Raw genomic sequence first — 72089 nt, 5'->3', positions numbered from 1 at the left:
TTTTCAGACCTTGATGGTGAGCACTCAAGAGGTTAGAAAAAAAAAAGAGAAGATGGGTCCCTTAAAGGAGGAAAAGTATGAGAGGATATGGTTGATAATTTTTCTATACATTGTATTGCGATAGTAAATTTGATGTTGTTTAGGAGGCAACCCAAAGTTAAGAAATTTATTTTTAATTTTTTGATTTTCTTTAGTATCACCTTCGGCTTTGTTTATGATTTGTTTTGACGTGTCAAATGGAAATCTGAGTACCTGAGATCTTAGCTAAGGAGAATGGAAAAAACAAAATGTGGGGTACTTTGGACCTCATTGATAAGTGAGATGCTGCTAGCCAAGCCTTGAGTCCTTAGGGAGTATTCCTATTATTCATTCCTCGATTTATACATTGGAGGCAAAGTATGATTTTAAGTGTGAGGTGGGTTAGGTTGAAGTGTACTATATGATTTTTATTTTGATTTATTTTCTAATTTTGACTAAATTTTAAAAAAAAAAAAAAAAAGAGTTTATCTTTTTTTTTTAGTTTTGGTTGGTATCTGTTTAGTAGAAGCACACTTCTCCCACCTCTAGATTTTTCTTTTTGATTCTTTTCCAAGGGGGGCCCTTTGAATCCAGTATCCCATTTTATTTTTAAGAGTAATTTTAAAATTTTATCTTTAGGAATAAATAGAGATGCTCTAGCTACGCATTACACATGATTACTTGTTGCAAGTGGTGTTGAATTACATGGCATGATATGAAAATTGAAAGACTATTGTGAGACACCTAGGCTCTTTTATCTTGCATTTGATTTTATATTACAATGGAATTTGGGAAATTTCTTGGTCGAGAGTCAATAGGGATCCGTCTAGATTTGAACATGTTCCATTTTGGTTGAGGTTTTTGTTATATTCCATGATTGAATAATTGATGTCAAGAACTTGGCCGGTGTGTTTGCAAAGAAAAATAAAGAATGTTAAGTTTAGGAGATGATATAGGAATTTCTTTTCTATCCATGTTTTATACTTTCTTTATCTACCCTTTCTGCATGACTTTAGCTGGCCCTGTTGAGCCTTTAACCTATTACTTTGTAGCCTTATATATGTCCTATCCCTTTCTTTCAATTGTTCCTAATCTAATCTAAAACTCCTAAGAGCTTTACTTGAGAAGTTACGATATTAAGGAGTGTAAAATTGAACAAGGAAAAAGGTGAAAGTGATGCCCCAAAATAATTGCTATTGCTGTGTTGAAAATTTTTATGTTGTGGTTGGGAGTAATGTAATAAAAAGAAAAAAATTGATTAATAAATCATGTGTTGATGGAAAAAACTACCTATTAAAGTTGTATGAACTATCTTAAAGAGATTGGGAAAAACAAAAGAGAGCTAGGAAGAGAAAAATTGTGATGAATGGTTTATTGGGGATGAGTTTAATGTAAAGTGTAGTATAGTAAAGAACTTAGGAAATATAGTCACTATTACAGGCTAGAAAATAGTTATACCCATCCCTTAGTCTACATTACAACCCTTAAAAGTCCTACTTGATCATGAGCTTTGACTATCACGACCTAATTTATGAGTCATGATGGAACCTACAAAGTTTTACCAGTAGGTAAGCCAATATCATAACTCGGAGATAACGCAGTGGGTTAAACTGTAAATAAAGGCCCAACATAGGTGAAATTCAAGAACATTAGTTATAAACATAAGAGTTCTAGATTGAATAAATAGTCAAACAAGATACCTATCTAAAAAATAGATAGAGTTAGTATAAGAGCAACTAATAGTATCAATACAACACCAAGTCTAGAATACCCAATACATCTATCTCTAATACTACTGACTGAAAACAAGAGATAGAAGGAAACTGTGCGACTCGAACTCCAAGAGCTCACCCTATCTTCAAGAATCAATCACTGCATGAACTATGATTTGTGGCGACAACTATTACTCAGATCTGCACCAAAAAAGTACAGAAGTGTAGAATGAGTACCAAAACAGTGGGTACTCAGTAGGCATCTTTGGGCGACTATGCTAAATTATGATATAAAAATAATAAAATACAAGATAATCGTAAACTAAGTCAATGTACATAATCAAAACAGAATCATCTCCATTATCACTATAAATAATAAGTACGCAATTCAGAATAATATTATAACATAAAGCATCAACACATACAAATATCGATGTACATAACAAGCATGAAATATCGGAATCACAATATAACATAAGGCATTAGCGCCTGCCAATATTGTCATACATAACAAGTATTAAATACCAGAATGACAATATAGCATAAGGCATAAATGAATCCAGTATTGTCATGTAAAAGAAATAAATAATTCAAAATCATAAAGCAACACAAGTGCAGTCACAAGCAGACACAACTACAAAGTTGGCGTCCATACACCAACAAGTGCATAGAGTAAAGAACTCACCACAGCGTCCCATACAACTGGAGAGTAAACCCAAGACAAACATAAAAGAATCAAATCATTGATAGACCTAAACTTTCTCATTACCCATAATTTCCATCAAATGGCCATTTGCTAACTTGTGTAAGTATGATAAAAAATTGTAATTGAATAACACATAGCAATTTACTCAAAACCATAACCGTATCATATTATAGGCATCCATCTCATCAATAAACCCTATCGATACTTTATTATCTAACCAACAGTCATTCTGAAACCAATTGCTCAATAGCCTTCATATAACATCTAATTATTATCTATCCACTATTCATCACATAATCACTATTTATGGTCCAACATCTAACCATTGCTGATTATCTAGCCAATATCTAGCATGTAGTCAAGAGTCGCAACTAGACCATATTTTACCATTAATAAATATTTATATCTAGCCTTCATAATTCTACTAGACACCATCTAAATAAAGGCCACCAATCACCATTTATTCATTATTCATCTATTAGCTACCATCCTTTATTAACTAGAATTATTAATCCCTAAATTCATGTTTAACAAGTAATCAACATCATAAACTTGGTCATCGATAGCAGCTAATTATCACCATCACTAATCCTATTATCACTAATCTCCATGATAAAATAATCGTCACTACTATTAGCCATTAATGCCACTAGTTCACTTTATCACTAAGGTTCACTAATCCATTAGTCTTTATTAGCCACTTAAGCAATTCCACCACTAAGGATATTTCATCCTTAAACCAACAACTATACCACTTTATACCTTAACTCATTAGAAGATTATAGCCAATAACCTTAATATCAACATAATACGCAACTACACAAGAGCATAAATAAATATAAAATTGTCATAAATAGTGCTAGCAAGATTCAAACAAATAGATGTACACATAGACACATCAATAATCATCTTCTAGCAATACCGGGTATCATTGTACCGTCATAGTATCCTCTGAACTTATCGGGTATCAAAATAACATCACAACATCATCCGGTCGCTCTGGGTATCCTCATGTTATCACAATATCCTCCGGTGTTGCCGGGTATCATCATATCATCATAATATCCTCCATCCTTGTTGGGTATCAATATATCATCATCATATCCCCCAGCCTTTCCAGGTATTATTATAACATCATCACATCCTCCGACCTTGCCGAGTATCATTATAACATCATCATATCCTCCATCCTTTTCGGGCATCATCAAAACATAATAATACATAAGTTTATATCATTAACAAAAAATAAGGCCCATGAGGGAGAAGTCTATAACAAGCCCCACAATGGCTAAAGCAAATGAGAAGTCCCACGAGGGCTAAAGTAAATAGATATAAAGGAGAAGCAAATTAGAGCATACATCAATAATCCAGCGTTCATCATCAATGTCACTTTATTAGTAGATATATGTATATCTAACATAAATTATATAAACTATCATGGATTTTTTCCCTAAAACTTATATCTTTAAAACAAACATCTTCCCTCTATTCCATACTGGAGAGATAGGTATATGGATATGTAAAAGAAGTAGCAAAAGCATTAGCATAAGTGATCATATAAGGAAGTATCATGAGTCCAATCATAATCTACAGAATATATTTACATATAGTCAATAAGTGTTCCTTCTAGCACTATTAACATCATCATCTTCAACATAGCATCACATTTGACACCTAAGAAAGGTACAACCCAACTATGAGGTACATCAGCAGATGTTATAATAAATCGTATATGGCTTTTTACTGGTAGAACCACTCTATGGGCAAGAAGCTAGGGCAGTTAAGGAGGGTTATATTGGGTGATCGTATCCGAACTTAAAAGACTTTCCCCGGAATCAGAATCAGATTGGATTAAAGGTAAGGGTATTAAGGAATATTTCCAACATAATTATTAGCGTAGTTATTAAGCATGATTTAACAAGGGCAATAGCATAGTTAATATACCAAAAACTAGCCTAATCAATGGCTTATTTAAGAGTATAATCAAGGGCTTATCCTTACATAATCTATAATCTAGTCATTTAGACCATGAGAATAATCATAAGTGATATATTGAATTATCACCCATTAGTAGCATATTCATTCGACTACTATTGGCATAAATATAACTTATCATTAGCATGAGCAATAGCTAAAGCATGTCGTTATCTATATCTTATTTATAGCATGGTCAATAATATCATTTATGTCTTAGGCCATTTTGTAGTCAAGGGCTTATCCAATAGCAAGTTCATTAACCCAAACAATAGCTAATCACAATAACATAATTAATAACTTGACATAAGATTTACCCAATACAGTATACATATGCATTATCACCTGGGCATCACTCTCAATGTCATTCCCCATAACCAACAAACACCAATAATCATCAATATTGCCTCAAAAGGGCACTCTCTAGTTGATTACTAAATGTAAGGGGTTCAAGGGAAATAATCATAAGTCTTGACTTAAGCTGGGTCAACACGCCCACATCTAAATCCCTGAATGCATTCTAATTTAATTTCTACCCCTGGACTAGGATATGGTATCTTAATCAACTATTAGAAATATAGTAAGTCACCATAAGCTTAAGGTATTCTACTCAAGTATCTTTACTAAGCCCAATGGAACTAAGGCAACCTTTACTAGTACTAAAAACTAAGGCCAACTTACTCCAAGTATGAACAACTAGAGAATTTCACCTAATATTGTGATTTATAAGGCATTCTCATGCTAAACATGAGTAATGAAGTCTATTCCACTTAAGTGAAAGGGAAACAAGTCATGCTTTCCCACTCTAAGATTCGCATAGCCTAATCGGTCTAACTAACCCAAGTCTTGCATTTCATCAAGCTAATACTTAAAAACCATCCCAATATAAAAAGATATCATAATTATTCTATAACAAAGCTTAATCTAACAAGGAGATAGGGTATCATAATTATTCTAAAATATAGCTCCTTCAAACATGGATTAAGCCTAGCCTATCTCATATCCAAAGAATGCTACCATCTACTAAACCTTTGAATTTCCATTCTGAGAAGCTTCTTTAAGGTATCATGATATCAAGACCCCAAACTACACATCATTATAATAGTATCAATGCCTATATAACACTATTGTGCTTTGGGTCCAAAAATGACACCAAAAACCTCACGTGGGTCCCATATATTGAAAATATATTTTCGAGACCAACCCAATGTTCACACATCATTAGGAAATCATAACCCTCAGGAAATAGGTGAAATCTATGAATATTTTGGCTAAAATAATCCCTTAAGCTATTTGTGGGTTTTGGTCAAGAATTCAAGATATTTAAAAATTAAATGGAAGGATTCATACCTGAAATCTGATGTTCATCATGAAAATATATGTAAATCAAGATTCCAAGACACTCCCATGACTCAATTTGAGTTTAGCACGCCATATTAGGGCTTCTAGGTCTCAAGAATGAAGGAGAAATGCCAAAAACACGACCATAAGGGCTATTAAATACCCCACCTGGCCCTCAGCTACAACGATCGCCATCCACTGATAACAATTATGACCACTTACATAGTGATCATACAAGGATGATTGTGGCCATTTGCATGGAGATCGGGCCACCTCAGCAGAAAAAATTAAATTTTTTTCCAAGATGTCCAATGATACCCCAGGATTAATTCAAAATTCGATATAAGCAAATGAACTATGTAAACTCATTAATTTTAATCTTCCAGATACTATGGTGAAGTTTTATTTTTCATCTGAGATTATTTTAACTATATGTGGGAATTATTTTAACTATATGTGGGTCCCATACACAATTTCAATTTTTTAACTTTTTTATCCATATGTCGAAATGAGCTTAGGTGTACTGAGACCCAAACCAAAGGTGTACCTAGCCTAAAATTGATATTCCAGAGCTGCTTGCACAGTTGGAATTTGCATATAAGATTGTTTTGTTTAAGTTTTGTCCTAGTGGCCATTTGGAACTAATAAATACTTCTAAACCAGGAATTGGCTTTTAAAAACTAAACAAACCGCTTGGTAACTAAACTATCAGTTCCAACAAGTCATGAATGACTTGGGGTAGATATGGATAAGCTCTAATGGAAAAAATTAGTAGAAATTATAGAAAATCACCTTAGGTTCATTACAATATCCACTACTAAAGAACTTTTGGCCCCGAAGTTAAGAACTAGGATTTTCCCAAAGTCTCGAGTAGGAAAGGATACTAGGCCCGCATCTCGCTCTCAATCTCCTAAGTGGCATCCTCCACTAGGTGGTGCCTCTATTGAACCTTAACCACTATAATTTCTATAGGTACAATCATCGCATATAACTTGTCACAATAGGCACAAGATTTTGAACAAAGGTCAAATGCTCATCCAACTAGGCTAAGTCCCATCTAAGCACAAGGAAAGGATCAAGAATAAATTACTGCAACATAAAGTCATGGAAAAATTAATGACTAGTAGCAAAATTTTGAGGTAAAGCTAAGTCATAAGCTACCTCACTAAGTGCGTGGAGAATCTCTAAGTGTCCAATAACTCAAACTGAGCTTACCCTTCCTCTAAAACCTTATCACACCCTTTATGGGTGATACAGAGAGGAATATATGATCACCAACTCCAAATCTCAAGGAAAAGAGCTGACAATCTACATACGCCCTATTCCTACTCTGAGCTGCTCTCAGTCTATCCTGATTTACCCTGACACTATCCAATAAGTACTAAAACATATCCGCACCACGGGGGTCTAACCTTGAAAGTCTCAACCCATCCAGTTGGAGAATGACCTTTCGTACCATACAAAACCTCAAATCAATCTCAGAAAATATGGCTGCACCCTGAAGCTCGTCAAATAAATCATCAATATGAGGCATAGGATAACAATTATTCACTATCACCTTGCTAAGCTTTCTATAATCAAAAAACATACGCAAAGATCCATTCTTCTTCTTCATGAACAATATAGGGTCAGCCAAAGGGGACACACTCGATCTAATAAATCCCTTACCAAGTAGACTCTGAAGCTAAGAATTTAGTTCCTTAAGTTCGACAGGAGCCATACAACAAGGTGCCATAAAAATAGATCGGGTTTTTGTATCGAGGTTAATATCAAAATCAGTCTTATAGTCAACAGGGAACACATTAGGAAACTCATAATTAATAAGAACAGAGTCATGCAACGAACTCTCAACACTAGCATCACAAACATAAGTAAGATAAGACTTGCAATCCCTAGAGATAAGTCTCCTAACATGAGCATAGGTTATAATCCCTATTGGATCACAACTAACTGCCCTCTTCCACATGACTAAGGTACGCTGGGCATGTCTAAGGTAACGATATAGTCAAAATAATCCATGACTGCTTGATATTGGTATAATCAATCCATGCCTAAAATTACATCAAACTACTATATCCAGAATAATAAAATTATCATAAGTATCAATATCACTGACAATCACAACACATGATTTTAATACTTGATCCACTACTAAAGAATCACTCATGGGAGTGAATACACTCAGTGGCACGGATAATAAATCAATAGATAACTTAGTTCGAGGTGTATAATAAAAAGATATATAAGAATAAGTGGATCCCCAATCAAACAAAGTAAGGGCCGACAATCAACACATTAAAAACCATACGTAAAACCATAGTATCCAAAGTCTAAGCCTCGGGACTTGCAAGTACTGTGCATAACTGACCATGCTCGCTATTTGGATGGATACTTAATCAACCCCCTATCCTACCTTTTTGACAACCTCCTCTAATACCTTGGAAACTACCTCTGCAACTATAAGAACCATATATAACTAAGGGGGTAAGCTATTCTAATAGGGGAAACACTCAAAGCTGAACAACCATTGCCCTACGACTAGGGCACTCCCACCATTAGTGACGAAAAAGTCTATAAGTAAAATTGAAAATATAAGTAGAACTAGAACCAACAGATTTGGCTGGCCCAAAATGACTACCATATCTAGACTGGCTAGAAAATAAACCCCTCGAGGACTTACTAATGCCCTTACTAGGGTGATCTCTAGCACTAGACTAACCTCTATTAGAAAGCTATAGAGCTTCTTGAATAAGTCGACTAAGCTGACACTAAGGGTGAAAGGATGAATGCAGAGGATACCTATTCTTAGAAGACATATAAATAGAAAGCCTCAACCCTCTAACAATGCAAAGAACTATCACATACTCAGCAATTGTCCTAAAGCCCTGCTCTAATCTGGGAAACTGATCTCTTAACTGATCTCCAAGGATGAACGACATATACTTCTCCAAGAATATCTTAAAGAACTAAGTCCATGACAAAGGGCAAGATCTAGCTTGTCTAGAATCCATAAAACCACTCTACCATTGACGAGCAGACAAGTCCAAATAAAATATGGTGTAATCCATTCCACGGGTCTCGATAAGGCCTAAACAACAGAGCCTAAACTCACAAGTAGTCAGGAACTTATATGCATACTCTCCAGGAGAACCAAATATCTTAGTGGAGTAGGATCCCTGGACTCTAACATGGGACACATCTCTAGACTATCCATGAACTCTATGTCATCCACATTCAACAATAGGATTAGGATCCCTGGGCTCTAACTTGGGATCCTCGTCTTATATAGCAGTAGCACGTGTCCTGTTCTTCTATGAAAGAGTAAGGTTAAGAGAATATTATACAAACCAAACGTTAAGAGAATATTATACAAACCAACCCAGACTGGTATGATATGAGTGAAAAAGTGAAGAACTTCAAAGAATGTCCAACGACCTCCCGAAGATAGGAAACAAATGTCAATATTCCAATTTGCAGGACTCTACTAGACACTTGCTCTTATACCAATAATACCAACAAAACCTAGGCTCTAATAATAATTTATCATGACATCTTTTATGAGTCATGATGTAACATACAAATTTCCACCATTAGGTAAGCCAATACCATAAACCAGAGCAAAAGTAATAGGTTAATCCGATAAGAGAGTCCTAACATAGGAAAAATACAAAAACAATATTATAAACATAAGTGTCCTAGATTGAGTAAATAGCCAAATAAGATAACAATCCAAAAGCCTGGTAGAGTTAGTACAAGATCTAAAAATAGTATCAATACAACTCCAATTCTAGAATAGTAAATACATTTGTCACAAATACTAAAAAATGAATACAAGAAATAGAAGAAAATTAGGTTAATCAAACTCCAAGATATCACCCTATCTTTGGGAATCAATCACTTTATGAACTACGATCAACGATGATAGCTAATACTTGAATCTGAACCAAAATAGAACAGAAGTGTCGTATGAGTACCAAAATAATGGGTACTCAATAGACATCATCAACCGACTAATCTAAATCATGATATGAGGATGATAAAATGCAAGATAGTCATATATTAAGTCAAGGTACAAAATCAAACATGAATTATCTCCATCATAACTTTATATAATAAGTAAGCAATTCCGAATAACAATATAACCTAAGGCATTAACACATGCCAATATTGTTGTACATAAAAAGTATGAAATATTACAATCAAAATAAAATATAAGGCCTTAACATTTTCCAATATCATTGTACATAATAAATATTTAATATCGAATCGACAATATAATATATGGAATCAACGCATGCCATTACCATCGCACATAAGAAATAAATGATTCAAAATCATAAAATAACACAAGTGCAATCACAAGCAAACACAACTACATAGTTTGTGCCAATACACCAACTATTGTGTAAAGTAAAGAACTCATAACGGTGTCCCATACCACTAGAGAGTACACCCAAGAGAAACAAAAAAGAATTAAATCATCGATGTACCCAAACTTTCTTATTACCCATAATTTCCTTCAAATGGTCATTTGACATCATGCATAATCATCCTTAATAATTGTAATTGAATAACACATACCAATATACTCATAACTATAACCGTACCATCACATAGGCATCTATCTCATCAATACACCCTATCCATACATTATTAGCTAGACAATTCTTATTCCAAAACTAATTTCTCACTATCCATTATATAACCTCTAATTCTAATCTGTCCACTATTCATCACATAATAACTATTTATGGTTCGACATCTAACCATTGCTTGATATCTAGCTAATATGTAGCATCTAGTCAAGAGTCACCACTAGACCATATTCTCTCATTAACCAATATTTATATATGGCCTTATTAATTATTCTAAACACCACCTAAAAAAGTCCACCAACAAATATTTATTCATTATCCATCAATCAACTAACATCCTTTATTTACTAGCATCATTAATCCCTAAATCCACACTTAACAACTAATCAACATCATAAACTTAGTCATCAATAACAACTACTCATCACCTTCGCTAATACTATTATCACTAATCTCCATAGTAAAATAATCATCTCCTCTATTAGCCATTAATTCCACTAGTTCTTTTTATCACTAAGGTTCACTAACCCATTAGTCACTATTAGACACTTAAGAAATATCCAACACTAAGAATCTTTCATCCATAAATAAAAAACTATACCACTTTATACCATAACTCATTAGAAGACTATAACTAACATCTCTAATATCCATATAATACTTAACTACACAAGAGCATAAATAAACATATAATTTCCATACATAGGGCTAGTCGGATTTGAATCGGTAGATATAGACATAGACACATCAATAATCATCCTTTGGCATAGACTAGCATCATCATATAATTATACTATCTTCTAACCTTATTGGGTATCGATATAACATTACAACATCATCAGGCCGCTCTAGGTATTATCATATCGTATGGCCTTATCGGGTATCATCATATCATCATAATATCCTCTGTCCTTGTTGGTTATAAGCATATCATCATCATATCTTCCAGTCTTACCGGGTATTAATATAACATCATCATATCCTCTAGCCTTGTTAGGTATTATCATAATATCATTATATCCTCTGGCCTGGTCGGGCATCATATAATATCATAATATATAAGTTATATCAATATCAAAGAACAAGCCCACAAGGTTGAAAGTAATGACAATCCCCATGAGGGCTAAAGTAAATGACAAGCCCTAAGAGGTTTAAGTAAATGATAAACTCTATGAGGGATAAAGTAAATAGATTAAAACACCCTGGGTTCTGGTCCATAGAAAGTTTTCGAGTTTTGAACTCTCTGGACACTATATGTCTAAGGGCACTAGTCATATGTTGGGGTATGGTATAGGTGTCATCACCCATATATTGATCAGTAAGGTTGGGTTGAATATGGTCCATGTTAAGATTTCTCTATAAGGATCATATGAATGAGTGTGATTCATATGATGCAACTCGTATGAAACCTAGGTAATTCCATTCTTCCTAGGGTATAGTTTTTTTGTACCAATTATATATTTTGGTACGAGTAGGACTTTGGGGTCATATTAGGTTAGTCAGTGTGGGGATTAAGATTCTGCTTGGGGTATGAATGGTAGGTACCACTCGTACCTAGGGTACAGATAGAGGATGGTCATACCCTTCTATGAGAAATTAATACAGTTTAAGTTGGAAGAAATCTGGACATTTCCCCTTATAACTCCTTCAGACCCCACAACTTAAAATATCTTTTAGGGCTTTATTAACCTATATGTAATCAATCAAACACTCTAAATTCTCTCAAGGATCTTGGGTTGAGAAAAAGCTTGGGTTTCCTCTATGGTGGTCGATTGAGGCTCTTATAATTGATATCTTCTCATCTTCTTTGTAATCTAAGGCATGTTACTCCTCCCTTATTGTTGGTTCCAACTAAAGTCACATTTTATGAATTTATTTCTTTGCATAAATGTTGTATAGTTATGGGTTTTCAAATATATATATTGGGGGTTTTGGTTATAAATTCATGGTTATGGTTTTCCAAAGTTTTAATTATGGATTTATAAATTTTAATGGTGGTTTGGACATTTGGTAACATAGAATGATTAATTGGTACTTTGTTTTGGTTTTTGAAGAACCATGCCCCTAATGTGTTTGACAAAATGCCAATGAGAATTCTTTTACTATATTGTAGGAATTCTAATAGAACTATGCATGGTATAACTTAGTAATAGAACCCTAAATAGTATAAATGGTTTAAATTAATTGGAATGGTCAAATGGTAAGGTCATGGTGGTTATAGTTGGTCTAATTGGAATCTTTTTAGGGTGCAAGAGAATACCCCAAGTAAACATAATAATGATCACTTGGGGGGTACATGGGATTCTCCTAAGTCAACTTATTAATATAATATATAGGTACATGAGAATCCCTTTTTCTTAAAAAAGATGGATACAGACATTGCTTGTAATCTATTATTAGTATGATAATACTACTACTTATAGCCTTAGTTAATAATAAATGAAATGGTGGTTTGATTATGTGGTAATGTTTAAATTGGGTAATAATAGAAGGGTGTAATAGCTAACTATGAAGGTGTGAGTCCAATGGATAGATACAAGAAACTCACGTTTGTCGATATGAGAATTGGTAATGGAGTCCATATATGATACTTATGAGGTACAAAGGAATCCTCTAAGTACTCTTATACATATGTATCATAAAGAGCGAATGGTACTTGGGAATCCCCTACTCTTATGGCATCTCTTGTTCATGCGGACTTAAATATTATGGCCCATTTAGGCGGTTACACTAGATGCATATAGCCCATGGTTGGTTCTAGGATGGTTAAGCTACACATACCTAGGTTAATGGTTTTAAAGGCATGCTAAACCTGATTCTCTTTCCTATCATGGTTATGTATATGTATGGTTTTGAATTCATAATCAATGTTTACTTTGTTTTAAAGGGTGACATTATTTTATTGTTATCCTTAGTACTTGCTAGCATTTGCCCACTAACCCATCTTCAGGTGCCAGTATCCCTACTTGATGCAGGAATCCACTATTATACTCCTCCTACATGGTGATTTGATTCGGGATCAACTATTAGATAGAAGTGGTGAGATTTCATTCTTTAAAAGGCTCAATTTCATATCATGGATGTCTTTTCATACTTTAGTTAATTCATGGATATTGGCTTTGGCTATGGTTTGGGGAATGTACTAACTAATATTATTTTTCTTTCGATTAAAGGGTTTTTAAAACTACCATGGGTTTTAATGGGCAGTGTCTGTAGTGGTGTTAGCCTTATTATTGGAATTAGTATCAGGAAATGTACCTTTTAACAGAATTTATAATTAATCCATCCTCTTATGTTATGTTATAGACAAGAACTTAGTAATTGTTTTATTTTGGTATGGTTATTGGTTGGCTTTAAGAAGGCAGGACTTTCTTGGGTTGGTCACAATTATAGACCTATCCCAGAGTCTAGGTTGATACAAATATTCTATCTTGTTATTTGTTTGAAATTCATTCGGCAGAGGGTTTATATTGGTTGGATGGGTTGGGAATTGGGGGTGGTCTCCTATCCCGATTGGACTTGAGATGCCCATTATGATAAGGCCTCGATTTGGGTTGTGTCAAGTTGGTATCAGAGTTTTAGGTTCATGGTCAATTTGGAGTCCACAAAGCCATGTCGAGTATCATCTCTTTTAAGGGTATGCAGTGTCCCACACTTATAAGAGAGAGGTTACAAGGCATTAAGGAAATGTTTCTCTTATTTATATTTTATTTTCTAGTTTGGAGTCTAAGTCCTAAAAAGCTTCTCTAATTCTTATTTGTTTGCCTTTCAAATCATGCCTCAATAATCTGAAGTTCATAAGAACTCCTTTATCCCAATTTAGGATAATATTTATGGGACATGCTATTCTTAGGGGATCCATATATGGTCTAGAGGTCTAGTCCCTGATTATTCTAGAGGTACACCTGTTGTTTCTAGTCCTTCTCAGGCAAACGTAATGAATGTTAAGTTTCATCAGTCGATACATATGATTTCTCAGTTGGTGGCTTCACAGGCAGAGCATGGTGTATCTGCTATACCATCTTTTAAAGCCACAAGGGTTGGCTAGTTTATGAATTTAAGTCCTCCAACCTTTACTGGTGTTAAGGTACTGGAGAATTCTTACTGTTTTCAGGATGAGATATATAAGATATTCAGGATTATGCATGCCATAAATGTGGAAGGGGTGGAGTTTGTAGGTTATCAACTCAAGGATATGGTATACTAATGGTACGAGGGATTGAATTAGGCAAAGGGTGAGGTTGATACATCATCTCTTTGGTAGAGTTTATCTAATTCATTTTGGACCTCTTCTTTCCTTAGGAGATAAGAGAAGTAAAAGTGTAGGAATTTGTTGATCTTAAATAGGGAAAGATGTTAGTCAAGGAGTATGCCTTGGAATTTAACCAGTTGTCTAGGATTTCTCTAGAGTTTGTGTCTGATATGATGTCCAAGAGAGGAAAAATTGCATCAAAACTGTCTGGGGATTTGATCCTTGAGAGCTATATTGCATTGCTAATTAGGGACATTAATCTAGGTTTGTTTTTAATATGCATAGGTAGGGAAGAAAAAGAGAATGCAGGCTGAGGTAGGTGAAAGAAAGGGTAAGAAGTTTAGGTTCTTACAACAGGGTAGGCAATAACAAAGTGGTTGGGATGGTGGTAAGTGGCCAAAGAAAAACTAGGGGAGTTATGAATGGAAGGGTTGTTCCTTAGCTCCTAAGGAGAAGTTTTCAAATTAAATATGGTGGATTTTGATGCCATTCTGAGGATGGATTGGTTACACTCATTCTATGCCTCCATAAATTGGCAAAACTATAAGGTTTTCTTTATGTTCCCTGTTGAATCAGTTATTGAATAAGAGGGTGAATACTTAGCTCCAAAGAGGATGTTTATATAGTATCTTAGAGATCAGGGGTTAATATCTAAAGGGTGTCTCTATCATTTGGTCTAAATTAAATACTCTAACTTAGAAGGTCCATTTTTTCCATTTAGTTTCGATGGTGAATGAGTTTCCTAATTCCTCTTTCAATGATCTTCCTCGTGTTTCTATAGATAGGGAGATTGTGTTTGTTATTGATTTGGTTTTGAAAACTCGTTCAATATCTATTCCTCCTTATAGAATGGCTTTGGTTAAGTTGAGAGAATTCAGAGAGTAACTTAAGGATCTTTTGGATAAGGGTTTTATCTATCCTATTATGTCCCTGTGGGGTGCACCAGTGATATTGTGTATAAGAAGGATGGTTCCCTTCAGATGTGTATTGACTATAGAAAGTGAATAAGGTGATGGTTAAGAACAAGTATCCTCTTCCAAAGATAGATGACTTGTTTGATCAACAACAAGGTGCCAAATTATTTTCTAAGATACATCTTCAGTCTGTGTATCATCAACTTATGATTAAGTAGGGTGGATATCCCTAAGACGGCTTTTTGTACTCGGTATTGACACTTTAAGTTCTTGGTTATGTCATTTGATTTGATTAATGCCCCAGTGGTATTTATGGATTTGATGAATAAAGTATTCTGTCAATTTCTAGAACTTTTTGTCATGGTGTTCATTGATGGCTTTTTGTTATATTCTAATAGTGAGTTGGATCATGCCAATCTCTTCTGTGTGGTATTTCAGACCTTTAAAGAGCAGCAACTGTATGTCAAATGCTTTAAAGCTGAATTGTTGTTAAACTCTACACTTTCATGGGTCATATTATTTCTAGTGAGAGAATAATGGCGGATCCATAAAAGGTAGCGGCGGTTAAGAGGTGGCCTAGACCCATGATGCCAATCAATATTCGGAGCTTTTTGTGTTCGGATGGTTACTATAGGAGTTTTGTGGAGATTTTTTTGAAGATAGATACCCCATTGACTAAGTTCACTCAAATAAAGGTAAAGTTCTCTTGGTTGAATACTTTTGAGGGTAGTTTTGAGAAGCCGATGGATAAGCAAACTTTATCTCCTAGTTTGACTTTGACAGAAGGCAATGACGGGTTTGTGGCTTATTATGATACTTCTTGAGTGGTACTTGGTTGCGTTATAATGCAACATGGTAAGGCAATTTCCTATGCACATTTTTTTGCTGCTGATACTGTTGAGTCTGAGCCTAATTATTGCCTCTTGAGTAATTGGATGACTCTGATAATTATGGTTGTAGGCATTATAATAATTCTAATTACCCTTTTATGCATTACCCATAAAATTAATCGACTTTGAATTTGCACGTGAGTTTGCCGAGTGCCCACTAATTCCACAAATCTCACACCACAACTGATCTTGTTAAACTATATTCACTTGGGAATGAGGTTAATTCACACTCAACTTGCTGAACTATGTCATAATTTGATTATGAAAAGAGGCTAACTGAGCGGCCAAAGTTGTGACACCGTCAAATCGATCATACCAGCCGTCTTTCTTACTTTTAGACATATGCCCCTACCATTCTAGACTACCTTGTGCATTTTGGTTCAGAAAAGTATATAGCTCATCATAATTTTTCTCCAAAGCTTGACCATTTGCAGCTGAATCTAGCAAAATCTTTATGGTACGGTCAAGAGATTCTATGAAAGTATGAGCTAATACCTCATAGCTCTATTGCTGGTACAGGTAATTCCTGAGAAAAAACTTGAATCTCTCCCATGCATGATATAGGTTCTTATCTCATCTGTTTTTTGTTTGAAACTCAGGATCTCATTCTTCCACCTCGTAGTTTTGCTAGACAGAAAAAATTGAATGAGGAACGTCCCAAGTAGTAATGGAATTTGAAGGTTCTGTCTTCAATCATTTCTCTTATTCCCCTAATAATGAGTAGGGAAAGAGAGCGACCCTCACATAATCGATGAAAACTCCTGTGGGAATAAGTATCACTGATCTCTAAAAAGTTCTTTATATAAACTTGTGAATCCTCATGTGACAGGCCTATGAATTGCCTACTGATATGCAATAATTACACCATATTCTGTTTGAGCTCAAATCTACCTCCAAGTTTTCATCTATAGATAGTGGAGGTAACATTAGTTGAGAGTGGGATTGCCACTTTGCATACTGTCCTGTGGATTGGTTGTTCTTCAGCCATAACTGAAAGAATAGCTTCGTCTTGTTGAACTTGCGGGATGGGATAGAAAAGTACTACTTCTCTCTTTAATTTGTGTAAGTGTCACTCAGGTTTAGGATATGGATCAGCAATATCCTTTTCGATTGCCAGCTTACTTAAGCTTTAGACCTGTACCTACAAGTTCAAAAGCTAAAACCAAGTTGTCAGCACTTATCTAACAAAATAGTAAAACTAACAATAAAAACATTTTCAATTTTCAAGTCTCTAGCAATAGCACCAAAAACTTGTTGCAGTCGTACCGCACACTTAAGTGTACGTGGTCGTGCAAGTATTAAAGTAGCCCTTTCAAGCCAAATGTTGAACCCAAAGGGACTTGTGTTTAGCAACAATCCAATTCTAGAGTAACTAAGAAGACTAAACAAATGCTATTTGTAACCAATCAAGAATTTATGTTTTGAGTTTATAACTAATTAACAAAAATAACAATGATATAAAATTTGGATTGTAAACAATAGATTGAGAGCTTCTAGGGTTGAGGCATTACATTACATTCTTGTTTAACTATGGTTTTTAGTTAGTGTTGGCGTTTATCAATGATTGTTGATTTATGAGGTTGATACTAAAACTTGGCAATGACCATTCTCTAAGTCATCTACCTAGATTAAGCTCATAATTATATCATTGAGAGGGGATGTAAGTCTTTACTTGGATGCATTAAGCTATCCTCCCATTTCATTGACCAAGTGGGGCATTTAGCTATATCCCTATCCTAACCACAAATCATCCTTTAACAATTAGCATCTAATGATTAAAGATATGATTTGCACTCCTTACATTCCTCATTCTATTCCTCCACTCTTATGGCCAATTCGTTTCAAAACTTATATTTATCCTAAAGTTCATGACTCTTCAAAATAGTAAAACAAGAATGTAAGAACAATTAGATGCCTTGATAAACATATAAACCAACAGTTAAACCATAATTAAACAATCATATTTGTAGCCTCAAACCTAGAATGATAGTGTTTAGCCACTCATAGTTTTACAACGAATCACAAGGTTGGAATTCATACGTAAAAACTAAAAGTAAACTAAAGTAATGAAATAAGAACCCTAATTGAAGCCTCCTCATGTGTTTTCTCTCTTCAAAATTCATCCAAGGTGATTAGTATAGGAACCAAGTATCCTATTTATAGTGTAGACGGATTTTGGCCGCTTTTACCCTTGGGTATGGCACGACCTAATTGCAGATATACAAGGGTGTGACATGTCCTTATCGTGGATGTGCACTATAATTTGACTTTTAATTTTTATCTCAGGGTGTGACACACCCTTATCTCGGGGCTCTAAGGGCGTGGCACACCCTTGTACTCCAAAACACCATTTTTCTTTGTAATTAACTCTTTCCACTTGCCTTCAAGTTTCGCACTTTGTGGATGCGTTTCAAACTTTATTTAGCCTTGTTTTGCTTCCCGGCATTGCTCCTAACTCATTCAATGATCTCCTACAACATCAAGCAATAGGTATTACTGCACACAACACCTTAGAATTCATCCAAGTACATTAGAACCAATCATAGCGCAAACTAACACTACTAGTTTCCTTGTCTAAACTCCATGTGATCTATTTGATTCCTTACTTGTTCTAAATACACCTCAAACACTATAAACATGTACTTCAATACATAAATACTCAATTACACCATTAACAACTCATTAAGCATACAAAGTAGTCCTTCAAACTAGGCTAAACGTGCATAGATAATGAACTTAGGAGTACAAATACGCCTAAGATCACACATCTATTTTCTATTTTGTTTAGAGTTATTTAAATTTTTTCTTACTTGGAACATGTTTCAATTTTATATTATGTTGAGAGTGGACAAAAATAAAGCCATAAAATTTATATGAGTATATATACTTTATAAGTATGACATTTTTGTTCTTTAAATTTACTATAAAGTTTTATTACTCTTTCATGTTTTTTGAAATGTGAATGTATATGACTATGTAATAATCAAATTTTGAATGTAATGAAAAATTAATAGATAATTCAGTCAAGGTAAACAAAGTTTTAACTATCATTGTTATTGTATTAAAACATGTAACGACCAGAATGATAATCAATAAAAGAAAATGAATCATTATAAAAAGTTACTACGATCGGATTTTATGTTATCATTAAAGATTCTTTAAATTTTCAATTCGGCCATTAAACGACAGAGCTTTTAATGACTGGTGACGGCCAAATCATATTTCTTCGTTATTGACTAATAGCAACCAAATTAGAGCTTTTAATGACCAAATTTTCTTTCGCTAAAAGCTTATTTTCTTGTAGTGCATTTTCCCCTTTAAAATTTTTGTAATTTATTAGACACTAATTCTATCTATTTATCTATAAAGTGTGTACTAAACATGTTGCACATATTCAAGAACGAATTATCAAAAAAACATTTGATCGGTAAAGAATTTCTTAAGAAAGAGTAATGTGTGATAAAAATTTGACCTTTCTTATATAGTAAAATTAATCAATAATGCAAGTTCTACTTATAGTTACAAAAATCCAAGAAATGAAAATTGTACATATGAAGAATGAAATCATCAATTTTAAATTTAATCTACGCTGAAAATTCAAATTACTACTCAGATGGAAGTAGGTAACCTTTGAATTTGTCCAAAATGGATGGCAAATAACACAAATAAGTAGAATATAATGGCCAAAACACAGACGTAAATAGTGTCAGATATCCGCCCCTAAATTGTTGATTTTTATGTAAGCTCCTCCCCTTCTTACAATTTACAAAAAATACCGCCCTCAGCGAATAGAAAACGCAACAAAGCAAATAAAAATTAATATTTTCAAATAAATACTCCCACCTTACATCTTTATTTACATACTTTTCCTTGATATATAGAATAATAAATTGTAAATAATAAAGATAATTTATCTTATTATTTTTAAATATTACAAAATTTAATATTTTAAAAAAAAAATGAATTATCAATTAATTTTATAAACTAAATCATCATTGCTCGTTGGACGCCTTAAAATAAAAAAAATAGACAAACTAAATTTAAAAATAGTAAAAATGTACGGAGAAAGTAGAAAAAAGAGAGTGAAGGTTGAAAGTAAAAGAAAAATATAGCATAGCTGCTGCTGTACTATCTTAGAGAGAGAGGGTAGCCATTTTCTTCACAAAAATACACACATATACGGAGCCTACCCATTTTCTTCACAAAAATACACACATATACGGAGCCATTTATATAGAGAAAGAAAGAGAAACGGTTTTCGCTTTACCATAAGCCGATTCATCGGAGGCAAGCTTTGTCTTCTTCTTCTTCTTCTCCTTCAACTCCCTCCTTGTTATCATCGTCATCATCATCGACTGGAATTTTTGAAGTTTGGGCAGTTCGATCTGATTCACCAACACAAATTTTGCTTCTCTTTGCTTTGATGAGTTGGAGAGCTGAAGATCGATAGTTCAAACCTCGTCAATGGTAAGTCTATGCTTAAACGACAATATCCCTTGTCGTTTCATTTTCTCTGTAGTCTGATTGCTTGTTGCTGTAGTCAAATCTGTTCAGGGCAGAGTCAATTTGCTGTTTTGTAAATATTTTTTGTGGTTATTTGTGTGGACCAAATTTAATTCGGGCATCATTAGGAAATACTTGCGTTTTTTATTGGTATATGTGAAACAAAATTTGTTGGTATCCTCTTTTTTTTTTTTTTTTTTCCAAGTAAGGATTTTGGATGCAAGAAAGAGATAAACGCTAGAATTAACACCTGAAATTATAATTTATTTATCTAGAATAACTGAGGTTGCATACCAGAGCGAGTAATTGCATATTAAAAGAGGTTGTATGTAGTGTTAATTAAGAGGCCCTGTTTATAGTAATAATTGCACAAAATAGACACAACTCTGCGTATTCAGGAATTTAACTTTACCTGGTTATAGGTATCCATATGTCTTTTCTTTTTTTTTGGAAAATATTAGAGATAGAAATATCATTCAGAAGAACACCAATTACTACTGCTAATAATAATAATAGAAGTTGAGATAGAGTTTTGGATAACTCTATGGGAGATGTTAATGTAGATTTCCAATGCTACCCAGTTGAAAATAGCAAAGTGACTTCCTACTCCAAAGACATAACAAACAACAACAACAACAACAACAGGCCCAGTGTATTCCCACAAAGTGAGGTTTGGGGAGGGTAAGATGTACGCAGTCCATACCACTACCTCCGAAGAAGTAGAGAGGCTGTTTCCGATAGACCCCCGGCAAAGACATAACAAACCACTTAAGAAAAGAACAATATGAAGAGTGGAAAAATGAAGGGCATGGAATCACTAGATTTGAATTTTTTGGCCAGTGGAATAGGTGTTTATGGAGAGTGCTGAAATAATTAACAACCCTTTCCAAGGATACATGTATACTTGAAAGATTGGATTACAATTTTTTATAAAGAATGGATTTCCTCTGGGGTTTGGTTATGTGTAAGAGCACAACACATCATGTGTGGGTTGGAAGCATGTCATGGGTTTAAAATCTGCTGCTGATAATAGGCGCATATCACACGTTCGCACCCTACCACAGAGAATAGGCACATGTCATATGTTGAAACCCTACCGAGAAATCCTAGTATTTAACCGGAGAGAGGTAGATATGTGAGCTCATTATCCACCGAGTTCCGAATCTTGCGTCATTGCCTTAAGGGATTTGTCAGCTATCAAAAAGAGAAAGAATGTATTACATTTTTTCAGAAAAAGGTAGTCTCTTTGCAACAGCAGGCACATTAATTTTTGAATCATCGAAAATAAATATCAGCATTTATAGCACCTCAGTGCTCTAAATTAAAGTTGTCCAATGTCATATGCAGCTACGACCATTGATCTTTTGCGGAGTCTCCTTATGTAATTACATTGGTCCATAATTGATATGTAAAAATAAGTGACGCATGGATGCTAAGATGAATATTTGCAAATATATATCATGGGACTTCTTGATGCTGCCGAAACAGAAGAAATTGATTAAGATATCACTCAGTTAAAAAAGGATAGCCATATTAACATGGATTTAAAAAGTGTGTTTGTTGTTAACCTAAAAACACTACAGCAAATAATTATAATGAATATTTGCGAATATATGTCATTGGACTACTTGACTCTTCAGAAACGGAAGAAACTGATTAAAATATCACTTTTAGTTAAAAAAGGACAGCCATATTAATATGAATTTAAAAAGTGTGTTTGTTGTTAACCTAAAAACACTACAACAAATGGTTATGCGTTTTGATCTCCTGCATAAAAGAATAAGGTGTACTAGTCAAAATAAAAGCACCTGTAATATGTTCAGAATGCTTCTGACGAGAAGAAGGATACATATAAAAACCAACTCGTTAACATTTTCTTTTTTATGTTTTCTAATCACATTAGGGGAATGGGAGAGTGAAGGAATAGTTTGGATAGAAATCTCACCTATTGTGCGGAAGTCTGCGACCAGTACCAGTAGCCTAAAGTAGGACTGGCAACGGACCGGAACCGGTACCGCCGGACCGGTTTGACCGGAACCGGTACCGCCGGACCGGTTTGACCAGAACCGGAATACCGGAATTTTCCCCTTGTTCGGACCGGTCCGGTGGCTACCGGTGTGGAATCGGATTGGGCCGGAGTGACGCTGGTACATTACCGGAACATAACGTACTGCTACAGTGTTTGTTTTAAATTTTTAATTTTAAATTTTAATTTACAACAACAACAACAACAACAAACCCAGTGTATTCCCACATAGTGAGGTCTGGGGAGGTTAAGATGTGCGCAGTCCATACCACTACCTCCGGAGAAGTAGCAAAGCTGTTTCCGATAGACCCCCGGCTCAAGATAAGATAAGTAATCACAACCGTACAAAACGCATGGAACAAGATGGCAAGACATAAAAACGCCCTTACAATGGAAAGTAAACAAAGAATAGTAGGCACTCGTAATACAACATGCAACAAAATAGCCTAACAAGAGTAATACACCAAACAGGTAATGCCCAACCCTACCTACGCTAATAGTCACTAGCCTTCTATCCTAATACGCGTCCTCCAGCTCTTCCTATCTAGGGTCATGTCCTCAGTAAGCTGTAACTGCTTCATGTCCCGTCTAATCACCTCTCTCCAATATATCTTTGGCCTACCCATGCTCCGCTTGAGATCATTCAAAGCAAGCCTCTCACACCTACGAACTGGTGCATCTGTGCCCCTCCTCATCACGTGTCCGAACCATCTCAGACAGACCTCCCGTATCTTGTCATCCACCGAAGCCACTCCAACCCTTTTCCGAATAGTCTCATTCCAAACCCTATCCCCTAGTAAGACAACACATCCAACGTGACATTCGCATTTCCGCCACCTTCAATTTTTGAATATGAGAGTTCTTGACTGGCCAATACTCTGCTCCATACAATATGGACGGGCGAACTGTCACCCTGTAAAATTTGCCTTTAAGCTTGGACGGCACCTTTTTATCACGCAACGCCCCCGAGGCGAGCTTCCACTTTATCCATCTCGCCCCAATCCGGTGAGAGACATCCGCGTCAATCTCACCATTCCCCTGAATCATGGACCTGAGGTACTTGAAACTATCCCTTTTGCACACCACCTGAGAATCCAACCCTACTACCACCTCGTCCTGCTCCCTCGAGCGATTAAAGTTACATTCCAAATATTCGGTCTTGCTCCTACTCAACCTGAACCCTTTAGACTCAAAGGTCTGTCTCCACACCTCTAATTTATCATTCACACCTCCCCGGGTCTCGTCAATCAAAATCACATCGTCCGCAAAAAGCATACACTAGGGCACCTCTCCTTGGATACGCTGTGTCAACACCTCCATAACCAAAGCAAACCAAAAGGGGCTAAGAGTAGATCCCTGATGCAATCCTGCCAAGATCGGGAAATGCTCTGAATCTCCTCCCGCCGTCCTCACCTGGGTCTTAGCTCCATCATACATGTCCTTAATTGCTCTGATATACGCCACCGGGACCCTACTCACCTCCAAACATCTTCAAAGGACTTCCCTAGGGACTTTGTCATATGCCTTCTCCAAGTCGATAAACACCATGTGCAGGTCCTTCTTCCTTTCCCTGTACTGTTCCACCAGTCTCCGCACTAGGTGAATTGCCTCTGTCGTAGAGCTCCCGGGCATAAATCCAAACTGGTTCTTTGAAATAGACACTAACCTCCTCTAAATTTTAATTTAAATTATATATATTACTTAATGGCATTAATATATAAGTTTTATATATATTAACTTATATAATTTATATAGTTTATTAACTCTTTTTTAATAAGTTTAAGTTTTAATATATCTTAAAAAAATTTAAAATTTTAACTTAAAAAATATATGTTAAGTTTAAGTTGATATAATATTTTTAATAAGTTTAAGATGTTAAAAATTTTCCTAACTTTATAAAGTTTTGTATTAAATTTTTTTCCATAATTGCAACAAACAAAAGGCAAATTTTAAAATAAAATTAGGCGAATAGCCGTTATATTTATTCAAATTTCATGCGTTGTACATTTATTACAAAGATATTAAATGAAAATCTAATCTACGCAGCCACCTTCTAGGAAAGGTGAAGGTTCTGTTTGAATTAGATCTCTATTGTAAAATCTTATTAAAATCTAAATTGTCTATAATATTTTTGAAGTAACTTTTCTATTTCTTCGGCGGATAAATCTTCCGGAATTGGTCTTTTTCCTTGTTCTTCCATTGCTTCCATTCCATCATCACTATTTTCCTAAAAAATTTCGTCTATTTCGTCTTCAATATGGGGCGGTAATTTGGGGAGCCCAAAATTTCTTCGTTTGACATTGATCCAATCTCTAAATAATACCGAAATCTCCAAACTATCCCTTGCTAATGAATATCGATGATCTCCTATTATAAATCTTCCTGCGCTGAAAGCTTGCTTTGAAGCAACTGAAGAAGCTTGAGTTGATAGCAAGTCTCGAATCATCCTTGTAAGTTTTGGAAATTTCCTAATACGGGTCTTCCACCATGATAAAAGTTATTTTCCATTTTCATCTCTAATACTTTTCCGATCCTGCGAAAGATACGAATCAAAATCATTACTCCTACAACATTGAAGACCAAGTTCTTTGCCCATCTCGTCATCTAAATCATCATATCTATGGCTAGAAGTAGGTTCGATCGGCCCAATATTTTGTTCCATAACTTGATACAAGTTATATAAACTCTTAGCTTTAGGTACTATGTTAGCACAACAAGTTTCAACTGATGGCTTTTCATGAGGTCCAATTTCTAAATTGTTGTATAATTTTCTAACAAACATCACTATACCATGTTCTTTATAAAATGGGTTGAATAAATTAGTTGTCAAAAAAATTTGTGGAATAGGAAAATAATATTTTTAAAATTTTTCAAACATAGATTCAATTGCCTCTTTGTAAGGGCATAATTTTTTATATTCAGCAAGTACTTTAGAAATAGCAGTAATAGTTACTAAAACAGAAGAAATAGTTGGAGTATATTGAGCAGATACTGTCTTCGTAGCTTGATGAAAAGTTTTCAAAAATTCACAAAGTTCTTGTATTTCAGTCCAATCATCTTCATCTAGCATTAAATTAACATCCTCATTATAAGCATTGTAAACTAATTGTATAGGTTTACGATATAAGAAAGCAACTTCAAGCATTTGAAACAAAGAATTCCATCGAGTAGGAATTTCTTTTGGAACTTTTCTATTTGGAAGTTCACATTGATTACATTTATATTTAAAATCATCCATTACAACCTTTCTTTTATTTTTAAAAATATAACTACAAGCAATTCGAACTTTAAGACAACCATTTCCAAACAAATGAACACCTTCATGTACTATCAAATTTAAAATATGCGCAACACATCTAACATGAAAATGATCTTCATCCATAGGACATAATCTAGTTTTTAACTCTTCAATAGCTTTCAAATTATTAGAAGCATTATCTAGTGTGCATGTCATAGGTTTACCAATAAATCTAAAATATTTCATGCTCTCCGCTATTGTACTAGCTATATACATGCCGGTTTTAGACTCATCAACATATTTATAAGCAATAATTCTTTTTTGCATGTTTCAATCGTGATTAATCTAATGAGCCGTGAGGGTAAAATAATCATTACCGATAACACTATGACCCATATCAAAAGTAACAGATATTCTACTATCAAATTTATCAAATAAGCAACGAAGAAAATGGCAATGTTCAGCTTGAAATTTAAAAATATCATTTTTAATAGTATTTCGTAAAAAACCTTTAAAAGAGGGATTATAAACTCGTTGAATATAATGAATAAAATCGGGATGCGAAGGAAAACTAAAACCTATAACAACAACCATTTTCGCTAGTTCTTCTATATCTACATCTTCACTATATGTCGATGATGAGCTTGCTTCAGCCGGGTTAAACATGTCTAAACGCGTTTGAACCATATTACCTCTTACAGATTCATGCACAAATTGTGTACCATCTTTTTTTGCCTTAGCCTCATCTTTTAGACGAATAAATTCTTTATTACGTCTCGTCAAATGTGAAGTTAGCAACCCTGTCCCGCCATTTTTTCCCCCGGTTAAATGTTTAAAAAATGCTTGCATTTATTGCAGCTAGCAGTACTTTTTACCCTATCATGCTCCATAAATTTCCAAACTAAAGACCTTTTAGTACGTTCGGTACCTTTGGCCCTAGTAAATTCCAGTAAAAGGGGAAGTTCTTCACCGTGTTCCGATAATTCCGTAACCGGACTAGTAGGGGTAGGGGTAGGGGTATCACCTAACTCTTGTTCTTCTATATCATCTTCCTCCGGTAAGTCTTCCTCAAAATTATTATAACGCCTACTTAGGGTCTCATTATCTAATTCCATATCGATACCAACATTGAAACCATTAGGTTGTGATAAAGAAGTTTCATTAAATCTAGGCGGTAATGAACTAGTAGTAGTACTAGCCTTACTTTTTTTATTTCTACGAAAAACCTTACCAAAGATAGGTTTTTTATCACTATTTTTTTCGAAATCCATAATTTAAATTAAAATATTAAAACAAGCAATACAAATATTATAAATTAAAAAATTAATGTAAGTAAACAAATGTAGATACTAAAAAATAAAAATATAGATATTAACGTAAATCGGAATGAGACTATCAGGGAGAAGGTTGGTGTGACTCCAGTGGAGAATAAGATGCGGGAAGTCCGATTGAGATGGTTCGGACACGTGATGAGGAGGGGCATGGATGCCCCGGTTCGTAGGTGTGTGAGGCTAGCTTTGGATGGTTTTAGGCGGGGTAGGTGTAGGCCGAAGAAGTACTGGGGAGAGGTGATTAGGCGGGACATGGAGTAGTTACAGCTCATTGAGGACATGACCCTAGATAGGAGGATCTGGAAGACGCGAATTAGGGCAGAAGGCTAGGGTCAGTTTGGGTCGCTAGTGTAGGGAATTACTTGGTGAGAGTATTATTCTTGTTATGATACCTTGTTTCATGCTTTATTACGAGTCTGTTTACTTTTCTCTGTTTACTATTACTTGTGGGTGTCGTATTTATGTTATGCCATCTTGTTCCATGCTTTACTATGAATTTGTTTAGTATTTCGTGTCTCGAGCCGGGGGTCTATCGGAAACAACCTTTCTACTTCTTTAGAGATAGAGGTATGGACTGCGTACATCTTACCCTCCCCAGACCTCATTATGTGGGAATACACTGGGTTTGTCGTTGTTATAGATATTAACGTAAATAAAAAGAGATTAAAGTTGGAACGAATATACCGAACGTCTGTGTAAAAGCAGACGTATACCAAATGTCGGAATTAAAAGATGATAATTGAAGCTTGTAATATCTTCAACAAATCTTCAACTCTTACTAATATAATAATTGAATCTTCAACTCTAACTAATATAATAATTATAAATATTTAGAGAGAATGTGAGAATATTAAGAGAGAGTATGAGAATTAATAATATTTGTGTGAAAAAAGAATTGAAATGAAGGATATTTATAGTGAAAATTTTAAGGGGTGGTGTGGGGTAATTGGGAGGGGGGTTTTGTTTGAAACGGCTACAAAGCAACGGCCAAAAGAGCCGTTACCAGTGCCAGATACCTCCCCATTTTTTTTTTTAAAAAAGGCAGATATTTAAGCGTCTGACGGACCGAAACTGGTTAACCGGAACCGGAAGTACCGGACCTTCGCACTGGTAACGTTATCCGGACCATTGGGTACCGGTATACCGACACTAACCGGTACCTTGGCGTTACCAGTAACGGAACCATGCCGGAATCGGAGTTGGCGGACCGGAACGGAATTTTCCGGTTCCGTTGCCAGACTTAGCCTAAAGGCATAAACGTCATTCTAGCATCTAAGTACCAAAAGTTCCTATGGTCAAATTAGTGCAAGGCAGGGGTTATTTTAAGACACTTTGTGCTTCAGAAATATTCGAGGAAGCAAGATTGCAAAGTGGTAGCAAGCCTTACTGCAACTAAATTGTTTCCCTCTAGTGTAGGCAGGTATGGTTGAGTGTTGGTGTAGTGTTAATTTCCTATTCTTGTGTTTTGAAGTTTATAGTCACTGAACTTGTGTTCAGGCAGTAGTAGTACAGCAGAGTAGGAATAGACAGGTAGTCCTATAGAGGAGTGGATAGTCAAATTTCCTCCTGGTCCGTATTGTAAATACTTCTTTTGGTATTAATGAAAGCTCACTTTTAACCAAAAGAAGAAAAAATTTCATAAATGAATCAACGTACTCCAAATGTAATCTAATGAGAAGTTTGAAACGAGAAACGACATAAACAAAGTTATGTTTCTTTTTACTTTTATCAATGTGATAACATTTGCATTATTTGTGAAAGAATTTTTTGTTAGCTCTGAAAATGATTACAACATAGTATTTCTTCAAGGAGGAATGAAGTAGGTGTCCGTTTGGAGAAAAAATTTCATAAATGAATCAACGTACTCCAAATGTAATCTAATGAGAAGTTTGAAACGAGAAACGACATAAACAAAGTTATGCTTCTTTTTACTTTTATCAATGTGATAACATTTGCATTATTTGTGAAAGAATTTTTTGTTAGCTCTGAAAATGATTACAACATAGTATTTCTTCAAGGAGGAATGAAGTAGGTGTCCGTTTGGATTGGCTTATTTTAAGTGCTTTTAAGTCAAAATTGACTGTTAAGTACTTTTGAAGTGTTTGGGTATATTTAAAAAATGCTTATAAGCATTTAATTTTAAGTTAAAATGCTAAAAATAAGCCAAAAGTCTTAAGATAGAAATCTTAACTTATGGCATTTGGCTTAAAATGCTAAAAATAAGCCAAAAGCTATAAGTTAGAATTTCTAGCTTATGACTTATGACTTATAAGTCAAAAGCCAAAAACCAAAAGCCAATCCAAACCGACACTAGGTTGTCATTTAAAGGAACCCATTAAAAGAAGCAGTGAGAAGGTTGTGACAAACGTAAATTTCTGAAGTTTCTGTTTCACTTCTATTCTCTGAAATGATTAAATTGACTTGAAGTGGAAAGTTTGATAATTTCTTACGTTTGACCAGCTTTAATGATCTTTCTCGAAATATCAACCTCTTTTTTTATAACTTTGGTGGCCACACCTCCTTGCACGCACCTCGACTAGTCGACTTGGTACTTGCTATCTCCCACCAACACTAGCACAAGCTTGGGTAACTCTGTTCACCAAGGCTTAGATGAAATGAGAACATCTAGTAGTTCTTTTCCTCCCACCCTTCTCCTGATATTCATTTATTCTAGAAATGACGTCCTTTATTTTAAGATTCTAATACTCTTTGCAAATAGGAAGTATTCCTTAGAGCTTAGTCATGTTTAGATATGTTTGGAAAGCCTTTTGACATGTGTGGTGCTTCATTCTTCTCAAAAAAAAAATATGAGGTGCTTCATTGTATTCAAATTTTAGCCTACCATACCTGTTCAGAAAGAAAAGATGTTTAGACTGGCAGTTTCATTCCCTGGGTGACTCCTGTCCGTTCAGTTATATTTGTTGCTTTTCAAATTTCCTAGTGTTTCTTTACGTATTATGATAGAGGTAGTAGAAGGACCCCTATGCCTAACACGGAAGGAGAGTACTGTTTAAGATGCATGATTTCTTTTTCCCCTATGCCTAACACGGAAGGAGAGTACTGTTTAAGATGCATGATTTCTTTTTCAGGCTGGATTCTGCGGTTCAACTGCATGCATAAATTTCACAAGTTTTTCTTGCATTTTCTTCTTTCTCCTAAAGTTTGTCTTACTTTTTCTTGTCTGTATCTTTCCATCTCTTAGTTTTTAAAGAAGGCGATGTTAGATTTAAAAAAAATGTCAATGCTGGATGGGTTGCTCCCTCTATTCCGCCCTTATTTATTTATCTCTCCCCATTAGTATGAACATAGTCTAAAAACTTGTGTTGAAATTGGATATATGAATCCACTCTATTCAGGTCCTTTTTCTTTGAATACAAAGTATAGATATTAAGTTTTCTGATGTTTTATTTGAATGGTTGACATTTCACATAGTAATCAATGTCCTCTTGATATCTCATGCAAGTACCTTTCTGCAGGCATCAGTCAACATTATTGTTGGTTCTCATGTCTGGGTGGAAGACCCTAAATTGGCATGGAAAGATGGAGAAGTTATCAAAATACATGGTCAAGATGTTCATGTTAAAACCTCCGATGGGAAAGAAGTGAGTATTTGGTTGTGTAGCAGCAATATTTATCCATGGGCCATACTTTGTGTCAATCTGAAGCGAAAATGAACTAATGTGCTCATATATTCTGAAATTGTTAATAGATCTGGACTCACCAGAGAAAGTAGATATTTTTTAATATTGAGCCATAATGAATATATTCAAAGCATTCTTAGAACTAGTTCTGGGTTGTGACCAATGGATGTTACTGAGAACTAGCACCTTCCTAATTCTAGCTAATGTAAATAATTGTTAAATCCCTCAAGAAAGCTAGGAATCACAAGTTTAGACCCATGTGGCGGCGGTTCACCATAACTGTGGAATTCTTCTCTTTGATTAGTTACTTACATGTCCTTAGATCATGAACCAAGTTACTTATATGTCCTTAGATCAGTTCACTTCTCTTTACTTTCTTAGAAGCAGGTCTATGATAGAATCTTTCCTTTTTGACTGACATCATGAAGACATGAACCAAGTTACTTACACGTCCTTAGATCAGTTCACTTCTCTTTAAAAAAGGGCAGCCCGGTGCACTAAAGCTCTCCCTATGCGCAGGGTCCGGGGAAGGGCTCCACCACAAGGGTGTACTGTACGCAGCCTTACATTCTTATAAATGAATTCAAAAAGTATATAAGGTGATGAAGCTGATGAACACTTTTAATATTGACCTTGTGGCTTTCGTTTGCATTTACACCTTGATTATTTTTCAAATATTAGTTCTTGTTTCTTTTGGAGATAGCCTGGTCTACCTCTGAGATAAGGGTAAGGTCTTGTTTCTTTTGGTTGTGCACAAAGTGTTTTCTTTTTATCAAAGTTTTTTAATAATTTCAAACTGTTGATCTCAGATTGTTGCAAATATCGCTAAAGTGCTTCCTAAAGATACTGAGGCTCCTCCTGGAGGTGTAGATGATATGACCAAGCTTTCCTATTTGCATGAACCTGGAGTTCTGCAGAATCTGGCCACTCGATATGAGCTTAATGAAATTTATGTAAGAGCTTTGATTTTCTTTGTAATCATGCAAATTGATCATTAATACCTGCTAATTGTATTCAATGAATTTATTATCCTTTGGAGAAAGCTTTCTTAGTTTTTCCTGATCTGTTGTCTAGACATACACTGGGAACATATTGATCGCAGTAAACCCTTTCCAAAGATTGCCTCATCTGTACGACTCTCACATGATGGAACAGTACAAAGGAGCAGCATTTGGGGAGTTGAGTCCGCATGTTTTTGCAATTGCAGATGTTGCATATAGGTTGAGTTCTTTTTTGATATGTCTTCCTCTTTTTATTTACTTTGGCATGATATCTCACATTTATTTCTCATTTTGGTCTCAGGGCAATGATTAATGAGGGAAAAAGCAATTCAATTTTGGTTAGTGGAGAAAGTGGTGCTGGTAAGACTGAAACTACTAAGATGCTTATGCGTTATCTTGCACACCTTGGGGGTCGGTCAGGTGTCGAAGGACGAACAGTAGAACAACAAGTTCTAGAAGTAAGATGCGCTTCCACTTCAATTTATATCTATCATTGGCAGTTTCTGCTGAAACTGGTCTTAGCCTATCAAATTACTGTCTCAAAATTCATGTTATTCTTGACACTTGACACACAGTCCAATCCCGTTCTTGAAGCATTTGGAAATGCCAAAACTGTGAGGAACAACAACTCAAGGTTAGCAACTTCTCTAATTGAGGCTGCAGTAGATGTTAATTGCTTCAGCAACTTTCTTGATGATTTCTAAATATGACTCTTCCTTTTCATGATGTAAATGGTATAATGCTTTCAGTCGCTTTGGTAAATTTGTTGAGATACAATTTGATAAGAGTGGGAGGATATCTGGGGCAGCTATACGAACTTACCTTCTGGAGAGGTCTCGTGTCTGTCAAATCTCAAATCCTGAGAGGAACTACCATTGTTTTTATCTTCTTTGTGCTGCTCCAGCTGAGGTATCTATGCTGTTTTTAATTGTTTTTAGCTGTTTAGCTGATCTAACATTGGCGATGCATATAATTATGATATTCTTTTGCTTTGCAGGAGGTAGAGAGATATAAACTAGGGAACACAAAATCATTCCACTATCTTAATCAGTCCAAATGTTATGAATTGGATGGAGTAAATGATGCTGAAGAATACCTTGCAACAAGAAGGGCTATGGATATAGTAGGAATCAGCGAGGAAGAGCAGGTCAGTTTTCCTCCCGGCTAGTCTGTTTTGCGGTTAACATGAATTGCTAACGCCTTAGCAAATTTGTTCAGGATGCAATTTTCAGGGTAGTTGCTGCAATTCTTCACCTTGGCAATGTCGAATTTGCAAAAGGTGAGGAGATAGACTCTTCTGTGATTAAGGATGAGCAGGCTCGGTTTCATCTCAATATGACGGCGGAGTTGCTTAAGTAGGTCTTTTTCTGCTTTTGAACTGCATGTTCATATTTTGGATCTGTTATTTCTTGTGGATCTTAAGAATAAGAATTGATAGGTGTGATGCCAAGAGCTTGGAAGATGCACTAATTACACGTGTGATGGTCACACCTGAGGAAGTTATTACAAGGACTCTTGATCCAGAAGCTGCTCTGGGTAGCAGGGATGCTTTGGCTAAAACCATATATTCTCGCCTTTTCGACTGGTAAGCAAGTCAGATAGAGACATATAGACATACTTGTTATCTTCTTTTGTATCTAAAAATATTCATCTATTGACTTCAGGATTGTGGAAAAGATAAACAGCTCAATTGGCCAGGATCCAAACTCCAAGTCAATAATCGGAGTTCTTGATATTTATGGGTTTGAGAGTTTTAAAACGAACAGGTAATCATTCAGTATGACATGCTCTCTGCTGATGCTTACTTTAAGCCTTAGTGGTGCCTTTCTAACAGTTTCCTGGGTAAAACAGTTTTGAGCAATTCTGCATCAATTTTACAAATGAAAAGTTGCAACAACATTTTAACCAGGTTATATCTTGTTCTTGCATTTTAAAACTTGTTTCTTTTTTTCTTTTATTTCTATCTGTTACGGGTATATGATTACAGGGGTAATGTGTTTGCAGCCCCAACTTTTGGTTCTTAAAGGGGGTTCTTTTTTATAATGTTACTCCATCTTATAATTTCAGCATGTGTTCAAAATGGAACAAGAAGAATATGAAAAAGAAGAGATTAACTGGAGCTACATAGAGTTTGTTGACAACCAAGACGTGCTGGATCTGATCGAAAAGGTCTGCAACAATTAATTGTTTCATTGTTTATTGATTGATTTTTTTCATTTTATCTGAAAGACGTATATCTCTGTAACTTGTCATGCGATGCTATGATTTGTTAGAAGTTCTAGCCCCAATTTTTTTGTTTACTTAAATTGTAACAACGGAAGTTGAAAACTTGCAGAAACCTGGAGGAATTATTGCTCTGTTAGATGAAGCCTGGTATGCATGCTTGATTATTTATTCATCAAAATATCTAATATTTTTCTCTTCTCTTTTTGGTTCGTCAGCTTATGATATAATTTATGTTCATATTATTGGTCCTTGCAGTATGTTTCCTAAATCTACTCATGAAACATTTGCTCAGAAGTTGTACCAAACATTCACTAAAAACAAGCGCTTCGTTAAACCTAAACTTTCAAGGACGAGTTTTACAATATCTCATTATGCTGGAGAGGTGCTGGCTAGTTCTTCTTTTTGGAAATATCTATACCTTCACGTTTCAATGTAAGGCTAAAGCATCCTATATGATATGCAGGTGACATATCAAGCCGATCTGTTTCTGGATAAGAACAAAGATTATGTGGTTGCAGAACATCAGGTTCTGTTAACGGCCTCAAAATGTCCTTTTGTGGCGGGTTTGTTTCCTCCTCTACCTGAAGAATCATCTAAATCATCCAAATTCTCCTCCATAGGGTCTCGTTTTAAGGTTAATTCATCGTACTCCATCAAGTATTTTTGTTAATATAGATTTTGGAAAAAATTATAACAATATGTTTCACCAATTAAAAAGAAGGGTATCTCTTCTTGCCCTTTATAGCTTAATTAGATGTATGGATTTCTATTATTTGGGTTTTCTATTGTGCAAGTTGTCTTTCTCTTGATCAGTCTGACAATTATATTTGCTTTATTGATGGCTTTAAGTAATAAATGGCTGATGCATGTTGACTCGAAGTAGATCAAAACTAGCTTAACATAACTACCAGGCGTAACATCGGAGTCATGACAAAGGTTCTTGAAGTTGAAAATAATTAATGGATCAGTTGTTTACGGAAAAAAAAGATTAATGGATTTATGTCTAAGAGAAGCTGCTTACAAAAGAATGTCTAACAGGGGCTTTTGCTTTTATTTTTTATTGCAAACTAGGAGCTTCAGATATGTCCAAGAATCATGTGGAGTAGTAAAATAATGTGTTGGTTTCATGTAACTGAACAAGTTGTGCTTTATGACTGAATTTCTGAAGTTTTTGCTATCCATTCTTATTCAATTGTATGCCTAGTGCCTAGTAAATTCCAGTTAAGAGTAATTCTTGCCTTTCTCTGGTTTGTTTCATGTATCATTTGACTTATTTTATGCTACTTGTTACCCGTAGCGCATTGTGGTTGTTAATGCTTGGACACCTCCATGGCTACTTCTTTTATAACAATATTAATTCGGTTGGTTTCTTATTGCAATATTGCTTTTATCATCTCAAAAAATTCATATTTCTGCTATTGTGTTGTGTTATAGTGCTTCTGTATTTTTTTTTCTCCCTGGCTCTCTATCTATCTATCAAAAATGGTTCATTACAGCATTTATAAACTTTTAGTATATGCTTTTCATAATGATACTTCTGTATGCTGAAGCCTTTTCTTACATGGTTGCAGCTACAGCTGCAATCTTTAATGGAAACTTTAAGTTCAACAGAGCCTCACTACATCAGATGTGTGAAGCCTAATAATGCCCTTAAGCCTTGTATCTTCGAGAATCTGAATGTGATCCAGCAATTGCGATGCGGTGTAAGTGTCTATTGATGCTCATCCTTGTGCCTGTGATTGTAATAATTTTATTACTTCTTCTCGCCCTTACATAAATTGTTCTTTCTGGTCTAGGGTGTCTTAGAAGCTATTAGAATCAGCTGTGCTGGATATCCTACTAGACGTACATTTTATGAGTTTCTTCTTAGATTTGGTGTTCTTGCTCCAGAAGTTTTAGCTGGAAGGTAAGTTTTCCAGACTTGATGTGTGTCGATTCTAAAGAAACTTTTATTCTCATATGTGAGTCTCCTTTCCTATCAGTTTCTTTCTGATTTTTCTGACGACCCATAATTATCCCTTTTCAGCTATGATGACAAGATTGCATGCCAGATGATTCTAGACAAAAAGGGACTCAAGGGCTATCAGGTAAATTTTTGATATCATGCTGAATCAAATGTTCTCATTCTCCTACCAGAGTAGGTTGGTTATTGGTCGACTTCTGAGGGAATATCATATACCCTTGGTGGCATCATGAAATCTGCAAAGAGATTTTGGTGTCTTTTACATTATCTGAATATCCGGCCTTACAGATGGGAAAAACAAAGGTCTTTTTGCGGGCTGGACAGATGGCTGAGCTCGACGCTAGGAGAGCTGAGGTACTTGGAAATGCAGCAAAAATTATTCAAAGACAAATCCGTACATATATTATGCGAAAAGAATTTGTTGCTCTCCGTCAAGCTGCTATTCAGTTGCAATCATGTTGGCGAGGTATATTTTCAATCAGTCATTTAGTTACCTACATTTCAGGTCACCAAAACTTCTTTCATCTGCTCCATACTTCACTGAGAAAAATGCTTTGGAACTGGCCTATTGAAAAGTAGCTGTAGCTTCCCTTTACATCGCTGACTTTGATTTTCAAATACTTAAAACATACATTTAGCATAATATGGTGCTTTAAAGCCAATTTTAAGGAATGTTTCTAGTATTATATGATTTATGATGCTTGAAAATTCGCCATGGTGCTTTGTTCAAGTTTCAAAAGCTTCGGTTCAATTTAAATATTCATGTACATTATAATTTATTCATTTATTATCCGAAATAAATTGTTGAGATGTGGGGGGAAAACCCTGGACACCAGAAGTTCAAAAAAAAGTAGAGAATCTACTTGACAATATGATTGCTTATGATAGACACCAGCCATCTTTTACTAACAGGAAGCTCATGGGTGCACCAAAAGTTAAATAAAACCAAAAGAAACACCCTAATCTACACAAAGTCATATTCCACCTCTTCAAAAGCTCTACAGCTCTGATTTGGTATACTCGATACAATGAAAAAGAAGAAAAGCTCTGCAGCTCTAATTTGGTATGGTCGATACAAAATTGAGCTAGCATCGAGAAGTCAACTGGTTTGATGAGTTCTCCTGGTCAGGAAAGTTGAGAACATATGTCAATGGCTCCAATTTCTAATTAAAACTGCATTTTAGGTTTAAACTTTATGTTGCTAGTCTTCTCTGAGTAAAATTGTTGCACTCTTATCGGTTGCCTTGTTAGTTTTTTCCTTTTAACTATTAACACTGGGTGTTTATAATTTTTTTTGTTCGTAATGTCAGCGATGCTGTCCTGCAAACTGTATGAACAACTGAGACGTGAAGCAGCTGCGCTGAAGATTCAGAAGAACTTCAGATGTCATGTTGCACACATAACATATACAACGCTGCATTCTTCTGCAATTACGTTGCAAACAGGCATGAGAGCCATGGTTGCTCGCAATGACTTCCGATACCGGAAGCACACTAAAGCTGCAATTAAAATACAGGAACTTATCTCTCTACTGCTATTGGGTCTTACCTATCATATAATGTAGAAGATACATGAAGTCTTGAAATGTCGAAGAGTATAATATCTGATACATGATTTTGCTTGCTATCCTGCAGGCTCATTCACGTGGCCATGCTGCTTATTCTTATTACAGAAGTCTTCAGAGAGCTGCGATCATTACTCAGTGTGGTTGGAGGCGTAGGGTAGCCAGGAAGGAGCTTCGAAATCTCAAAATGGTTTGTTATGCATTTCTGTGATCATGTCTTTGTATAATCTCGTTTTGGAGAAGGATGATCATTGTGAGTGAGAGATTACATATGCAGGCTGCAAGGGAAACAGGTGCTCTCAAAGAAGCCAAGGACAAGCTCGAAAAGAAAGTGGAAGAACTAACATGGCGGTTGCAATTTGAGAAACGACTCAGGGTAAGTTAATTCTTCTTTCTAGGAAGTTTCCCTTTGGTTCATTTCCTTGACTCTGACACCATTGTACTTTGGATTAATTCAGGCTGAGCTGGAGGATACTAAAGCCCAAGAAGTTGCAAAGCTACAGGAGGCACTGCATACCATGCACAAGCAAGTAGAAGAAGCAAATGCTAAAGTGGTTCAAGAGAGGGAGGCAGCACGGAGAGCAATTGAAGAAGCACCTCCAGTCATAAAGGAGACCCCAGTTATAGTTCACGACACAGAAAAAATAAATGCCCTGTCAGCTGAAGTAGATAATTTGAAGGTATGGTTCCACTGCCTCAAGGTTTATTATCTCTAATCACTCTAGTTGGGCGCAAACCTTAGAAACCACTGCCAACCAATTTCTTTGTTGTCTTTGCGAGTGACTCGCTGATTATTGCAAGTAAAACCCCCTTGCCAAACATCCAATTGTATATCTAGTTTGGATTTCATAGAGAAGTATTGCCCATGTCTTTGATAATTGGGGTGCTACAAGTGTTCGAACAACTTTAGGATGGGCTTCAACTTCATTGGTGATGACCAAAAATGCAGCGCTGGTATATCCGAAACTTCTTAATTGGCTCGTTGTAAATAGCTCAAGGACTACGGAACAAAGGATTATCTCGGACCTAGGCCGAGGTATTGGTGGTCCTAGCCGGCAGAGGAATGAAGCTCGTTAGACAAAGCTTAAGACTGATCAATGTGTGGAAACCCTATGGAACATATAAGTCTAATCGTGGTAATGGATTTTAACCAGAATTAGAAAAGGGTAGAGACGTTGGCCCATTATCTACCGAGCTTCAAACCGTGCACCACCAGCCCTCAAGGATTTCTTAGTTATAAAAAAAAAAGATAATTGGAGCACTACAACATTCAATTCCTTTCGCTGCATTTATTTGATCCATTCTTCTGGATAAACACCTAATCAAGTGAATATGCTCGACTTCAATGCTGCTAAATATTCTGTATCATAGTTTCTGCAAGTGTACTCCTTAAGTTCATTCTCCACCTTGAAGTCGCTTCTGAGTTGGCCTAGGAAGAGAACCTCAAAAGATACCCATGCATGTGCTAATTATAAACCAATAATAATAAGTTGATCTTTAATTGGTTGCTATTTCGTATAAAGAACTCATAAAGATGATCTCTATGTTTCTCTTGGTTGAAAAGTTGTTTCACGAATTATCCAGGCTTTGCTGGCATCAGAAAAGAAAGCTACAGAAGAGGCTAGAGATTCTTCCAGGGATGCAGAGGCCAGGAATACAGAGCTGGCTAACAAACTAGAAAATGCCGAGCGAAAAGTAGATCAGCTTCAAGATTCTGTGCAGAGGTTTGTAAATTAATATCGACTGTCTATGAGGGAATCAACTTATTCACCTCTTGTTATAGGTTTATTTTCTTTGTCTGACCTTTTAATCAAGAGTTTTCTGATCCAAACATACTGAGCAGAAGTAGCACAAATTTCCCACGATTCATGTTGGGCATTGGTCTTATGATTTATGAGCTATGAACAACCAGCATTGATTTATGTAGTAGATTATCCTTAATCATCATGTTGTGTTCAACATTACCAGTTCCCCCCCAAAAAAAAATCACATTTAGTGAAATGGATTTCCCGAACATAGGATTTTGCGTTCTTAAAGAATGTAAGACATGCATCTGACGCTGTCTCTTTTGTCCACTCCCTTTGTCTGTCTCTTGTTTTAGGCTTGAAGAGAAGCTTTCCAATATGGAATCAGAGAACCAAGTACTTCGTCAACAAGCTTTGAACATGTCACCTACTGGAAAAGCTTTATCTGCACGGCCAAAGACTACTATTATACAGGTGCACAAACTTTGCCAATTGTCATCTTGTTAGAATTGTTTTGAGGTAGTAGAATTTCATAATAGCAGCACATGGTATAGATAATTATTCTTGTAATGAAATTGCAGAGGACTCCGGATAATGGAAACGTTATAAATGGAGAATCAAGACCTAATTCCGTAAGTTCAGTAGTTGCAGATTGATGTGTTTACTATCACTTCTGATGTTAATTCAGCATATGCCCCTTTTCGATGTATGTGATTGTTTATATGGCATAGGATATGAGTCTTGCTGTAGCAAGTCCAAAGGAGCTTTTATCTGAGGAGAAACCACAAAAGTCTCTAAATGAAAAGCAGCAGGTAAGTGGTCTGCTGACTTGCAGAATGTATTACCAGATCAATTATGCTTGTTTAATCACACTGGACAGCTTAAATTCTGAAGTCATTTTTGTACGATTTTATCCTTTTTCACAGGAGAATCAAGATTTGCTCATTAAGTGCATTTCTCAAGATTTGGGCTTTTCTGGAGGCAAACCAATTGCAGCTTGTCTCATATACAAATGTCTGCTCCACTGGAGGTCCTTTGAAGTGGAAAGAACTAGTGTTTTCGACCGTATAATACAAACCATTGCTTCAGCCATAGAGGTAGAAAGCTTTTTACTTGAGTACTGTTTATCACTCCAGTTTTTTCTGACTCTGTGTTTATGAATCTAAGACAATTAATTTCTGAAACTTCTTCATTAAAGGTCCCAGATAACAATGATGTATTAGCCTACTGGTTATGCAATACCTCCACATTGTTGATGCTGCTTCAACAAACACTTAAAGCTAGCGGGGCTGCTAATTTGACTCCGCAGAGGCGCAGATCCAGTTCAGCTTCTTTGTTTGGGAGGATGTCCCAAGTATGAGCTCTGTGGTTTATATTAAGTTCTTCGGTTTCAGCTGATTGCCCAATTTTTAAGTCATATCTTAGTTAATATTTCTACTTTGCTACCTCTAATGTTTATGTAGGGCTTGCGAGGTTCACCTCAGAGTGCTGGGCTTTCAGTTCTCAATGGGCGTATGCTTGGGAGATTGGATGACTTACGTCATGTTGAGGCCAAATATCCTGCACTGCTGTTCAAGCAGCAGCTCACTGCCTTTTTGGAGAAAATATATGGAATGATAAGAGACAATCTGAAGAAAGAGATCTCCCCATTGCTTGGGCTTTGTATTCAGGTATATTACTTTTTATGAGCTAGTATTATTTATGCCACAAGTCCCATCTTATGGAATAGAATTCTTACTGCTTGATGTGTAGTTTCAGCTAGTCCCTATGATTAATGTAGTATTAATATGATAACATGGGAGGTTTTAGCACTTGGATTAGTTGATACACTGTAGGTACCAAGTAGTTCTCTGATGCTTGAATTAGTCAATATGTTAAAGCAACACAATCTTATAGATTGATTGTCACTTAAGAAGTTAATCTGTATTGTAAATATGCAACAAGCGAGCTCTTGAATGTTTCTGCATGGTCAAGTCAGGAGTTTCTCGTATCTATTAAAATCACTATAAAATAAATCAGACAAATGTAGGCCTCCCGAGAATGACTAGTGATGACACTTCTCTTCAAGCCCAATGTCACGACCCAAAAACCAATGGTCATGATGGCACTTGTCGCGGAAGGCATGACAAGCAAGCCTATCATCCAAACTGATATGAAATGAGAAATCAATTCCAAAACCAAGGCAAGGCTTCTAGAACGAAGTTGAACCACACAAATATGATGATAGCGGAAGTACATAATCAAAAATACCATACAAAATTCCAAAACCTGGTGTCACAGTGTAAGAACTACTAAATACATCTCGAATATCAAAAGATACAATAATAGACCAAATGGATCATAATCTGTCTCTAAATACAAATAGGACATGAACTAGATAAGAAGAGGTAGTAGAACAACTCCGGAAGCATAGATCATCCGCTACCTCGAATATACCCCAGATACCGCCTGAATCAGCTACCATGCGGCGCACTCGTTCTTGGATCTGCACCGAAAGGGCGCAATAGGGATGGGTACGGTTCACTTGTACTCAGTAGGTATCATAAGCCGATTAAGCAAAGTAGAAAATAAAACATATAAAATACACACTATGTGCGCGTCACCTGCAATCAGAAAATGTCCCAAATGGTAGCCCACACCGTCTCCACTAACAATTCTACAATATACACATATAATATACACAAATACTAGAAAGAATCACAAATATACACGTATACCAAATACAAGTATAGAAAAGAAGTACAAATGGAAATTTATCACACCAAGGAAAATAATACAACACAAATGAGCACAATATGTATGAAATGCAATGAAGATGATGATGTGATGATGCATCGACAGAGGGTATATAAAGATGTCACAAAACCAATATTCCCGCAGTGGTACCAATGTTTCACAAGTGCATATAATATGAGGATGCAGTGCTCACAACCAACCAACATGAGAATTTTCAAAACCAACCAATATACCAACCATGTGAGCCAAGATCCACTCAATATATCAACAATCCATGGATCTAATATAATCATATGCCAATAGAACGAAATACACAATAATATGCCATTGATACCATATAGATTCCAATTTAGGCTTTTCACAAGAAGTATACCACCAAATATACATACATAAGGCCAACAACATCATACAAGACCCCACACGGTCATACAGAGTAGATAATGTCTCAATACCACTAAATAACAACATAGGCCCTCACATGGGCACAACACGATATTTTTTTTTTTTTGAAACTGGTAATGTTGAGGGCGCAACACAATATTAATAGTCATTTTCATGATTGGTTTCCACACCCATAACATGATTTTATACCAATATTAACTACCCATCCTAGTTTGAAGAAAGTTAAGCCATAACCTTACCTCATGCCAAAAACCGATCCGAAAAACCTTTATCACGGAGCTCTCTCCTCACGAGCGGATCCGGAATCAACTAAAATACCTAATATAGAATCTATGCGTTAGAAGGAAGCCAACAATGCCCATATTGCCCATTTTTTGACCGGGTCAAAACGGACCACCGAAATGGGTTTCTGAAAAAGAAGGGTAAAACCCAAATTTTAGTCAACAAATATATTTTCCATGATTAAAGGAACTTATAGAAGAAAACCCACCAAGTGAAAACGAGTTGAAATTGGGGTTTATATTGAGAAAATACCAAAATAGGCCTTTCAGGGAAAATCCCCAAATTCCACCTTTAAATTCACGTTTTAACAAGGTTTAATTGATAAGAATCGAAGAAAAATAATTGAAATTGGAGTTTGGAGCTTACCCAAGCTTAAAAATGGAAGAAATTGCCCAAAAACTCGAAACCCCAAGCTCCAAGTCTCGAAAATAGTGAAAAATCGCGAAAAAGGGGAATTTATATCACCCAGGCATAGCTTAAGCGATCACCGGGTCGCTTGAGCCGGCTATCGCTTAAGCGACACCTATGGGATACCCGCTGGCTGCACAGATGTCGCGTACGTGATGGGGAAGTCTCTTAAGCGACAGCCTCGACTGTCTGCCAGGTCGTTTAAGCGGTGCCCCAGTTGGAGACTTGGAATTCTCCAAGTCTCGGCGGACCCCTCGGATTCATCTGGAATCTCGAGAATGCAAACGAACTATGCTACCCTATCAAATTCGACGTGCCGGACTCAATGGCAATTCAGATTTTTGAAAAACGTTTTCACAAAGTTGACCCTCAAAATCCAATTTCACAATTTTTCGAACCGAGAGTTGAAATGAGATATAAAAGTCATAAAACCACACCAATCATGTTACTAATGTAAAATCGACGTTCCGGATCTGCTGGCCAAGTCCATTTTGCCATCGGACACACGTATCAATAAATGTTGACCGAAGTCAACTATAAAACCTTTATAACCACCAAAAACCACAATCTCGCACAAATCACACCAAAATGCATTGGGAACTGTGCCAATCATCATCACACCTTAAAAATACCACAAAGCAACCACGGGGAGGGATAAAATGGTCAAATCACACAGAAATAAATATTTCACAAAAATCACCAAAAATCAGGTTATTACTCTCAAAGGTGTTGGAAAGAATGGATCTTTCCAGGCTTATTACTGTGCCTTGACGCTGAACAGTTATAGAGAGACCACCTTTTCTCTTTGGGACACTATTAACTTTCTATTTTGTTCTCTCCCAATGTGATTATTTTTGCTGCCAAGAGCAAGAGGGAAGGAGTTAATTTTGTGAGATCATTATCTGCATAATGTCTGCAGGCACCAAGAACATCTCGTGCAAGTTTAGTCAAAGGAAGATCCCAAGCTAATGCTGCTGCCCAACAAGCTCTATTTGCTCATTGGCAAAGCATTGTAAAAAGTTTGAACAACTACTTGATGATGATGAAAGCCAACTATGTAAGTTCAAGATTGAGGAGTTAAATAATAGCAACAGTCATTTCGTCTCCTTGATGTTTATATGTTTCCATTGCTCCACCTGTGTAGGTTCCTCCCTTCTTAGTTCGGAAGGTTTTCACTCAAATATTCTCCTTTATCAATGTTCAACTTTTCAACAGGTAAATAGTTGCATTATTTCAAGGACTGTAAATTTGTTGTGCGTATTGTACATTAAATAGATCCCATTTCGCACATTTGCACCTTCTTATGTGTCTGTGTGTTGACATTCTTTACATTCAGTCTCCTATTGCGGCGTGAGTGTTGCTCATTTAGTAATGGAGAGTTTGTGAAAGCCGGGTTGGCTGAATTGGAACAATGGTGCTGCTATGCAACTGAAGAAGTAAGCATGTCCCACTGTATCATTTCAGTTCTTAGTGCTATTTGCCATCTTACTTCTGTATTTTCATGTCCAGTATGTAGGCTCAGCATGGGACGAGTTGAAGCACATTAGACAGGCAGTTGGATTCTTAGTAAGAACTGATTTTGTGGCTTTTTGCAAAACGAACTTTTGTGTGATCATGTGCTTTTATCTGACCATTTTTTCCTCTCAACTTCTTGCAGGTTATACATCAAAAGCCCAAAAAGGCATTGCATGAAATCACTAATGAACTTTGTCCAGTAAGGAGTCATTTTTCTATATTTCTCCTCCGTTCTTCCCATTTTTTCTGCATAAAAATTTTCTTCTTACTTTACCTATCAAAGGAAAATAACCTTTTGGACATTTCGTTTGCTGCTTTAATTTATATTTCACATGGCTATTCTTTTATTAGGTGCTTAGCATACAACAACTATATAGGATTAGCACTATGTACTGGGATGACAAATATGGAACCCACACTGTTTCTTCAGATGTAAGTTCTTGCACGGTTGCACCTACAGTTTGGATTCATACGTAGGTTTACAGTAGTTTTTGGTCTTGTTATTGTACAGTTTGCTTGGTTCCTGATTTCTCTGTTGGTTTTCTGCTTGGCTTTAAATGATAGGTTATTTCATGTATGAGAGTTATGATGCAAGAGGACTCCAATAATGCTGTTAGCAGTTCCTTTTTGTTGGATGATGACTCGAGGTATCGTTTATTAAATAACTCATTGTCAATCTTTGCCATACATGTACCTTTAACTGAGCACCTCAAATTCAGAATCTTTTCTTAAATTATGATGCAGCATTCCCTTCTCTGTGGATGACATCTCCAAAACGATGCAACAAGTAGACATAGCTGATGTTGAACCTCCTCCATTAATCCGTGAGAATTCAGGATTTGTTTTCTTACATCAACGTTCTAGTTGATGGTGGTTCGAAATATACATTGCAACATGGATATTGCTGAATGTTTGCGTAGCCCCAGAGAGCTGACTCTTGCACATCAAGGAAGGTGCAGAAACCTGTGCATATAATCACATTGCTTGTTGCATTTAATGGCTGGTGTATATTTTTATACTTGCTTTTGGACAACCATAGCTGTTTGTTGTCCGGTTGCCGTTGAATTTATTCTTTTCCCTCTCCTGCTCAACTCGAGAGGTATTGTTGTTATGCCAAAAGGCTTTTAGTGTGGTCATGTGCAGGTGTAGGCAGATGCAGTGGTTTTTGTTGCTTGCCTTATTTTTGTCAGAGTTGTAAAGTCACTAAAGCTTTCAATTTTAGGTCCTTATTTGCTGTAGCTTGTAGGTGAAGTGCAGTTCAAGGTTGTGTTGTACAAGTAAAGGTTGTGTTGTACAAGAAATGTTAAAATTATCAAGGCAAAAAGTTTGCTGTCTTTTCTTCTCATTGGTGACTGATCAAACTGCAAAAAATCAGGGGGCCCATGAAGGATATGGTCCATTGAAACAACTCCAATGAACTATGGAGAAATGGATAAATGAGAGCATAGCTCCAACTTAGAAGAGCGGAAGGAGTTAATTTCACAATTATGCAAGGTTTACTTATAATACATGGCATTCTTCAAGATGTATAATTCTGAGGATCAAAATTGTGATATTAGTAAGACGATCTATCTTTAATGATGTTGGCAAAAGAAAAAAAATCTGTTTTTTCTTTGGGAACTAATCAAAGTCATAACATAATCTTCTTTTCTTATGTTTAAATTTGGCGGAAGGCCGTGAGGCCGTAGTTGTTGCGGTTTGTCATTAGGGCCCCTGTACTTGACATACTTGAACTTGATCAAAACTAAACTTTTAAAAACCTCTTAACGCTATGCGTTGTTCATTCGCCTCAATATAGTAGACATATCAGATCCACTTAAATTAATGCAATATCAACATTTACTTTTATATAAATTGACTTTTCTTAAAAACATCAGATTCATCCGTTTCCTAAAATATCAAAAATCTTTTGTTCTTTCTCAACCTTCCCATCTCTGTTCCACCAACCACCACGGTACAACCAAAAGGTATGCTCAAAATGTCCAAGACCTCTGTTTAGTCCTGACAATCTAGCTTATTACAATGCTAAAAATGGTGAATGAAGCTAAAGCTACAGTAACAAGAGCCATGAGAAGGAAGTTGTTTAATTAATGGCGGAGCACTGGACTCTGCATCAACAGTTGGTTCGTTAGCAGGCGAGTTTGAAGTTACATGTTGAATCTGAGGGATTAACTGGCGATAGATACAAGGAAATTATAATGAGTAAATATAAAGTGAAGACCAAAAAAAGAGAAATATATTAAGTGATAAGATGAAAAAAATGATGGCTAAATCGTAGGTAAACTTGACAATAGTCACCAGATAAACACCTAAACTTGGTAGAAAAGTGTCCGTAAATAATTTTTTTCAAATTGAATTTAAATCCATTAGAAATTACAATTATATTAATTCATGATATATTAGTCCAAAATAATATTGTTGACTTATGTATATTCACTTTTTAAAATCAATTACTATCTAAAATAGTATAACTTTCTTTTTATTATGGATTATAACCTACTTTTATCATTTATAACTTATTGCCTTCTTCCAGGCTTATCTTCCTCTTCACTGTCGGTCGGAGAAGCTCCGAGCTTTGACGAAGCTTGGATCGTCGATGATGTGTCGAGCTCCGACGAAGCACCGTCCGGCCAAAGAATCTCCGCCAGTGATCCTTTCGCTCTGATAACTCTCAAATTACACTCTTGAATGGGTGTAAACAATCGTTGTCAATACAATAACCCAACTTAGATTGGGGTCGAATCCACAAGGAGTGAAAGCATGGAATTCAAAACTCAAGAGTGTTGATTGTTTACTAAATGGTGACCCGTAATGTGAATGAAACAAGCATACATATAAAATGGGGGAATTAGTTTGAATGTGTTTATAATGACAACTACTTCAATTTTAGAGCACTAGCTTGACATTGAAAAATGCTAAGAGCGAATTTAATTGGGAATAGACCTTGGGGTTATGCAATTCTAGGTGTGGGTTCATGCATGGGTACTTGACACTTTATCCAACTTTAGCTAAAAGTCATGGGTAGGCTAGATGTCAATGTATTGATGTCAATTTTTCAATTACAACACCAAATTTCACAAATGGGTTTTTTCGAGCACCCCACAAGTGTGACAAGTTTGCACATCTATTACCTCAATTTGCATCCTTATGTCTAAGAGATGTCATTAAATGAGATGATTTAAGTTATTGGTTGCATTTATTCCTCACCTATATCCCCTCTTTCAAGGATGACATGTGTTCAAGGGTGGTTGGGATTTGCAACCCCCAATTCTTGATTAAATCATGAAATAAATGCAACACCCATCACAAATAACTAATTAGGAGGATAAATAGCTAACACCCATGCACTACCACAACCTAAGAAAGCATAACCCCAAAATTTAGAATTAGCTACTCCTAGACAAAAAGGGTAGAAATATACCAAAGTTATCATTGACTTCATCCATGAGAAATAAAGAGAACGTAGTTCCAAACTTGGAAATTCAATAAATCTTCAATGGAAAATCACTAATTCTTCCTTGGAAATCACTCACATATATTCTTTATTCAAGATTAGTATAATGTTCTTCTGAGATAAAAAGATGGGTGCTAAGATGAAAAGATAGAAGCTTGGATGGGAAAAGAAACCAGGTCTTGAAAAATAAGCTAAAACCCTCTTTTAAGCTCCAACTCTACATTTGTTGAAAATTACAAAATGTCACCTTGCTCTTGATCTGCTTGAGTGGTTTCAAAGCGCATGGAGAGCAGATAAGGAGCAGATGGATAACAGCTCCAAAGCAGATGCAAAGCGGGATGCAAAGTGGATGACTCGTTTCCTTCACATTTGGCCTCTTGTTGACTTGAATGACTTTTTCATCTTCCGTTTTTAAATTTCACCTACATAAATGAGCATTAAGTAAGAATTACCATCAAATCAATGAAAAACATGATAATTTAGGCTTAAAAGGTGCTAGCAAGTCGTCAAATTAAGGACTTATCAACCCCCAAACTTAAACTATTGCTTGTCCTCAAGAAACCAAGAATAAGTCAAAGAGATAGGGTATTTAACTCAAATCTACCCAGAAGAAAGCTATACTAAAGGAATAAGCTAGCATAGCTTTACAAACACTTTCCAAACATGTCATGGAAATAAGTAAACTAAAGCTTTTCAATAAGCACATATTTATGAAGCAAGGATGCAAGTTTGTATCAAATGAACTTTCCAAATCATAAAACATCTTAAGATAAGAAACAATTATCAAAGATTGTCCCAATCTTCACAATACAACTTACTTCACTCATTTACCCAAATCGATAGTAAAACGTTACCCTCTACCCAAAAGTACCGATGCCGCTCACATGAAAGAGTTAGATCCACACACAAAAGACATTTCAATTCTTAAGGGAACTCAAATAAAGAAAGAATTCACACTCACTCTCACAAAGAAATTCAAGTACATCGCATAGAACCATAGGCTTGCCCTTTTTGTTTTTCGCCACTAACGTAGACTTACTTAGTTTGGAATCACCAAGGTCTTGTGGGCCAAGATGAATGTTTAAGGTACGAGAAGGAATATATATGGATCAAGTGACTAAAATATCTCCTTCAATGCAATCGCTCAATCCTCTCTACCCCCAAAATTTCAAACTACCCACCTTGTTCTTCTTCAAATCATTTCTCATATTTTCCTAACTTTTTGTTTAACATTTACCAAACAAGTCAAAGCCACTATTTTCTTTCTTCACTTCTTTTACTTTTTCAAGAGATTTTCTATCTATAAATCCTTTTTATCCCTTCACTCATTCAAAATTTTTTTTGGTTTCAAGTTCTATGAGCTAGGCTATTCAACTTTATCATCAAGAGAATCTCTTGTCTTTTAAGCACATGTGTTGAAAACCTTACATATACCTTTCTTGTCTTTTCTTTGATCATCTTCTCCCAAATACATAACCCCTAAACTTAGGCTTTTGCCTCTAATCATTATTTAGAATATTGCAGGTTAAGTGCCAAAAGAGAGATTTTCAAAAGGGTTTAGGTGTTTTAGCATGGTTATCATTACAATAAGAAAGAAATATAGGCAAAGAGACTCAAATAAATTAATAAGGGAACAATGTTAAGGTAGAATTTAGCTATGTGATGGGTCAAAAAGGGCCTCGGTTCATCCTCTAAACTAAACTTGCCTAGAATTTTGCTTTGAATACACTTGAGGAATGTTCTATACTACACATATGTACAAGAATTATTCAAAAATTTCATCATACATGGCATTGTACTCATAGGGCAAAAAGATAGTCTCCCAACCAATTAGAGCAATTTGAGCTTCATAAGTTACTTCGAATCAAAGACTCATCCTTATAAAGAGAGAGCTAAAAATTGAGTTTAATGGTCTCACTCAAAAGAAAGCTCAAGAAAATCCTTAATCTTTTTATTCAAAAAGAAAACTATATTTTTGGTTTTTTCTCAAAATTATTCCATTTCTTTTCAATGACATTTTGAAAGTATTTTCAAACTTTTGATTCTTCCTAGTTAACCAAAATGACTAGATACTTCATCTATGGATGTCACCTTGTCATCCCTCATGGGTGAATTATCACTCGGTTCGATAAAGAAACTAAACTAGGCTAAATTAAAAGATCAAAAGAAAGAGAAAATGAAATTTTGCTCCTTTGGAAAGAATAGAGTTTGAAAGAAAACCCTTGGAGTTTATTAGACACATATTTACAAAAGGTGACAAGAGCAATGCGTACAATCGGATACCACATTTATATTAAGCGCATGACACAAATTCAACAACAAAAAGACAATATTTGATATCATTATCGAAATGCCCGACAAGGGCCCATCCAAAGCAATGCCAATAATAATAATAAAAACAAAACAAGCCCCACAAGGGCTAAAGTAAATAAACATGATAAAACGTAACGTGCACACACAAAAAACAAAGTGATAACATAGATTATGTCTATAGAATCTGTCCAACCAAACGCTATAAAGTGAAACAGTAGGTACCGACCATCAAACGGATCATAAAAATGCCCCACCCCCATTAAAGACATTACATTGTCCCCAATGTGAAAGTAAAAGAGAGTATAGAAGGGTAAAGACTCCCTGTGGCACACTAGATGCTCGAATCCCTGTCGGTGAATGATTGCACTTCTCAATAGAAACCTCGTCAGACTAGGCTGCTCTCATTGAGTCTGCTATGAAGGGTGACTCATCATCATGTCGAGTGATAGAACTACCCCCAACCATCCGTACATGCTCATCATCCTTGGATAATTTCAAGGCGAGCTCAACCTGTCGGGCCTCTGGTAGCCCCTTTATAAGATCAACCTCATCCTCATCATTAAGGTCCTCATGACCCTCTTCGAAAAAATTATTAAATGGAAGTACTAGGCTAGAAGTCTACGGATGAAAGGCAATCTCCGCCTCATTAAGACTAAAAGAGGGCTGTAAAAAGTGAAACTCCACCCGTAAACTATCAAGGTCTGCCCTCACAGATGCCACCCCTTACAATCTCCCCTCACCTCAAGTGTGGCCACTCTCTTTTTTAACTTTGCTATGCGGGCTCATAGAGGTGCTATAACAGCCTTAATAAACTGAGAAATGTCCGCCACCAATCGGGTAAGAGTATCATTGTTTCCCAAAGTCATGGAAGTAACCTTAGCAAACATCACCGTAGAAGACTGTACCAATTGTGTGGGCCGAGGTGGTGGTGCGGTGCTTGATGATAGAGGAGTACTGGTAGAATCATGATGAGTCTCAGCATTAAGTGTAGAATTCAGAGGGATCTCCATCCCCTCTGAGCTCAGCAACCTTTCCGCACCCGAGTCTACAAAAACCAAAGCTTTTCTCTTTATGCCCGTAGGGTTATCCTCATCCTTATAATGTATGATATCAATGACTACGGTGCATATAACCCATCTATCAATCTTAGAGATTAGCGACACTTTGAACTTAAGGTAAAGCATAGATATGAGTGCCGAAAAGGGCAATAAAGTGCCCGATTGCTTTGACCTTAACTTCATCATCTCCGCTATCAACTCTCCCAAATTGATAGAAATTTTATCTATGATGCATCCGACAATGATATCCCTATAAATCATGATATCTTGATCATTTCTTAAGGGGAGTAGATGGTTACCAATAAATTCAAGCCAATGTTTGGATTGAACCAAAAAATCTCTCCTCTTGATTTGACCTATACAATTAGCCTATGGAGGAAAGCCCTTATAAATCACCCTAGAAAGCCACGGAAAACTTTGACGGCCGCTAAATATATTCTTTTTGCACTTCACCGTGGAATCTAAGTCATAAGCAAAATAGAGCTTATTTATCTTCGAGGCCGTGTAAGGAACTTCCAATCCCCAAACTAATACACTTTCAAGACACGGTTGTTCAAAAATTGGCATTTTATATTTTTGTTCATTGTGTCAAAAATGTAGGAAACATAGAATTCTCAGACAATTTTTGGAAAGTAGAATAGTGGGTGGGAGGAAGGCGTCATATCCGTAAAGAGTTCCCATACTCATTTTTTAACCTCGGCGATGATTTTAGGGAAATAGGTGTCAACTCCCTTTATGCTAAAGACCTTCTCAGGATTGAACCTCCGAGTGGTTACCTAATCATCATATAACTCTTTCACACCTTCTACCCTAAACCTAACTTGATTCGTTTCCTTTTTAATCTCCCGTGTATGATTAATGGTGGCTTGAACATCCAAGATTTTTGGAGTACTTTTGGAGACTGGTTTTTTGCTCGTTGCGGAGGTAGCTTTGGCTTGGACTTTATCCGGGGCATTACCCTTCCTAGCTTATCATGGCAATTTCTTCCTTGGAGACATACCTATGAGAAAGAAACAAAACAAAACCAAAACAAAAGAGAAAAGGTAAAACATGTTTTTGGATTTTTTTATGTTAAGAAAGAAAATTAAAGATAAGAAAAGAAAATTGTTGTTTGATAGGTGCTAGGTAACTTCATCATTAGAGCCCATAGGATTCATTCATTACAACACTTAATCATTTGGGCTCTAAATTATCTCACATTCTTCACATTTCACAAAACTAGTTCATAGGACATCCAAAACCTCCAATGGAAACAAGAATGATCAATACCCTTAAAATGATGTCATCGAATCTATCATAGGGCAAGGAAAGCATTCATGTCTCCCAGTTAGGCAGAGTGACCAACAAGAACCATGGATGCCATATTTCTTCACAAACTCCCTCAACCAATGACTACCAAATATTCATTTTTAGGATCAAATAATGCATAAAAAATTCCACATTATGCCCTAAGCAAAATAACATTGACCATTACAAGCATACAAGACATTCCTCCCTTAGTGTCATTTCAATAAACACATGGTGGGCATGCTAACTAAGAACTTGGAGAAAAAGAATAGAAGCACAAGAGAACAAGCTTATCTCACCAAATCATCTCCAAACATATTCAAGATGCTCATATGATCATACTTGGGCCACCACCAGACAAAATAAACAAGAAAGGTTTAATGGGCACTTTGTCAAACACATGGTGCACTAGTTTCATTTAAACGAGTATCATTTAATCAAACAAATGAAACAAGGCACCAATGACAAGATAATTATTCCAACAGGTATAAATCATCCCAATAAGCTCAGAAAATCCAAATTTAAATGACCAATTATCATGAGGTATGAAGAATTATATCCATTTTTTAAGAGAGTTTTAAAGTGAAACCATGAAAGAATATACCTTTCTTGACTTAAGAGAGGAGAAAGATGAAGCACAAGTCCAAAAGAATCTTCTCAATTCATGTTAATGCAATTCTAGTTAAAGAAAGAAAGAATGTTAAAGTTAAGAGAAAGGACCTTTTAGAAGTGAACAGTAATGAAAAATGCTGAAGTGTTGACTGCTTTTGGCGCCTTTCTTAGTGTTTAAAGAGATTTTGGACTTATCGGGTTGGGTCAGCCCAACAAGATCTGACCCGTTATGAAGTTTCAATATTTTTTAACTCAACCTGCGTTCCATCTGCTTTGTACCTGTGGCTGGACTGCTTAATCAGTTCCAGCACAGATCGGGACAGTATGTAACAACCTGACTTGCATCCAACATGCGATTGACCTTCAAATGGACTACTGCAGCAAGTACAATGTAGGTCCAAGTAGTTTACCTTCATTTTTCTTGCCTAAAATCAAGCTCTTACATTCCAGATGTGCCTGGCCTGCATTTGGATTGCTACGACATATCCAACGCAGGTCAAGGCAGTGTAGCTGCTGCGATTTTATTCCAAATGTAGGCCACTTGTGTCCTAAATGCTTAGCACCTGCGGTTGGCTTACTCAAGTAGGTATAGCACAGATTTTCAACAATCTGGTACATGATTTTTTTCACAAAGCTCTTGGTTCGAAGTTTAGTTTTGAGTCTCTGAGCCAACCATCTCGCACCTAAATTTTTTGATATTACCTGAAACAACCAAAACTAAACTAAAATGTAAATTAAAAATGTTAGAAAATATTAAGAATAATTCCTTGGGTTTTCTCCCAAGAAATGCCTTAGTTAAAGTTGTGGCACGACATCATTTACTCATTATTTTGGATCATTGAAGCGAAATGACTCAACCTTAGTCGCTCCGGATCCACCCATATGATAATGCTTCAATCGTTGCCCATTCACTATGAATTTCTTCTTTTTGTGATCTTTCAACTTAATAGATCCACTAGGATAAACATTTGAGATCACGAATGGGCCCAACCACTTCGATCTAAGCTTCCCCGCAAAGAGTTTCAATCTTAAATTAAAGAGGAGGACATCATCACCCACATAAAAATCTCACTTTAAGATTTTGGCATCATGCCACCTCTTTATCTTCTCTTTGTACAGCATGGAGCTCTCATATGCTTTGAGTCGAAACTCTTCCAACTCATGAAGTTGATTCACCCTCGATTTTGAAGTGTCCTTCCAATCCATATTTAACTTCCTCAAAGTCCATAAATCCTTATGCTCCAACTCAACTAGTAAGTGAAAAGCCTTCCCAAACACCGATTGGTGGAGAGACGTACCAATAGGAGTTTTATAGGCCGTTCTATATGCCCAAAGAACATCATCGAGTTATCTCGCCTAATTCATATGACCAATATTCATAGTTTTCTCAAGGATGGACTTGATTTCATGATTTAAAACTTTAACTTGGCCACTAGTTTGGGAATGATAAGGAGTACCAACCTTATGCTTCACCCCATACTTATCAATCAAAGCTTTGAGACCCGATTACAAAAATGAGAGCCGCCATCACTAATAATTGCCGTTGGAGTCCCAAACCTTGTAAAAATGTACTTCTTCAAGAAAAAAGTGACACTCTTTCTTTCATTGTTCTGTAAAGAATGGCCTCCACCCACTTTGAGAAATAATAAATATCTACCAAGATATCTTTATTTCCATATGAACTCACAAAGGGACCCATGAAGTCGATCCCCCACACATCGAATAGTTCAACCTCAAGATTGGGCTAAGAGGCATCTCATGCCTCCTCAAAACACCACCTTACATTTGGCATTGAGGCATGTTTTGACCAACTCATAAGCATCTCTTTGAAGGGTAGGCCAATAATATCCTCTTTGAAGAACCTTAACGGTTGTTCGAATCCCACCATGATGACTATTGAATGAAGAAGAGTGACAAGCCTAAAAAATATCTCTATTTCCGCATCTATGACACACCGATAGATCACACCATCTGCACACTCCCTAAACAAAAATGGTTCATCCGAAAAATACTTTTTCATATCAAATAGGAAGTGCTTCTTTTGATACTGATTGAGCTCATCGAGAAGCACACCGCTCACAATATAGTTAGCATAATCCGTATACCACAGTACAACACTTCCTGAAAGTGATATTATTAGCTCATCCGGGAAGGTGTCATTAATATCAATCTCACCCAACTTTTCATGATTGGATTCAAGGTGGGAAAGGTGGTCGGCCACTTGATTTTCAGACCCCTTGAGATCCTTTACTTCAAAATCAAACTCTTGCAAGAGAAATATCCACCTAATCAACTGAGGTTTTGCCTTTTTCTTGGCCATGAGATATCTAAAAGCAGTGTTTTCCGTGTGCACAACCACTCTCGTGCCTAATAAATAGGCCCAAAACTTTTCAAAAGCATACACCACCACTAACAACTCTTGTTCTATAATAGTATAATTACTTTGAGCATCATTCAACGACTTGCTTGCATAGTAAATCAGGTGGAACAACTTCTCTTTCCCTTGGCCCAATACCACACCTAGAGAAACACCACTTGCATCACACATTAATTCAAATGGTGATGACCAATCGGGGGTTACTATGATAGGAGCCAACACAAGGAGTTCCTTGATACAATTAAAAGCCTTTACACAATCATCATCAAATTAAAATTTTGCCTTTTTTTCAAGAATCTTGCACAAAGGATGAGCGATCTTTGAGAAATTCTTAATAAAACGCCGATAGAACCCTACATGGCCAAGAAAACTTCTAACTCCATTCACGGATATCTGTGGGGGTAACTTAGCAATTACCTTAACTTTTTATAGATCCACTTAGATGACCTTTCCAAAAATTTATTGGCCTAGAACAATGCCTTCCTTGACCATGAAGTGGCATTTTCCCAATTCAAAATAATATTAGTTTCCACACATCATTCAAGGACTTTACTTAAGTGAGCAAGGCAAGAATCAAATAAATCCCCAATCATGGAAATGTCATCCATGAAGACCTCCATTCTATTCTTCATCATATCTGCAAAAATGGACTGCATGCATTGTTGAAATGTGGCTGGTGCATTGCATAACCCAAGGACATGTGTTTGAAAGAAAATGTGCCATATAGACAAGTAAAGGTGGTCTTTCCTTGGTATTTCAGGGCCATGCAAATTTGATTGTACCTCGAGTAACCATCAAGGAAGTAATACCAACCCCGACTGGCTAGTTTATCTAATATTTGATCCATAAAGGGAATATGGAAGTGGTCTTTATCGGTCCATGATTTAAATTTACGATAGTCCATAGACAATCTCCAACCCATAACTGGACGCATAGGTACAAGATCATTATTCTCATTCGGGACAAATGTCATGCTGCCTTTCTTGGGAACACATTGGACCAGACTCAACCATATACTATTGGAAATTGGGTAGACAACTCCCACATCAAGCCACTTAATGATTTTCTTCTTGACCACCTCTTGTATTGGTTGATTGAGTCTTCTTTGGTGTTCCACACTAGGAACATGATAAAAATTTAACTTGATTTTATGAGAACAAATTTTAGAAGGAATGCCTATAATGTCCGCGATAGTCCACCTGATAGCACGAAGGAACTTTTTCATAATTTATTTCAAGGCATCCACTTGACAAGGTTCAAGATCACCCACTATAATAATTGGAAATGTGTTATTCTCACCCAAGAAAATATATTAAAGATGGAATGGTAACAACTTAAGTTCGAGTTGAGGTGGTTCAATAATAGACAGCCTGGTGGGTGGACACTCATGGTTTTTCAAATCAAGATCCAATTTGACCGGTTTCTTGCTATAAGATCCAAGACCCATCAATGAAGCTACCACCTCATCATATTCTTCAAACACCTTACTCCTAAGTTTCCATAATACACCCACCAAGTGGTCATCCACAAGTTTCACTTCTATGGTTAGTCACTTCATCATCTATCACATCAATTACCGACACCACTTTTAAGTCCATAGGTCTCTTTATGGACTTGCACACATTGAGGGATACTTCTTCATTGTTCACCCAAAATTTTATCTCCCTATATTCTACATCCACTAAAGCCCTTTCGGTAGCCAAGAATAATCTACCAAGAATGATTGGAACCTCATGATCAATCTCACAATCAAGAATAACAAAGTTGGCCAGAAAGATAAACTGATTAACTTTCACCAAGACATCATACAACACACCAAAGGGATTTTTGATTGAACAATCAGCCATTAGAAGCCTCATAGTGGTAGGCTTAGGAGAACCCAAGCCTAACTTTCAAAACATGGCAAATGGCATCAAATTAATGCTTTTCTCTAGATCACACAATGCTTTTCCAAATTTGTACACCCTGATATTGCAAGGAATAGTAAATGCACCCGAGTCTTCTTTTATTCACCACCATTGTGCTAGACATTATAGCACTACAATTGTGGGTTACCTCAATTATTTCAAAATCCATGACTCGCTTCTTTGTAACCAAGTCCTTTATAAATTTAGCATACCCGGGCATTTATTGTAAGGCTTCTAGCAAAGGAATATTCACTGATAAATTACTAAATTTTGCAAGAAACTTCTTAAACTTGGTATCATCATACTTCTTCTTGAGCCTTTGTAGGAATGAGGGAGGAATTTTAATTTGTGGCAATAGAAAAATTGGAGTTTCATATGCTTTTGGTGTATCATCAGCAACCACTTTAGGATCTTTCTCACTTTTAACATTTTCTGTAACTACCTTCGACCGTTCAACACTTATCTTATTAGGCTTTGGATCATCATCATTTGGCTCTTTTAGCTGCTTTCTCTTTGCATTGGCTTGTTCTTTATTCCCCTTTTCATTAGGGTTTTCACCAAGATCAACAACATATTTACCAAGAGTTCAACCACTCCTAGTGATAATATCCCTGATGTGAGAGTTATTTTTAGGATTGACAATCGTGTCACTAGGAAATCCACCCTTTGGTCTTGCATTAAGTTGTGTTGAGATTTGGCCCAATTGAGTTTCAAGTTTTTTGATAGAGGATGAGTGATATGTCACCATTTTATTGAGTTGTGAGAAGTCACCTTCCATCTCTCTTACTATATTTTTAGTGCCCTCAATACCTATTAAAATCGAAGCAAGGACATCTTCATTTTTGAGCTTATCTGGGTCAATGGAACTTGACTCTTTACCCTTGGCCCAATCATGTGGAGGCACGTACCGATCATAATTTCTCTTTTATCTCTCCAATCTTGATCTCTATTATGCAAATTTATATTATGATCTCTTTCCTTCTAACCTTAATTCCCGCCTTGCCTTTGATAGGTAGGAAAAGAACCCTCCATTTGGTTTGACAAGAATCGAATCTCTTTATCAAGGGACTTTGTTCCCTCATCATCATAAGCTCTAGAATTCTTAGATACAACAACATTGACTGCCTTAAGAGGATCTCCCATCACATGCTTGGTGAGAAGATCAAGTTGTATGATCACTTTAGCCATATTTGTATCTCTTTCTTTATTTTTTTTCTTTTGTTCTTGGCTCATAAAATATATAGAGGGAGCCTCCACAGCCACCTCGATATATCTTGTGTGCACCATTTACTTTGCTTTGTAACTTTATCTAATAAAATTGATGCAACACTATATGATAGTTTGACAAGAGAACCCCTGACCATATTATCGACCTGTCTTGTTCAATTGATCCAATGCCCTATAGAAAATTTGGAGAAGCATTTTATACAGAACCTTATAATTTGGGCATTCCAGTAACTTCTTGTTGATCATTACCAAGTCTCATATAATGATGTGCTATTAAGTTGGCGAAAGATAGTGATTTCATCCCTTAGTTGTACCATCCGAGAAGAAGGAAAATATCTTTCCAAGAATGCCTCTATGAGCTCACTCCATTAAGTGATAGATCCCGCAGGAAAAGACCACCATAATACCGCTTCTCTCTTCAAAGAGAATAGGAAAAAATGTAATCTGATTGACTCTTGAGATATGTGGGCTATGCCAAATAGAGAACACACATCAATAAAATTCTTCAAGTGTAAATTAGAATCCTCATGAGCTTGGCCTCCAAATAACCCTTTCATTTGAAGAAAATAAAGCATAGTAATGTGAAACACTCCATTTCCTTTCACCGGTGGAATAGGAATAACACTAGCTCAGGCCACATCACCAAGGTGATCCGCATCCTCAAGATACTCATTAACCATCCCGACATTACTACTGTATTGGCTCATAGAATCATGTATACTATTATACACACCTGAGAAAGAACAAAAAAACCAAATAATATTAAATAAAACACTACGGCTAAACCAAAGTAACTAAAAATACTACTAAAGTGAAAACTATGTTCCACTCCCCAGCAACGATGCCATTTTTAATAACCCTTAAATTACACTCTTGAATAGGTGTAAGCTATCATTTTCAATACAATAACCCAACTTAGGTTGGGGTCGAATCCAAAAGGAGTGAAAGCATGGAATTCAAAACTCAAAAGTGTTGATAGTTTACTAAAAGGCGACCCATAATGTGAATGAAACAAGCATAAATGTAAAGTGGGGGAATTAGTTTGAATGTGTTTATAATGACAACTACTTTAATTTTAGAGCACTATCTTGACGTTGAAAATTGTTAAGAGTGAATTCAATTGGGAATAGGCCATGGGTTTATGCGATTCTAGGTGTGGGTTCATGCATGAGTACTTGACACTTTATCAAACTTTAGCTAAAGTCATAGGTAGGCTAGATGCCAATGTATTGATGTCAATCTTACAATTACGACACCAAATTTCACAAATGGGTTGTTTCGAACACCTCACAAGTGTTACAAGTTTGCATATCTATTACCTCAATTTGCATCCTTATGTCTAAGTGATGCCATTAAATTAGATGATTCAAGTTATTGGTTGCATTTATTTCTCACCTATATCCCCTCTTTCAAGGATGACATGGGTTCAAGGGTGGTTGGGATTTTCAACCCCCAACTCTTGATTAAACCATGGAATAAATGCAACACCCATCACAAATAACTAATTAGGAGGATAAATAGCTAACACCCATGCACTACCACAACCTAAGAAAGCATAAACCCAAGATTTGGAATTAGCTACTCATAGACAAAAAGGGTAGAAATATACCAAAGTTATCATTAACTTCATCCATAAGAAATAAAGAGAATGTAGTTCCAAACTTGGAATTTCAGTAAATCTTCAATGGAAAATCACTAATTCTTCATTGGGAATCACTCACATATATTCTTTACTCAAGATTAGTATAATGTTCTTCTAAGATGAAAAGATGGGTGCTAAGATGAAAAGATAGAATCTAGGATGGGAAAAAGAAGCAAGCCTTGAAAAATAAGCTAAAACCCTTTTTTAATCTCCAACTCTACATTAATTGAAAATTACAAAAATGCCATCTTGATCTTGATCTTCTTGAGCGGTTCCTAAGCGGATGTAGTGTAGATGAATAACAGCTCCAAAGCAAATACAAAGCAGATGCAAAAAGGATGCAAAGCGAATGACTCTTTTCTTTCAAATTTGGCCTCTTGTTGATTTAAATGACTTTCTATAATACCCCAGGAGTACACCCTGGATGCCACACGGTGCTTACAGTGAAAAGTGACCATAAGCTAATTCATGAACTGGTATATGCTGTGAGCACTAAATGATATATGGGTAACGAATATATGCGGAAATAACTGAATATGCTATAAGGTTTTAAATACAAGAAAATAATATCTCTGAAATCATAAACCTAGAAATAAGTTTTGAAAACAGTCGTCTGAAAAATGGTAAAATAGTGACAAAACTGACTAATCTGTCTAACGGTATCTGAAAGCCTCTAAACTGACTGAATAAGAGTTGAGGGACAATCCCCAACTAACTCCAACTGTCTAACTAAAATAAAATACTAAGCACCTAAATAAATCTGAGATAAACAACCATGTTCTCGATAGATGAGGACTCACCATAAGTACTGCTGCTGATACGCTGGAATGCCTAAGTGCAGTTGGGAACCTGAGCATCCAAACCTATAATATAAGACATCATAGCATAAGAAATGATTATGCAGTCAGTACTTTGAATATACTGGTATGCTAAAAAAGGTTAGGTTGATTCGCATGAGCTCATGTGCATGAATAATAACTGACTGAATGAATAGCATGAGATAACTGATGCATAGTATGCGTGAATGTTGTAAAATCTCATAATGTATGACCAAGCCTATAACATGATAATGGAATAGTTTGTAAACTGAAATACTGAAATTTGAGTACCGATTTAACTGATAAAATGTTTCTATGGTCAAGTAAACCTGAGCTGACTTTCAAACAGTGACTGGACTGAGACTGTGGGAGCTATCTTCTAACCGACATGACCCAATATAAGCTAATTGTGGTCCAACCTTTGATCCTAATTGGAAGGGTGTTAGTATCGTGCTACGGAAACTAACACTGGCTATGTGGATCCACTAAAGTGAAGCCTCGAAGGACTAAAGAGTCACCTTCTATTGGAAGGTGCTCTAGGTTTGCTCGATGCTAAATCCTACTCCCAACTGAACTGCCTCAAATTACTGAACTAATCTAAGTTTAACTGATCATGATAACTGATTGAATTGATAATACTCTAATATATCCGAAACCATTCTAAAATATTGAGACTAAGTAAACAACTAAGTTTTTGTATATTCATAACCCCTAGGACTCAATAACATTAACAGTAGAAACATACTAAAGTTTCAAAGCATAAAAAGTAGTCATTGTTCACATCCAACCATTTAGGCATTTCATCAAACACTTGAAATGCATGAACTTAGGCATGAGAATGATTTAAACATGTGGGAATAACATAATCACAATACTAAAATAATACATTGGAGATTTAACAAAGAATTTCATGCTTCAAACATGTAAGGGCTACTTTTCAACTAAAATCACTTACAAACATCATGTATAATCAAAATTCATCAAAGCTTCATGAAATTAACTCATTGTAAACATGTAAATTCATAATTTAAAATATAAAATAGCTTCTTAGACTCCATAGGTGAAAAGGGACAATGGATAAACATCTAATATAACTTAATTGAAGAATTCGAGAAGGTTCTTCATAATTTCTTAAAGTTTGAGCTTGAATCTTGAAGAGGCTAGGATTTGTTATTGAGAGAGAATTGCTTTATATTGATAGAATTTGTGAATAAATGGGCAAATACATGGACTTAATGATGAGGATTTAAGAAACTGGAGAAGGCAACCCAATGCGATGCGCCCCCTGGCTGGGTCAAGAAGCCAACTCGGTGTGACCCCTGGCTAGGTCAAGTAGCCAACGTTGTGTGACCCTAAACCTGGTTCAACTACCCATCGCGATGCAACTCCATCGTGATGCCCGACTATTTATATCATTCAAACACAGTTTAAACCTCGTCTAAAAATTTTGAAACTCACCTGGGATGTTCCTTTGACATCCCCAATCATGAATCATTCTTAAAATTGGCATTCTACGGCCAGGAAGGTCAAAACTAAAATCATTGAAGTTTAAGGGGATTTTGAAATAACTAAGTCTTAACACTTAGTGAAATTTTCTAAGTCTTGGACCCCTTTAACATGCAATAGTAGGCTAAAATGAGCTAGGATCATACAAGGTCTTATACTTTCCCATCTTTCCTTTTTAACTTTCACCTACATAAATGAGCATTAAGTAAGAATTACCATAAAATCAACAAAAAAGCATGATAATTTAGGCTTAAAATGTGCTAGTAAGTCAACAAATTGATGACTTATCACACTCTAACCATAAACAACAAACAACCATTTCATCCCATTTTCTTTATTTTCTAGCCCCAAAAATTACCATAGTCTTCCCTTAGTCCAACTCTCCTTTGCATTCCAATTCCAATCATATCTTAACGTTAAACTCCAGTGATGTGATGTGAAATTGTTGTTTTCGATTCCGTCCAGTTCTAGTAGAGATGGAGCTCGTATAGTTTTTTTGTTAAGTGTAAAAAATGGTCACTATTGGAGAGAAAAGTCAGTGGTGATGAAAAGCCATTAATAGAGGATTAAAGGTTATTTTGGATGGTTGTTTATGTTATTCTGGCTATATGCTTCCTTAGATTTGAATTTCCCATGGAAGGTGTTGTTGTTGGATAGTGTTTCTGATCAAGGTGGTGAATTTTTTAAATTTGTACGAAAAGTTGTATTAAAATTATATTGCATATATACAATTGTTGTAATACAATTTGAATTCAATTTCTATATTTTTATGAATTTGAAATTTGTTATTTCCTAACTAAAATAATACTTTTCTAACACCGAAAATAAATTTGAATTATAACAAAATGTTTGAAGTTCACATGCAATACTTATAATACATTTGTATTAAAAATGTGTTGTTGTATATATTAATTATGTATATTGTAATACGTCTTTAATATGTGTAATATATTGAATTCAAAATTCATTAAAATTATTGTTATTTCTTATTATTAATGTTGTTGAAACAACGTTTAAGAATGTATTTTCCATGGATTTAGCTATTTTTGATAAAAAAGTTAGGATATCAACTGTAAAAATAAAAATGTGCTATAATTGGTAAATAATTTATATATTTATGTAAATATCCCTATTTGGATTCGTTATTTAAGTTCAATAACTATGGATTAAATTAAAGTCCAATTTAGTTCATTGAATTGAGCTAGAAACGATGAACCCTGTTTTGCTAAGTCCAAGGTATAAACTTCCTAGAGGCCCAAATTATTTTCACATATAAAATGATGTGGCACACCAAGTCAAGTCAGGAAATCAGTAAGTTCTGTCACGTATTAAAATGATAAAAAATGCCTCCTAGTCTAGTAGAAGTTTATGTGGCATTAGCAACTCACATTTAACAAAATAATTCATGAAATTTACCTAATTTATCATCTTAGGATTTTATACGCTTTAAATTCTTTGAAATCTTCGTTATTCAACTAGCAATAATGAATTCTACCTTTGGAAATATTTTCTAACACTCTAGGATTAGTAACAACTGACAATAACATCATTTCCCACTAATTCTCTGAAGTTATGAACTTAAAGCTAACAAATCATTCAGCTAAGGCTTTGATTATTACAATCCTAAGAATTTAACGGAGTGAATTCAAGTTAAAGAAATAAGAATCTCACTTCAAAGAAGAACCCCTCCCCCCTTTCAAATTGGTGTAAATTCCCCTTTTTCTAGCCCTTGAACTAGTTTTTGAAATAATGGGAACAAAAATATTTTTCTAACTTAAAAATTGTATTTTTGGCCACTGTGGCGACGCTTTGTCTTTGTAGTGACATTGTTGTACCGGAGGATCTACCGCTGCAGTGATTTCCAAGCCAAATAGGGATGCTATTACGGTGACACTTCTGTCGTTGCAGGGGTACTTCTAGTATTACAATGACCCTAACATATTAACTCAGTTCTTGGTCCTAGTTCTGGAAATTTCACAATATAATTCTCAAAAATCAACACTTCAAATTAACCCTTTCATGATAATCACTATATTCGAAGTTTTACTAATTCATTATATGCACCAAAAGTTTCTGCGACTTTCTATACTTGTCTTCTACGACAAAATTCAATAATAACTCTAATAATTTCTAGATGGTTTGTCAGCTAAATCGTTGCTCTTATTCAATATTTAGGTGCTAGTTTATGGTTAAGGAAAGGGTCCATCATGATGTTAACGGTCTATTAGACAAACCATTACACCTAAATAGTGTTAAACTTAGTTTTCTAAGGCCTTGAAAAGTGATTTGACACTCTGTGGAATCACCTGTTGCCTTGAAATAGTTATTAATGAAGTCTATAGATGCAAAAATCCTTCAAATTATTTAACTTTTCAGAATGCGATTAAGGTTACAAACTCGAAGGAGGCATAAATCTCATCACGTGATGAAATGTTTGAAATTATCCAGTCTAAGTAGGTCCACTCAGACTTCACCCTTTCATCAACCATCCATTTAATATTTTAGTTGGTGGGAAACACAATCTTATAAGAATTACATCTCTAAAATTTGAAAATTATGTTGCCCTACGACTCGGTGAGCCTAAGAACTCACAATCCTTACCCAAGCAAAAACAAAATTCTAAAAAAATAAATTTACATAATGTACAATAAGCATACCTTAGTTGAGATAAAATAAAGAAGATAATTCAAAATTTTAACGTAATAGGTGATTTGGTTGGAACATAGTTAGCGAAACTTAATGGTGGTAATGGTGATTTATAGAGTTTTCTGGATTTATATGGACTTGAAGGTAAGGGTTATGGAAGGGAAAATGATTTTCATCATGGTTAATGAGAGTTATAGAGGGAAGAAGAAATGAATTAAATAGTGAAGCGGTGACTTTTAACTTTTTCAGGTTTGGGCTATTTTATTAGTTGGATGACGTATGGTTTGGGTTGGAATATGGTTGTATAGGTGGGTAAAGGTTGGAATATTATTGGGTAGAACGATTAGGTTTGTATCATGACCCAAACTAGGACCTGACCGTGACGGGTATCTCAAGTCTCACATAGACCGGAGATCACCCCCTTCACCTCACCTAACCAATATGTCAACCACAAGTGTTAGATGAACTCCAAACATATAATAAGATAGAGAAATATAAGACAAACAACATCTCAAGAAATGTCTAAACCATCTTTCACCACCACACATAAAACCAACATACCCAAGTCCACAGTAATCCGCAAAGCCTCTACAATCTAAATTCAATAAATATGGGGACATGCCCCTGACAATAGCCAAAATCCAAGTCTAACAAAGTCTATGACATAGAGTAACAATACCATGAAATGGATTTTTTTCAAACTATGAAAGATCACCACTTCAATGTCAATTCACGAACCACTCAAACACCTGGTCACTGAGGAGAAAAAGAAGAAGAAGCTCTGACACCTGTATTGCATGGGGATACAATGTATAGAGATGGTTAGTGTTTGGAGCGCTATCATATAACTCAAGGATAGAAGAATAAAATAATGCCATCAATAAAACAAATTCGAATCATCACATGCAATCACATGTACACATACATATATATCATGTCAGGATAGGGAATAAAGCGTAGCATGAACTTTGAAAATATTAACCTGGGTTATGTAGCATAATCATCATAAAACAAGGCACCCACAGGCTATATATCCCCTGCTGTCTTCTAACTAAAAGGCCCCAGTACATATAGCACACGAATTAGAGAATACCCATATCCTTATATGCCATTATGAGGGACTCTAACCTCTCAAAATAATCAAGGTGATGTAGCATCAATGTATATAATATGGGGGACTCAAACCTACCATTCATATATTTGTTCAGGGGACTTGAACCACTCGATCATATAGACACCCGCAGCGGCTAGTGCGGTCTCTAGTGTTACTCCTTTAGCCTCTACTTTTATAGCCCGGCTACACATCATACTTTAAATTCCAATTTAAAACATTCATTACATATACACACAACTATTAGTTCAATTACTTACCAAAGGCATCCCATTGGTATCTTAATGACCCTTCAGGTTTTTTTTCCATGTTCCTAATTATTTTTACTATTAGAGCTTTTCCATAGCTGCCCCAAGTCATTTATGACTTACTAAAACTGGTAGTCTAGTTACCTGGCAGTTCGTTTGGTTTTCAAAACCATTTCCTTGCTTAGAAGTCTTTGTTGGTCCTAAATAGTTAACGAGCAAAAACTTTAGTAAAATAATATTAGATGGGAAATCTGAATTTGCCAATGCATCTAAAACATCTAAATCTATATGGTTACATATCTCGTTTGCTCGTATCAGACTTTGAATGCATCCTGAGACATTGGTCGAAGCTTAGGATTAAATTCTAAGCTTCAGCTATTGCCCATCATAGATGAAAATACCATGATTATAGTTGAGTAAGTATGATAATGATGAGTTCAATTACGGACTAGCGTGTGTGCGTGAAGCATATCTTGAGGGCTGGAGTAGTCTATTTAAAAGCTTTTTTGGCCTAAATTTGGCTATTTCCTCTATTTCTTTAAGTCCCCAAACCCTCATAAAGTATAAAATCCTTAAAATATGTGTTAGGTGTTGATTGAGATATTGAAGAGCTTGCGTTTTCATGGCTAACACCAAATCTAAGGTAAGATTCCTTCAATTTTTGTGTTAATTTCTAGACCCAAACCCCTATTGGCTTAAGGATTGATTTTAGCAACAAATATAATTGTTTTTCAGAGATTTCTTAAGGGGTTTTTAACTCCCTAATGATATTTGAACAATGAGATGGTCTAGAAAATTCATTTTTCATATGTGAGACCCACTTGGCAGTTTTTAGTATTATTTTGGACCCATAGCATAATGGTGCAATATGGGTTTTGATATTCTTGTAATAATACATAGATTATGTTATTGATAGGTTGGCTTGTGGAAGAACCTTCGAGGAAAGGGAAAATAAAGATTGTTGGTTCGTGAGCTATTTGAACTCAAGGTAGGTTAGGCTTACTTGTAGTTAGATTAAGCTTTATTGTACTATAATTGTGATATTTTGACAAGACTGGGCGGGATCTTATGTGCTGAAATGGTAGATGGTAATGCTTGAGACTAGTTGGAACACTTAGGCTATTGAAATGTTAAAGTGTGATGCTTGACCTATAGCCTAGAACCTCAATTAGTCGGATTTGTAATCTTATGAATAGCATGAGAATACTCCAGTTGCTCTAGTAGATGAGAGTGACTTTGTTCACTCACCTTAATGGTTATTAACCTAGATATGCGTAGTTGTGGAATGACTTTAGGTGCTTGTGGTAACTTAGGATAATCCTTATAGGAAAATTGTCCCATAGAAATAGTGTGGATTGGTAAGTCCTTAAGGTATGATTAATATAACTTAGTCTAATTCCAGGTAAAAGTTAGACTCGTATAAGAGAACTTTTGGGGATTATTAGAAGCGAAACTTGACCTTCCTTAATCTTGAACTATGTAACTTCTTAGTGACCTAGATAGGTGTTAAACACCTAGATTGTGCTTTGGTGATCTAATATTTAAGCCCAGTATATGGTTTATGCATATTGCCGACACTGGAATAATGTGTATACTTGATTGATTATCTTGTTGCCATGATATGGGTAACATTGGAAGGTTTTGTGAATTGAAGCCATGATATGGGTAACATTGGAAGGTTTTGTGAATTGAACCTATGATTATACTATCACTTATCTTATTGGCTAGATTATGATGTGAGTCTTGAATTATGTCACAACTCTTACTATGTTTCAAGCATAATGACTAAGCTAATATTTGTGTAAAGAAATCTCTCGCTCTAGTATTGTGAACCAAGTGGGTAAAGGAAGGATTATAGAAGGCATACCCATAACTTATAATTTACTTGGTAATAATCACGATGAAACTTGGAAAAGTGGTGATTGCTTATATCATTTAGATATACATGCCCATGTATCTAATCATATAACATGGTGATGATTAATGGTAAAGTACCTTGATATGTATTTCCTTACCTCTCTTATTCTCTATTGTTGTGGGCTTGTACTTGTTACTTATTTAACTACATAAGCATATATTTATTATTGTCTTGGTGCTTATTGATTATATGATGTTTCCCAGTGAATTTGGAGGATATATTATTATTATGGTGTTGCCCAGGGAATTCGTTAGATATATTGGTGTTATGATGTTGCTCGGTAAATTTGGAGGAGGTATTGATGTTATGATGCTGCCCAGTAAATCCAAAAGAGGTATTGATGTTATGATATTGCTCGGTGAATCTAGAGGATATATTAATGTTAAGATATTGCTTGGTGAATCCAAAGGATATATTGATGTCATGATCTTGCTTGATAAATCTGGAAGAGGTATTGATTTGATGTTGATGGCCAGTGACTTCAGAGGTTATATTGATGATGTGATGATGCCCAGTAAATTTGAAAGAGGTATTGATGTTATGATGATGCACGGTGAATCCATATTTTTAAAGAGGTATTGTCATAGCTTTTGTTAATGCTAACTAGTGAATAGAAGTTGAATAGGCCAAATTTTGAGCTAAAAGTAATTGGCATGTGTAAGCATGAGTAGATTTAAGGATTTACCTATTATATATAATTTTATTGAAATAAAGGTTTGGTTAGGGAATTTTTCTTAGTAAATGGGTTATATGATAGCTAGTTGTTACATAAAGTGGTTATGTTACTAGTCCGCTAGAATCCTAGAATATTAGTTTGTGGACCTTGTTTGGTTAAAGTGTGGTAACTAGTGGTTATGATCGATTGACTAATGAATATAATAAACCTAGCATTGTTAAAGATTAGTGATATTGGAGTCTAGTAGGTGATGCCGTGGGTTACTTAAGTGTTGGCTTAGAGATTTATGGTGTTAACTAATACGAGGTGTTGAATAATAAGTTAGATAAATGTGTTTGATAATATGTGACCCCTTAGTATATGATGGCTAGAGTATCTATGATAACTAGGATTAATCTTTGGAGTTAAATGGTAATTATGGTTTAGTTGTGCATCTTGACTAGATGAACAAGTTGGCTGTTAATGAATGGTAATTAGTTGCTATTTTATGAAGAGGTCTATCAAGAATCTATTAGGCCGATGGTTGGAGGACTTAAGATAACTAGTAACTAAGAGCTTAATATTAAATGATGGTTAGCTAATTTAGACTAGAATGAGTAGATTATTGAGTTAGATGTCTAATTGATTATATAGCTATGGTTATGATTATATTGGTTTTGCTGTGTCAAATTATGACAATTAATGGCAATTATGGGACTTGGGTAATGGCCATTAATGGAAATATAGAAACCATGGTGAATGTGAGCTTGTTGTGTGCGTATATATATATATATATATATATATATATATTCTTGATGCATTGATAAATTGATCTATTGGTGCACTCTCCAGTGGTGTGGGACACTGTGATGAGTTATTTACTCTATATTCTTTTGGGTTAACTTCCCAGTGGTATGGGATGCTGTGGTAAGTTCTTTTACTTTATGCTTTAATGATTGTGTGGATGTTAACTTGGTATTTATGCAATTGTAATTATGTATATGCTGCTTTATGCTTTTGAATCAGTTATTCATTATGTATGATGGTTGTGGTATGTTTTGATATGAGATGTCTTATTACTATTTTAGTTGATTAGTTATTTTGTATATTAATGATAGAGATGATTCAGGTTTGGTCTTATATGTTTACTTATAGTTATTGTCTTACTTTATGTCATCTTTATATCTTAATTTAGATCTGTTAGCCTATGATGCCTACTGAGTACCCATTGTTTTGGTACTCATACTATACTTTGATACCTTTTTGGTGCAGACTCGAGTACTAGTTGTTGCCGCTGAGTGAGATCGTGCTGTGTTGATCTTCTAGAGATCGGGTAAGATCTTGGAGTTTAAGTCGCCCTTTTCCTTATCTATCTTTATTCTATGTTTTGTATTTGAGATGAGTGTACGAGACTATCTAATGCTATTTAGACTTGAAATTGCAATTCCCATTATTGAACTTAGATGCTCTTGTACTGATATTACCAGGTCATGGGAATTGGTATCCATAGTAGTTTTTTGCTGTGGAACATTGCTGTTGCTATTGTATTCAATTAATGTAGCCCATACTGGGCATTTCTACCATGGTAACCCATTCCCTTAGCTTTGAGTTATGGTTTCGGCTTACCTACTGGTGGGTTTTAGTAGGTGCCATCATTACTCGGAAGTCGGGTTGTGATAATTTGGTATCAGTAGGTTTCATCAGTGTTATTGGTATAAGAGCAAGTGCCTAATAGAGTCCTGTAGATTGGAACATTGATGTCTATTTCCTATCTCCGGGAGGATTATGGGATATTCTTAGGAGTCCTTAAATTCTTTCACTCATATTATGCTAAGAGTTTGAGTTGGTTTGTAGGATATTCTCTTGACTTTACTCTTTCATTGATGCCTAGGACTCGTGCTGCAACTATAAGTGATGAGGGTTCTGAGACTCAGCCTAAGAATCCTTTCCTCTTTGAGCACAACCTCAAGATGTGTCTCCCATTAGGGATTATGATGGGCCTCCCTAAAACCCCGTTCCTGGACCTGAGCTAGAGGTTCCTCCACCTCAGCCAATAGTGGGTCAGGAACCAACCTAGGCTCCGCTAGGTTTTATTCCCTCTTTATTTCTTGGAGATGCCTTGGTTCAACTATTGGGTATTGTTGATAGTTCATAGACTACCAAGGCAGGAGTGCAGTTTGTAGTTGCAGCTCCTGTAGTTGAGGTTCCCCCTATGCCTGCAGTTGTTCAGCTGATGGTCCCTCAACCAATTATGACCTAGCTTGCTATATCTGCTGAGGAGCAGAAGATACTGGGTAGGTTGTTGAGGTTAGATCCACCTAGGTTTT

At 35.8% G+C, this 72089-nt stretch overlaps 1 protein-coding gene across 2 annotated transcripts; it reads left to right on the top strand.

Annotated features, from left to right (window-relative positions):
- Positions 1-20518: 20518 nt before the first annotated feature.
- LOC107877804 (myosin-17) lies at positions 20519-46317 on the top strand. Of its 2 annotated transcripts, XM_016724529.2 has the most exons (39): positions 20519-20869; positions 30977-31102; positions 31951-32094; positions 32216-32361; positions 32444-32600; positions 32718-32776; positions 32892-33051; positions 33140-33289; positions 33361-33497; positions 33581-33727; positions 33807-33908; positions 33994-34051; positions 34210-34311; positions 34478-34515; positions 34624-34750; positions 34832-35002; positions 35940-36071; positions 36165-36274; positions 36395-36455; positions 36620-36797; positions 37642-37847; positions 37966-38085; positions 38173-38271; positions 38354-38575; positions 39480-39619; positions 39997-40114; positions 40222-40272; positions 40372-40452; positions 40567-40737; positions 40839-40994; positions 41104-41310; positions 44388-44525; positions 44613-44683; positions 44805-44904; positions 44978-45034; positions 45126-45182; positions 45335-45415; positions 45548-45630; positions 45728-46317. In XM_016724529.2, exons 1-39 carry the CDS (start codon positions 20867-20869, stop codon positions 45849-45851), a joined length of 4590 nt encoding a protein of 1529 aa, XP_016580015.1. In that variant the 5' UTR covers positions 20519-20866; the 3' UTR covers positions 45852-46317. The 2 variants fall into 2 exon arrangements, with proteins under 2 accessions (XP_016580015.1, XP_016580016.1); XM_016724530.2 differs by lacking the exons at positions 20519-20869; positions 30977-31102 and adding an exon at positions 31723-31740.
- Positions 46318-72089: the final 25772 nt, after the last annotated feature.

Source organism: Capsicum annuum, chromosome 7 (genome assembly GCF_002878395.1).
Source record: "Capsicum annuum cultivar UCD-10X-F1 chromosome 7, UCD10Xv1.1, whole genome shotgun sequence".
NCBI lineage: Eukaryota > Viridiplantae > Streptophyta > Magnoliopsida > Solanales > Solanaceae > Capsicum > Capsicum annuum.
The sequence above is the reverse complement of the archived record's forward strand: the minus strand, read 5'-3'. Positions and strand labels throughout refer to the sequence as shown.

What these genes read in the sequence shown, in the direction of transcription:
- LOC107877804 (XM_016724529.2), top strand. An exon ending in TAGAACAACAAGTTCTAGAA is followed by an intron (nt 32,601 to 32,717) that starts GTAAGATGCGCT and finishes CTTGACACACAG; the next exon opens with TCCAATCCCGTTCTTGAAGC. An exon ending in GAATCAGCGAGGAAGAGCAG is followed by an intron (nt 33,290 to 33,360) that starts GTCAGTTTTCCT and finishes AAATTTGTTCAG; the next exon opens with GATGCAATTTTCAGGGTAGT.